Source organism: Leiobunum rupestre, chromosome 3, assembly GCF_980474605.1.
Source record: "Leiobunum rupestre chromosome 3, qqLeiRupe1.1.hap1, whole genome shotgun sequence".
NCBI classification, from domain to species: domain Eukaryota; kingdom Metazoa; phylum Arthropoda; class Arachnida; order Opiliones; family Sclerosomatidae; genus Leiobunum; species Leiobunum rupestre.
Genome location: NC_143386.1, coordinates 22,083,054 through 22,155,142, shown reverse-complemented (window position 1 = coordinate 22,155,142; position 72,089 = coordinate 22,083,054). Strand labels below are relative to the sequence as shown.

At 37.5% G+C, this 72,089-nt stretch overlaps 1 protein-coding gene across 1 annotated transcript; it reads right to left on the bottom strand.

Annotated features, from left to right (window-relative positions):
• Positions 1-30,641: 30,641 nt before the first annotated feature.
• On the bottom strand, positions 30,642-64,727 carry LOC149949818 (uncharacterized). The gene is made up of 2 exons (XM_090169302.1): positions 64,597-64,727; positions 30,642-35,737 (listed from the first exon to the last, which is right to left on the bottom strand). The coding sequence occupies exons 1-2, from the start codon at positions 64,634-64,636 to the stop codon at positions 31,011-31,013; spliced, it is 4,767 nt and encodes a 1,588-aa protein (XP_090025428.1). The 5' UTR covers positions 64,637-64,727; the 3' UTR covers positions 30,642-31,010.
• Between the last annotated feature and the right edge of the window lie 7,362 nt (positions 64,728-72,089).

The following is a 72,089-nucleotide window of genomic DNA, read 5'->3' as shown; positions in this document are numbered from 1 at the left end:
GGTCTAAAATAAGACCTTTATTTTTAACAGTGTGCACGCAAAACAAGTTTTTATTACTCGAAAAATAACTGCATAATTTACGCCAAATAACCTATTTATTCACGGGAAATATCGTTTAATACACGGAAAATAACCAATTATTGCACGAAAAAGTGGCGTTTGACACACGAAAAATAACAAATTAATGTAGTCGAAATAATATCTTAATGCATGAAATTTACCCGCTAAATACAGGAAAAAAACTACTTACTACACGCCAAATAGCAGCTTAATACCGTATGATTTAATGTAATTTAAACTTAATAAGCGCATTATATTATCGTAAGTAAGCATAATTTAACACTTAAAAATACGTGGTGAAACACGTGCTATATACTGGTGACATGATCAACGTTTACCAAATGTGATTTTACATGTTTTAGAAACCCGAATTATGTACGTGTTGTTAATACCTGGAAACGGCCGAAACCTACTAACAAATATGCGAAGGTAAAACCTTTATCTTTAAATTTTATTTTTAAATGATATTTGCAGTGACATAGCCAGAAACGCGTCCAAGGTCGTGTAAGACTATGTAAAAGTTAAGAGGGGGTAAGGAAGGGGATACAAATTTTGCATAGTCAAAGATATGCCCAAGGGAGGGTTTTTAAAAGGAACCATTCACTTGTCTACGGCACAGGTTATTTGTCCCCTTTTTGTAACCTCAATTACCAATCTACTGATATATTTTGGAAATATATCCCGTATAGCAGGAGCACGTGTAAATTAGGCATATATGTACGTGATCACAACGTAAAACTTAACACTTTTCCAACCTAGGTAATTATCTACTATTTATATACGAAAAAACTACCTGTCTGCCAATAGGAAACACGTGACTGAATAAGTGTCTTATATACTAACTTAACACGTTGAAACGATATATTTTACTCAACACGGAATATGAACGATGAATACTAAATATCAACTTAATATACACGTGCTCGTGCTACCTGGGTACTGATGACCCCAAAAGGGCTAAACTGGTCCACTTTGGAATATCTGTCTGAAATTTTGACTTTTGTTACCAACCATAGCTTCAAGAAAAAACCCCCAATATGGTATTCCACTCATTGACGCTCTAAAGATCTCGCTCATCTCGAAACGAACCTTTATAGGCTAGTGAACGATTCAGCATTCACAAAGGAATTGCTCAGTGGGGCTGAAACGATATGATTGTCAAAACTTAAGTGCACGCTCATTGTGGGAGATTTTCAAAACCCAGCTCTTTAAACTTTTGCTCACCTCTGATGTACCATGCTAACTTAACAAACGTGTTTTATACTACCAATTATAATAATCCACTTTACGTCAATTTTAATTATGGCACATTTAATCTTTGCTTCGATTCATTATTAACGGAATCTAATAGTAATGAAGATTAATAGTAATCTAAGGCCCATTAAGAACTAAGGCTTCTAGGAAGCTCCTGGGGGAGAGGTGGAAACTTGACAACAAACTAGATTTATGAAAATTAAATCTAATAATAATTAATTTATAAGTCGAATCTAATTCTAAAAGCAATCTAAGTAGGAAAAATTAATTGGCCCTTAAACAAAACCCTTCCAAAGTGTGCCGCTGGTTTGCGAGGCGGGAAACAAATATTCGAAAAGGTGGGAAATAAAATTATTTTATGAAGTTGAGAAGTCGACAAAATTTCTTTTACTACTTCGTTGGCCGAAAATAACCGAAGTTGGGCGGGTGCTATAACTGTAATTAAAACGTCTCAGAAAGGTATATTTTTGTTTGATTCCACTTCATATGTAAATTGGATTGATTCATCTAAACTATTAAGATATTCTAAAAAAACTAAAAGATTTTGTCAACGTATCTTTCCAAAAGTCTATGATGAAAGGAAATATGTTAAGTAATTGCAATGTCAAACCTGTCTGCAAACCTTGTAATAATATAATTAACTCTTTAGCCTCTATAAAAGACAATATTACCATATCTGAAAGCTATGGTGTGTATAAAATTCCATATAAAGGTAAAGGTATATTAGCCAAACAAAACGAAATTTTAAATTCCGCTTAAATAAACATAAAAATGATATAAAAATTTATAAAACCTACTCATCCGCGTTAGCCCAACATACAAAAAACCACCCTAGCCACTCTATACTGTTTGACGAATGTATAATAATTTGTAAAATTGACAACTATGTAAAACTAAACCTAAGAGAATCACTAGAAATTTTGGACGGCCCGAATAACTTTTAGGCACATTGTGGAAATTGTAACCGCACTATTTATCTCCGTTCGCACCTGATGATGGTATCGAACGGCAGCGAAACTAGTCGTGTCTTTTAATAAAACATTTTTACATCTTACTATGCAAGAGTGGTCGTTTTCTTAATCTATCTATAGGTAAATATTTTACTTTATAGAGGTTTTTTTTTATATGTATACTTCTTATTTTACTTCATATTTTTAAAAGTTACGAATGAATATAGCTAATGGTTATGTAGTGTCTTTTGGTCTGGAACTGAAGTTAGTGATTAACAACTTTCGTGTGTACAATAGAGAGCGCGAGCTTCTCATTGCCTCCACCTTCACGCTAACGGAAATTAAAAAAAATTGACTCCTGTTGAAGAGAGGGATACGAATAGCCGCTTCAATAAAACATCTTCAAGGAAATCACCAAGAAGTAATATTTCCGAGAACTAGGACCTGAAAGTTAATGTTTATATAGTGCTTGTTGAAATAATGGAAACTTTTCATCTATACGTTATGCAACAAGTGTTTCCTTATAACCAGGTAGCTTTTTTTGACTTTTCAATCCTCAGAAAAAACCCGTTCTGTTTGCAGGTGAAAAGTTTCCATTATTTCAACAAGCAGTAACTTGCACGTCCTGGCTCTAGCATATATTACTTCTTGGAGATTTCCTTAAAGCACCTATTCGAAGGCGTATTGCAAATAACTCCACGTGTTGAAGCAATGTGTTTATTAATGTCAAAAAAATAATTTATTTTGTTGTAGTTTTTTATATGATAACTCCTTATTTAACTCTTAGCGATACAAAGAAAATATCAATGATGCATCACAAATGAAAACGGAAGTTAATGCTATAGGGATCATTGTATATAGGTAAATGTTAATTTTTCTGAATCTCTGAGAAAAAATTAAGTAACAGTCTTCGATCTCAATGTTCGCGAAGATAAAACCATTGTTGGACTAGATCTTTAGAGTTGTTACATGGAGCCATGTTTCGTTTATTCCACAAATTGACAGATGATTGTCTCTCCCGACGCGCTCGAGTCTTATATATCAGTGTTATCTCGTAGTAAATACACACGCGCGATATCAAGTTCTTATCTTATAAACTTATCTCTATGGTCTCGAACTATCACCCAGCTCTATTGAAATTTAACTCTCAACCACTCCTGATTTAGAACTCTCATCCAGCAAAAACTTCAAATGTAAATTTAACGTACACCTCCGCCACTCCTGATTTAGAACTCTCACCTAGCAAAACTCTATGCAAATTTAACGTACACCTCCGCCACTCCTGATTTAGAACTCTCACCTAGCAAAACTCTATGCAAATTTAACGTACACCTCCGCCACTCCTGATTTAGAACTCTCACCTAGCAAAACTCTAGGCAAATTTAACGTACACCTCCGCCACTCCTGATTTAGAACTCTCACCTAGCAAAACTCTATGCAAATTTAACATACACCTCCGCCACACCTCCCTCCACACCTCCACCACGCGATATAGTTCTCTCATTGTACCACTACTCCGGGATGTGTACGAGTTTGTGAAGTGCGTTGTGGAGGGTTGGTAACTCCGTTTACCTCCGCCTGTTGCCGTTTCCCGATGCGTAGTTTGGGTGAGGAGATGAATTGCGATTGCGTTGTTGTTGGTTCTGGTATCGTCCTGGAGATGAACTGGTGTTTCTTGTAGGGTCAGAACGCCATGGAGACAACGAGCGGGAACCCCCGTGGCCGGGGGACGGGCTTCGTCGATGATCCGGGGTGTACCCCTCACGAGGGTCACGGCAGTACGAAGCTAGGTGATCCGTACGTCCGCAGGTGAAGCAGGCTGGGTATGACGAAGGTCGGCGGGACTGGCGAATTTCTTGGCGGAGAACTCTCACCTCCTCGCGGAGAGATTTCAATTCCTGAACCAGGTCGTATTACGAAATGTTTTCGTTACCGGAGCTGTAGTTGTGAAGGAGGACAGGGGCTCGTGAAAGTCGGGGTGTTCTTGTTTAAAGCAGTTGTGAAGAGATCGTCTAAGCGAGATTCGTTTACGGAAGAATCTGGCGCCGGTACTGTTGAGATTAATCGAAGTTTTTCCAGAAAATCCGTAGATGAGGTTGGACAAGTTAAAATAAGTCTTTCGCGGAGGTAAGGTAGCAAACCACTCAAAAGGTGATTCACTTTCTCGCTTTCTGCCATAGCAGAGTTAGCTAATGAGCATAACGAGAGCGTGGAGCGATAGTAAGAAACGGGAACCTGTCGGGGGGTTGGTTTGTGTGTCATCAACTCGTTGAAAATTGCCATTCCTGAGCGGGCAAATTCGGCCTGTATATCTGTTTTCCATCGATTCCATGTCTGGGCGATTTCGTTAAGACTGCAAAGTTTCGCGCAGTACCAGGCTAGGGCGTTTCCCCAAAGAGTTGTTGGCCAAAGAGCGATGCGGTCATCGTCGGATCTGGTACCGGTGCTTTGTTCGAAGAGAAGCAAAAAGTCTGTGATGTCTCGCTTGTCTAGGTCGAATTTTGTAATCTCTGGTTTGTGGAGGTTTACTGCTTGAAGGGCTGCGGCGACAGCGTCGGTGATTTCGGTGGCGGTAGCCATAGCGGGCGTTGCGACGAGGTTGACGGCTAGATGGGGTGAGGCCAGAAAACTCGACAGGAGCGACGGAGCTGGTATCCGCCGTAGCAGTAGAGAGGGCGTCGATGGCGTTGAGGGGATCAAACTCGGATAAATAGGCGAGGGACGGATTCAAGGATAAGCTCATCGGCGGCGGGGTACGAACGAATGCCCGGCACCCCCACCAGTTGTCACGCATGAAAACAGCGAGACTGGTTTTAAGATTTTAGCGACGAGGTTTATTAATACAAAATATGTGATACAGAATATATACAGAATTATGTACACTTTACGGGCTCGTAGTCGGCCTAGAGATTTGTCTAGCGATAGGGTAGGTTTTTTCAACCTCGGTCTCTCCTCTTTCTTCGGTCGGCTTGTATAGCCGGGAGCCGAAGTCTAGAAATAACGTTGTGAGCTTGACTTATTCAGCCACGGTCTACACTCGGTTAAATCCCTTGGACAAGTCATCCTCTTTTTGAGAGGGACGGTGGTTTTATACCCGCCAGTCCCTTTGCTCACGGGTTTACGTTGGAGTTTCGTTTTGGACGGCTGATTGAAGCGGTGAGTCTGTTTGTCCGCGACCATATGCACGAAACATTCTGTTCTAAAAACGCGGTGTTGCTTCTTTGACGGGTTTGACTCGTATGGTAACTTTCCAGGAATTCGTGTAGTTGCTGAGTTGTTCAAAATATAGGCTGTCGTGTTTACGGCTTCAGACCAGAGCTTCGGTGGTAGTCCAGGCTTAGGATGTAACATGGCTCGAACGGTTTCCATGGTCATTCGATTTTCTCTTCCAGCGACTCCATTCTGCTCGGGCGTGTATGGCATTGACTCGCGATTATTGAGACCCTCTTGCGCTGTCATTCGATGGAACTCTTCGTTGATTTACTCTGTGCCATTATCAGTAAACAGCTCTCGAATTGTGTGCTCATGGTTTCTGCACAAGATATCTTTAAAATGTTCGAGGATTTCTGATTTCTTCATCAGGTAATATGCGACCCGTATGCCTGAAAATTCATCCTTGAAGATAATGTAGTATTGCTGGCCCTTCGTAGATGGCGTCGTTGACGGTCCCCAGAGGTTGAAAATGAATTATTTCATCAGGCTTGGTGGCTTTCTCCGATCGGGTCGAAAAGCAGTGTCTCGTCATCTTTCCGTAGATACAACCTTCACAGAGCTGGTCGAATTTCTGCGCAACGACTTCATATTCTAGTCTTTTCAGCGTAGCTGCTACATGACGTTTATCTTAGTGCCCCAGTCTTACATGCCAAGTCCGAAAATCTGCTTTTAGAACGTTTCTTCGACCAGCGGCTAGATGAGCACAATGTAGTGGCTGCTCTACCTTAATGTCCAGTCTATACAGATTATCAACTTTTCCAGGTAGATTGAGACTTTTCTTGCCCTTAATATTCTTGTAGAGACCCCACGATGTCACCGTGGTTTTGAACTCCAAATGGAATTTCACTTCTTGATCCTCTTTAGAGAGAAAACGTTACAAATGAAATCGCTGATATGCCAGACATTGTAGATGATTTTCGGCAGAGTTTCTTCCCGATTCGGAACTCTATTCTGACGTCTCCTTTAGCGTCTGCTGTCGTCATCTGCGCTTTATTTCCAATCTGAAGAGTTTCAGAGATATAAAATTTTCGGAACTAGATAAACTTTGAGGCGTCATTCGTAATGTGATGTGCGACTCCAGAGTTAAAATACCAATTATCTTCTGATATCGTGCAAGTAACCAGGCCATTTGCTGCGAAGACCCCTACACAGTTCTTGTTGCCGCAATTTTCTCGGTTATTTTTGCTTTCTGACGCTCTCTTAGACTCCAAACCGTTCTTAAGCCGCGTACACAAAGACGTTAAAAATGGTAAATAGCTGAAGTTGAAAGCGAAAGGTAGAAGACGAAGTTAGAAATCGGCGGTTCACAAACCCGCCGAAAGTTGAAAGGGGAGAGAAAACTTCTCAAGACGAGAGGGAAATCGGCGGTCAACCCGTATCTACTGCAGTTTGTTATTTGGACCTTCGGCTGAAAATCACGTGCCAGTTTTGGCCAATAGAGAAGCGGTTATGACGTCGTGTCGGTCATGTGATACACAAACACCGGTTTTCTCGAGAGAGAGTGGAGTCCAAGGCCCGAGGGAACGAAAGACTTTGTTTACCTCGTGGTTTCGGTGCGCTATGGCTGCCACAAATAAAACTGTGTAACTGTTAGCGCGAGTAAAGAAAGTTCTTGTGAACTGCTGACCTTGTGCAGAAGGAGAAAGAGAAAGGCTGAAGTCGGGTCATCCCAAGAAAGCGGAATTTTCTTCCCCCTTTTACTTTAGAATTCTCCTCAACAAAATGTCTTTGTGAACGCGGCTTTAGAGATGTGGCCGAACTTATTGCAGTTATAGCATCTGAGCCGGCTTCTTCGTGTGTGCCCCCTGTTCTCGCTCTCTGAGGATGACGCCATTTGTTTCGTACTGCAATGACCAGATTTTCGAGCTAACAGCTCGAATGACTCCTCGAAAGCGTGGGCATCCCGGGTGGCACGGCCGATCAGAAACCTCTCCAGCTCGGAGACAGTCTGCTTTCCCTCTGGTAGGGTGTCCCATAAAATCACAAAATCTCGATACTCGTCTTGTGGCAGCGACTCAAATATATTGCCGATGACGATACAGTCATCCAATGGACGCATTGGCCGAGATGTGTGCCCATGTCGACATCTAGAGATTTTGTTATTCTCATTAGCTAGTGCGATAAGTTTTCGGAGCCGATTTGATGACTTTTGCTCAAAAATCTCCACCAGCTTTTTCCACATTTCTTTGGGCGTCTCGCAATTTGAAATCATGTTCTGGACCTTGACTGGCAGTGCTGACCAAATGACTGAACGCTACTTGGTATTTCTTTACCCTAATTGGTTCTGTCCTGCCTCTCGTGACCATCTCGCATACGTATCGGATCGTCAAGACATCGCTGACTTGTCTCTTCCAGGAACCAGGATACGCTTCCGACCAGAAAACTTAGCGGATCATCTTACACGGCGTGGCGCGGTGGAAACGTGCTGGGCCCATATAGTGGGGTTTGAATTGTCCAAAAATAAATTGTCGCTTGCGATGCTTGTAAAAAGCGATTTTTTTTTATAAACCCATAATATTGATCCCGGAGAGTAAGAAAAAAAATGTTGCCCGAATTTTAGAGGCCTGAATCGGCAGGGGGAGGGGGTGGAAGTGGACACGCCCCCTTTTTTACATTTTAATTTTTATCTAATGAACTACTTACTTAATAAAAGAAATCTTAGCGGAATTATAATTATGAGCATTAAGGTACTTAATGCAATTTTTTTCGTGGATGCAGTAGCGTCAGGTGGGGGGAGGCAGCGGTTTCATTTCTCCCCCACTTTATTTAGTTTTAATATATCGCAATTAATTTTAACTTTTATCTCGTTCCATACATCGAATATATTTTTTTACATGTTAATTAAGTCTCCGGGCTACTAATAATCTTTTATTTTATTCCGAATAACAAATATTTACATTTTGGCGCGAGTCTTAATGCACCCCCACCTACTTGAGATTTTTTGTTATTTGGATAAATTTACGTTTGAAATATGTTTTTAGGTAAAAAACTGAAACGTTTCAAATTATTATTAGCTGGTATTATTATTTCCAAATGCTAAAATCGCCTTTTGAAAAGGTTGATAGTTTTCAATGGATATGTTGGCGCCATCTAGTGACCCATGTGGTAACTAACCGAAACTAAAACTATAACAGGTGTTTTTATTACAAATGAGCGTAATGGCGGAAAAAGCGGCCGAGATAGATTATACTGCTTGTATAATTTGTCAAATTGTAAAAACCACTCAATTAAGTGACGCTATAAGTGAAGATTCTATTCGTAAAATAAAAGATTGTGCAACGTTACGCTTGGAATATGGAGAGAAGCATTTCAATCCACTGGTTCAATTGTGGAAAAATAAAGAAGTTAACGATTTGTTGAAAATTGGAATTAAGTACCACAGAAATTGTTATCAAGATTTAACAAGTAAATTGAAAATTCAAAGAGCGGAAAAAAGGTTTAAAGAGGCCGAAATTGGTTACGATTTATCGAAAAAACCTAAAATAGGTTAGATCTCTTTTTGTTTTACATTTAATACAGTAGCGGCGCCAGTATTTTTGGGGAGGTAGGCCAATCGTTTGAAGGCCCCACCACAATTTTTTCAAATCCGTTTAATTTTTTAAGCAAGTGGTGCAATTGTTAAAGAATTTTTTTATATCAAATAATTTGGAGGCCCATATATTAATAATAATAATAATAATAATAATAATCAGCTAGGCTAATACCCAAGGCACCACTACTGGCCTAAGTCATTTTGCGATTTATAAGGCCTTTTAACCAGTGGCCGGGTTATATTGCGTAGCAGGGTGGTGGCAAGCCCTACATGCCACGCGGGCTAACCTTCAGCTGCCTACACTTACTATTAACGTTAACCTCAGCAAGTTTTCATGGGAAGGGGAAACCGAAGATCTCGGGGGAAACCCCTTTAACCAGTGGGGAGAGAACTTGCAAACTCTATGCGGAAGGAATAACTTGAAGGCCCCTACCAAGATTTCAAGTAGGCCAAGGCCTACCCCGGCCTGTTGCTGGCGCTGCTACTGATTTTATATACGTGGAATTTTGTTTTCATTCGTACTTTACGACGTACAAATAATTCATAATTTGAGTTGAAACAATACTAACATACCTTTACGTTTATTTACCCAGTTTAAAGGCTAGTGTTAATTTTAGATTTATTGAAATATTTGTGGTGTAGGGCGTCCTGGTCCACCTCTCATGTCGTCGAAAATTAAACATCCGTCCAGAGAGGGATACAACAAAGAGCTTTGCATTTTATGTCAAAAAGAAGAAAAAGAAGCGGTACATGAAGTGACCACAGCCAATATGGGAGCGCAATTGAAGATTATAGGTACAAAAACTACAGATGAAGGGACGAGATGCCGCCTGAGTTGCCTTTCAACAACAGACGACCCTCTTGCAGCAGTAGCGTTGGATTTGAAATATCACTTGTCATGCCTGACAAGAATGAAAAGAAAAATATCCAAAGATAAACCAACTGAAACTGAGAAGTTTGACTTTGTGAAAACCATTGTGGATAGCTCGATTATACACGCAGTTTCTTTTGAACTATCGTCTAAATCAAACGTGATGTTGAATATGAATGACGTGCAAACCACATATAAAAACTTACTTGAAGAGAACGGTATGGAAGTTGACGATGGTTATAACTACAAACGGTACATAAAAAGTCTGATCCTTGATAAAATTCCAGATGTACATTTTCAGAAATCCTCGAAAGTTACGGAACCGGAAATTGTGATGTCCACTAGTGCCGTTAACGCTGCGGTACTAGACTATCAAAGTAAAATTACTTTAGATGAAGATTTAGAGATTTTAAGGAAAGCCGCCAATATCGTTCGAAGAGAAGTGTTTAATTTTCCGAAATGGACTTTTGAAGGAGAATTTTCAAATTTTGAAAGACCCAAGCTGCTTACTGAGTTTTGCAAAATGATCGTCTGTGGTAATCGTAAAATCGAAACTGAAAGACGGAAACACGTTATTGAAAAAGACGTTTTATCGTTGGTAGATCATATACTACGAGTTGTTAAGACTACGAGACAACTTAGCTATAAACCACTTAGCCAAAATGAACGCGGATTTTATACACCACCAGATACACCAATGACAGTAGGTCTTGGACTTGACATTCACAGAAACACTCGTTCTAAGCTATTGATCAACAAACTCCATGATTTGGGATTATCTATTAGCTATGATAAGTTGATTACATTAGAAAAGGATATGTCCTCGACTATAAGGCAAGAAATGACTAAGCATGGCGGTGTATGCCTACCAACGTGGTTAGTGGCAGATAGTTTTGTTTGGTTTGCCATGGACAACATCGATTTTTTTAGTTTCTTCGCCGTCCGGTCAAGATTCGTTTCACGGAACTGCAGTGGCGGTATTTCAAGCTAAGAATTCAGAGAAACCGCCCATCACAGGCAAACTAAAAATTAAAAAGAAATGCCGAATCTCCGCCGGAAACTGAATTTGAAGACTTCTGTAAACAACCAGAAGTAAAAGCTGAAATATTTCCTTTGAAGTCCTTTAATGAAGAAATCAGAAATTTGACAATTTCAAACGAAGACATGGCCTGGATTTTAGCTTCTGTACTCAAGGATGACGCAGACATGTTCGGTACTTGGTCTTCGTTTAATTCATCGATATCGGAGCCGCGAAATATCTGTAATGTGGCCCTTCTAGCACCGCTTCTGACATCTTCACCGACGGACTACACGACGTTTTACCAAGGGATTAAGATGGCTAAGCGCGTAAATCACGCGGCAATGGGACCAAACGCTGTGACCGTTTTAACTCTCGACCTGCAGTTATATGATATGGCGATGAAACTATGGGTTGCAAGAGGAGACATCAGAGAAGAATTTTTATTTCGACCGGGCGAGCTACACATTGTGTTTTGGGCTTTTGCGGCGCTTGGAAAGTATGTTGAAGGCTCTGGAGTTGATCAAGCGTGGGTTGAATCAGGGATGTACTCTGCCGCTACAGTGACGAGAATTTTAACTGGACGGCATATGTACCGTTGTATAGAAGCCCACACAACTACCGTACTTTCTCTATACAAACTATATATCTCTCAGGTTTTAAGCAAGGATCCAGTCGAGGCGGAATCGATTCGAAAAATAGCTTCTTATATAAGATTTCTGTACAAAAACATAAGAGATGAGTCCAGGAACGGCGATTTATTAAAGGAAAATATTGCTTCTTTGACGATAAAAGGCCCACTTCTTCAGGAAATAGCCAAATCAAAAAAATATTCAAATCCACTCGCTATATTTGTTCTCAATTACATGAGACAATTTTTATCTATCTTGGAGTTCATCCGCGCGACTCGCAACGGCGACCTTGACTTACATCTGAGTGCAACTCAAAAGCTTGTGAAGTATTTTTTCGCTCATGACCACCTAAACTACGCGAGACTACTGCCTTTGTACTTGTACACCATGCAGGAAATTGAAACTAAGAGACCAGAAATTTGGCAAGAACTTAAGAAAGGTTATTGTAGCGTTACTAAAAGTAAAATTCCGTTTACCTCAATCGGTCCTGACCACGCCATTGAACACGAAAACCGACGTCTAAAAGTAAACGGAGGTGTAGTCGGAATAACCCAAAATATCGATGCGCTTCAGCGTTTCTTTACAATATCTCCGATGCTTTCAGAATTGGTTTTTGACTTTGAATTAAACTATGGTATATCTGACAATACCAAAGATAACAAACATCACGAAAGTTCTGGCAGGAAGTACAAACGTATTGAGGAAAATGTTAATAAGCTAACGAATGTCATAAAGTCTCACGGTGATCCTTTCGAACTCGAATCGGCGGACCTTCAAAATATCTTAACCCACAGAGTAGTGGATTCAGCCACTACTCACGACATCATCATGAGAGACGAAGTTGGTCTAGAAAAATTTAAAGCATTTGTATCTGATCGTCTACGTAACGGAAAATTCAGTGTCTGGGCGCCAATGAAAAAAGTCAAACTTCGTACATTTAAGACGGGCAACGCTAGTCGATCAGTTCGCGTAGGGGAGAAGATCGTAAAAATTACTGAAGAACGTGACCTTTTACAAAGATTTACAGTTGTCGCTAGAAGTCGGGATATGAACTTGAAAGAATGTATTGGAAAGTTTGAGTTCGGAGCTATTCCACGTGGACTTTTTGCGAGCGACGGTTCACTTCTCTTACCAAACGATAAAGCGAAAGTGGTACATGTTTTGGAATCCTTTACTCTAGACATTATCAAGAAAGGGATTGAGCAAGACGCCAGCACTCCCGTAGAAAGTATTGAAACTACGGCCAGGAAACAGCTTTACGGTGGTTTGGAAGAGAAAGAACAAGTAGAAGGTACCCACAATGCGCTTCTAATAGATGGAATGGCTGTGGTACAGTCAATGAAGAAAACCGATAAAATGAAGACTTGTAAGGATCTCGCAGAGACATTTGTTGAAATCATAAGTAAAATGTCACTTCGCTACGAAGAAGTTCGATTAATTTTTGATACATACAAAGACTTCTCGCTGAAAGAGCAAACTAGAAATAAGCGAACTGAAAACAACTCTACCTATTATCATATTAACGACAGCACGCATATCGCTCACGTAACTTTCAAGGACTTATTTTCCTCCATACGCACGAAGTCTGAATTGACTCGTTATCTGGGTGAATTCACAGTGGAACACCGTAAAATGGCTACAAAAATGTGTTTCGTGTCATACGGAATGGTTACTAAAGGTAATATTCCGGTTAATCCGTCAATCGCTACTCATTCGCACGAAGAAGCGGATACTCTGTTAATATTGCACGCGTTAAACGTAAAAAAATCAGCCAATCTGTTCGTCGAATCTCCAGATACCGATGTTTTTCTCCTGATGGTCTACTTTTACCCGTTCCTCCCAAAAAGTACTTTCTTTGTTAAGAAAGTAGTAAAAACAAAATCTGTAATTAGAGTATCAGCCGTCCATAAAGCTCTCGGTATTTCGCGCGCCAATGCCATACTTGGTTTTCACGCGTACACTGGCTGTGACGTGACAGGAAAGTTTTTTGGGCGTTCCAAAGAAAGATCAATTAAAGAATTTCTTCAATGTGATATTAAGATACTCGAAGCACTGTCTTCACTCGGAGAGCCTTCAGCTTTAGTAAATCCTGAAACCGAAGAAAATCTTTTGCGATACCTCTGCAAGCTGTACAATGCTAAAAAAGAACTGAGCCTCGAAGATTTTCGTTGGCAGTTATACTCATCACGAGGTTTACACGGCGAAAATCTTCCACCAACGAGAGGGGCTATGAGACCACATATAATGCGAGCGCATTACATTACCTTGATATGGAAAAGTGCTAAATATAACAACTACAACATACCCAACGCGCAAGAATTCGGGTGGTCGAAAGACGAAAACTCAAATAGCTTTAAAGCAATACCTAGCTTTGAGCTTCCAGCTCCTCAAGCCATTCTGGAATTGGTAAAATGCGGTTGTAAAAGTGGTTGCAAGGGAAATTGTTCATGTCGCAAAAATGGATTACAATGCACTGACGCTTGTATTTGCGCTGAAGATTGCACCAACCTACCGAAAAATATTTATTACGAATCGGACAGTGATTCTGATTAAGATGTGACTAAGAAGAAAACCGTGTAGATGTCGTCTACTGTATATTCACTGTAAATGTCGTTTAGTGTATATTAGAGTTAAGCAGAAGGGTGTGGAATTAAAAATAATTATTGATTTTTCACCAATGTTTAAGAGATTTATGAAATTAAACCGATTAGTTCATATTTCGTAAATGTAAAAAGCATTTTTAGTTTTTTTTGGTAGGTGGGGGTACAATAAAACGCGCGCCAAAAATTAAATAATTGTTACTCGGAATAAAATAAAAGATTATTAGTAGCCCGGAGACTTAATTAACATTAAAAAAAATATATTGGATGTATGGAACGAGATTAAAGTTAAAATTAATTGCGATATATTAAAACTAAATGAAGTGGGGGGGGAAATGAAACCGCTGCCTACCCCCTTCTGACGCTACTGAATCCACAAAATAATTTGCATTAACTACCTTAGCCTTAATAATTATAATTCCGTTGATAATTTGTTTATTAAGTATGTAGTTCATTAGATAAAAATTAAAATGTAAAAAAGGGGGCGTGTCCACTTCCACCCCCTCCCCCTTCCGATTCAGGCCTCTAAAATTCGGGCAACATTTTTTTTCTTACTCTCCGGGATAAATATTATGGGTTTATAAAAAAAAATTGCTTTTTACAAGCAACGCAAGCGACAATACAATTCAAACCCCACTAATAACCTGTTGAAGTTTTCAAGCATAGCGCGACGAAAAATGATCCAGCCAAGGAAAAAAAAACTAGACGAAAAAAACATGGCTTAGGGTAGCATATTAAAAATAAAAAGAATCATGATATTGAATGGAATTCGACCAAAGTGTTATGTCAGGAAGGAAATTGGTACAACAGATGTTTTACGGAGGCTGTCTTTTTTAGAGATAGGGGAAATTTAAATCTAGAGGAAGGGTCGATAAATATAAAAGGTTTTTTTATTTACTTAACAACATTTTTTTAATTTAAATCCCCCCAGATTTAAATAAAAAAATATTGTTGTTTAATAAATAAAAAATAATATTGTTAAACAAATAAACACCAGGGGTAATATAGTATTCTGAAAATATACTCAAGTAAAAATTGTAATCAGTATCTAGTGGCTGACGATGGATTACGGTCCGAAAGTTTCAGAGTATTTTAAATTCAATATTATATTTTTATTTCCATGAAGCATGGACACGCATGAAGTAACAGTTATTTCACTTATGTACAATATTGTTTGATTATGTTTATAATTTTTATTTTGTTCATCGCGAGTCCTTCCATATCGCTGAAATGTTCCGGCTTTCATTTAGGTGAATTTATCCATAAAAAAAATGCCAATACCGCCGTCAATTCGCCGAAATCATTTTCAACGAAAAATATTTTTGGCGTAACGTAGGACTCAATAAGACGAAAAAACGGTTAGACTACACTAAAATACTTAAAATGAAAACAGATGGCATGAGAATACAATAGAATTTATCTCCTAAATGTTGGGACGCGCGCATTTTTAAAAACAACAAAATATTTATCCAGATCTCGAATTAGGTCTTATAAAATCGGGGTCATTTAGTTTTCCTGATATATTTATATTCTCGCAAGGTAGAACTGATTGGTTTTTAACTATGTTAATCTGCATTACTAGGCCTATTGAAAGAACTAATAACTGGCTGGTGAGCTCCGAGACGAGCCGAGTTATATTGATTTTAATTACGGAAAAAGTTATCGAAGTAGAATGTCTTATAAAATCGGGGTCATTTAGTTTTCCCGATATATTTATATTCTCGCAAGGTAGAACTGATTGGTGTTTAACTATGTTAATCTGCATTACAAGGCCTATTGAAAGAACATAGTTAAAAAGCAATCAGTTCTACCTTGCGAGAATATAAATATATCGGGAAAACCAAATGACCCCGATTATATAAGACCTTCTACTTCGAGAACTTTTTCCATAATTAAAATCAATTTCGCTCGGCTCGTATCGGAGCTCACTGGCCAATTATTGGTTCTTTCAATTGGCCTTGCAATGAAGATTAACATAGTTAAAAACCAATCAGTTCTACCTTGCGAGAATATAAATATATCAGGAAAACTAAATGACCCCGATTTTATAAGACCTAATTCGAGATCTGGCGAAATATAGTTGTTTTTAAAAATGCGCGCGTACCAACATTTAGGAGATAAATTCTATTGTATTCTCACGCCATCTGTTTTCATTTTTAAGTATTTTAGTATGGTCTAACCGTTTTTTCGTCTTATTGAGTCCTACGTTACGCCAAAAATATTTTTCGTTGAAAATGATTTCGGCGAATTGACGGCGATAATGCAAGTTACTCCGCAAAGCAAATTTACTAGTAATTCGTAAAAGAAATATCTCAACTACTGCAAAATATATCATAATACATAAATGAAGGTAGGTAAGCATTAATACTCTCATTTAGTTTTGTTCTATCGAAAGGACGTGCACGACCATTATTAGTTTTAAATTGAAATATCTGGTGCTAAACCTCGGTCATCAAAAAACAGCGATAAAAGCGGTGTGCCTAAACCACTATGGAACCATTTTTTTAATTCGCATAATCTAGGCCATGAAATAAAAGTAACCTATTTTAAAACCCGTCGGCAACACCCCGGAATAACTTCAGAAGTTTTGAAATATTTGCACGGGGTCTGTTAAATAATATTCCTTAATAAACGGCTTTTCTACAATTTTTCCCAAATCTACAACCGGGTACCCGACTACGATATGCTTGTTTTTCGACATGTAGACAATATTTTTTTCGATTCGCAAATTTGCGTGGAACCGAGTACCCAACGACGAATTTTAATAGGTACTATTTCATTTGCTCAAATTAAATAGGTAATATTAAAATTTAAAATCAAATAACCCCGATTTTAAACTATTAATGTTTGATATTAATAAAAACACCGCATACACAATTAAAAGGGTATTAAAACCTTACTTAAATAATTCCTAACCCAAACCTTGGCAAAGTGATAATTCAAACAAAAGTTACACAAAGCTCAAGTTAATTTTGTAAAAATACTATCACCCAGCCACTCATTAAGCCACTGAAGAGTCTTCCTTTATTTAGCCTATTGTGTTTCAATTATTTGCCCTCAACCTTTCCAGTCATTTAACTGGTTCCTCTGATGTTAGTCAACAATATTTAATTTCATTCTAAAATCATTTTCAGAAGAGTTGTCCATTTTTACGAAACCTTTCGTGATTGCTTATCCTGGAATTTCATTTTGTTTTGGCTTTTATAAGTAGTCTTCATCGAAAACCAACGCAACAAATCCTTCCAGTCGTAGCAGCGAGAGAGATTCCTCAATCGAAAGGAGACTTCGCCCAGAACTTTAAGCTTGAAACTGTCAAAATGAGCAGCCGAGAAGGGAAGAAACACAATTGCACTGAGTGCATCTATACCACCAACAAAAAGGGAAATTTTATTGTACACCTAAGAAAACATACCGGCGAGAAACCCTTTCAATGTGACCAGTGTAGAAAGGCTTTTTCAAGAAAAAGCTATTTGATTTCGCATAAAAGAACTCACACGGGCGAGAAACCATTTCAATGTGACCAGTGTGAATACACATCTGCACGGAAAACATATTTGACTTCCCACAAAAGAACTCACACGGGGGAGAAACCCTTTCAATGTGACCATTGTAGTTACGCGTCCACACAAAATACCCATTTGATTGACCACAAAAGAACTCACACGGGCGAGAAACCATTTCAATGTGACCAGTGTAGTTACGCGTCTGCACGAAAGACCAATTTGATTGACCACAAAAGAACTCACAAGGGCGAGAAACAGTTTCAATGCGACCAGTGTAGTTACGCGTGTTCAAAAAAGGTTTATTTAATTTCCCACAAAAGAACTCACGTGGTCGATAAAACCTTTCAATTTGACCAGTGTAGTTACGCGTCTGCACGAAAGACCAATTTGATTGACCACAAAAGAACTCACAAGGGCGAGAAACAGTTTCAATGCGACCAGTGTAGTTACGCCTGTTCAAAAAAGGTTTATTTAATTTCCCACAAAAGAACTCACGCGGGCGATAAAACCTTTCAATGTGACCAGTGTAGTTACGCATCTGCATTCAAAAAATGTTTGATTATCCACAAAAAAACTCATACGGGTGAAAACCCTTTTCAATGTGATCAGTGTAGTTATAGATCAATACAAAAATCCCATTTGATTTCCCACAAAAGAAATCACACGAGAGAGGAACCATCTAGGTGTAGAAAACGGGGAAACAAATGCCTAATTTGCGACCAGAACTTCGCCATGAAAAGAACCCTCCGAACTCACCTTCAAATTCATGGTCTTCCCGCCAACCAAAGTGGCGCTTCATCCAGTCACAAACCAGATCCAGGACACCGAATGGGAGTGCGGTCTTGCTCGGTGCAGCTACGACGCCTGACAATTGAACAGATTCAATCTTGCACCGAGCCACTCGACTCCGCTCATGTTGTAAAACTTGAAGTCCCCGACCCTGACGTGGACCTAACCGCGACCCTACCAATTAAGAAGGAAGTGGTATTTGATACAGAATGTCTCCCAGTTGATACTAGCGCCATCAAAAAAGAGCCCATTTATAACATCAAGGATCTTGTGGGTATTAAGTCAGCCGTCAAACTGGAAGAGTTGGGATATCGGCCACTTGGGGATAATAACGCGGGTGTCGCGTTGAACCCTGTCAAGGTCGAATGTGGTTCCGAAGAAGAAATCTTGTGATCAATATAGATTGTGGTACTAATTAAAAGAAATAAGAGAAAGGTTTTTCAACTGTGAACCTGAGAAATCGTGCATATTCTAGTCGGGTGATAATATTAAAATATTGTTACGCTACAAGACGGACACACTGACCACTCCATAAGCCCCCTCGCGACCATTTTACTTATAATAAAACAGCACAATTTGAAAATAAACAACCGAACGGACTTACTTACTTCTGTAATTAAAATTCTAATCAATTGAATCTTAGATAAGGAATCTGCAACCTTTTAACACAACTTATAGGTCCAATTTAATTTATTTAATCCTCAATAAATTGTGCTATAACATTTTTTTTAAAACTCTAGAGTTTTTCAAGCCCAAAAGTTTTGACGAAAACTAAAGCTATTTTTAGCATAATCTTATATTCAATGTTATTAGTCAGGTCCAGACTCACACTTTAAATTAACTTTTGTTTGAATTATCACTTTGCCAAGGTTTGGGTTAGGAATTATTTAAGTAAGGTTTTAATACCCTTTTAATTGTGTATGCGGTGTTTTTATTAATATCAAACATTAATAGTTTAAAATCGGGGTTATTTGATTTTAAATTTTAATATTACCTATTTAATTTGAGCAAATGAAATAGTACCTATTAAAATTCGTCGTTGGGTACTCGGTTCCACGCAAATTTGCGAATCGAAAAAAATATTGTCTACATGTCGAAAAACAAGCATATCGTAGTCGGGTACCCGGTTGTAGATTTGGGAAAAATTGTAGAAAAGCCGTTTATTAAGGAATATTATTTAACAGACCCCGTGCAAATATTTCAAAACTTCTGAAGTTATTCCGGGGTGTTGCCGACGGGTTTTAAAATAGGTTACTTTTATTTCATGGCCTAGATTATGCGAATTAAAAAAATGGTTCCATAGTGGTTTAGGCACACCGCTTTTATCGCTGTTTTTTGATGACCGAGGTTTAGCACCAGATATTTCAATTTAAAACTAATAATGGTCGTGCACGTCCTTTCGATAGAACAAAACTAAATGAGAGTATTAATGCTTACCTACCTTCATTTATGTATTATGATATATTTTGCAGTAGTTGAGATATTTCTTTTACGAATTACTAGTAAATTTGCTTTGCGGAGTAACTTGCATTATCGCCGTCAATTCGCCGAAATCATTTTCAACGAAAAATATTTTTGGCGTAACGTAGGACTCAATAAGACGAAAAAACGGTTAGACCATACTAAAATACTTAAAAATGAAAACAGATGGCGTGAGAATACAATAGAATTTATCTCCTAAATGTTGGTACGCGCGCATTTTTAAAAACAACTATATTTCGCCAGATCTCGAATTAGGTCTTATAAAATCGGGGTCATTTAGTTTTCCTGATATATTTATATTCTCGCAAGGTAGAACTGATTGGTTTTTAACTATGTTAATCTTCATTGCAAGGCCAATTGAAAGAACCAATAATTGGCCAGTGAGCTCCGATACGAGCCGAGCGAAATTGATTTTAATTATGGAAAAAGTTCTCGAAGTAGAAGGTCTTATATAATCGGGGTCATTTGGTTTTCCCGATATATTTATATTCTCGCAAGGTAGAACTGATTGCTTTTTAACTATGTTCTTTCAATAGGCCTTGTAATGCAGATTAACATAGTTAAACACCAATCAGTTCTACCTTGCGAGAATATAAATATATCGGGAAAACTAAATGACCCCGATTTTATAAGACATTCTACTTCGATAACTTTTTCCGTAATTAAAATCAATATAACTCGGCTCGTCTCGGAGCTCACCAGCCAGTTATTAGTTCTTTCAATAGGCCTAGTAATGCAGATTAACATAGTTAAAAACCAATCAGTTCTACCTTGCGAGAATATAAATATATCAGGAAAACTAAATGACCCCGATTTTATAAGACCTAATTCGAGATCTGGATAAATATTTTGTTGTTTTTAAAAATGCGCGCGTCCCAACATTTAGGAGATAAATTCTATTGTATTCTCATGCCATCTGTTTTCATTTTAAGTATTTTAGTGTAGTCTAACCGTTTTTTCGTCTTATTGAGTCCTACGTTACGCCAAAAATATTTTTCGTTGAAAATGATTTCGGCGAATTGACGGCGGTATTGGCATTTTTTTTATGGATAAATTCACCTAAATGAAAGCCGGAACATTTCAGCGATATGGAAGGACTCGCGATGAACAAAATAAAAATTATAAACATAATCAAACAATATTGTACATAAGTGAAATAACTGTTACTTCATGCGTGTCCATGCTTCATGGAAATAAAAATATAATATTGAATTTAAAATACTCTGAAACTTTCGGACCGTAATCCATCGTCAGCCACTAGATACTGATTACAATTTTTACTTGAGTATATTTTCAGAATACTATATTACCCCTGGTGTTTATTTGTTTAACAATATTATTTTTTATTTATTAAACAACAATATTTTTTTATTTAAATCTGGGGGGATTTAAATTAAAAAAATGTTGTTAAGTAAATAAAAAAACCTTTTATATTTATCGACCCTTCCTCTAGATTTAAATTTCCCCTATCTCTAAAAAAGACAGCCTCCGTAAAACATCTGTTGTACCAATTTCCTTCCTGACATAACACTTTGGTCGAATTCCATTCAATATCATGATTCTTTTTATTTTTAATATGCTACCCTAAGCCATGTTTTTTTCGTCTAGTTTTTTTTTCCTTGGCTGGATCATTTTTCGTCGCGCTATGCTTGAAAACTTCAACAGGTTATTAGTGGGGTTTGAATTGTATTGTCGCTTGCGTTGCTTGTAAAAAGCAATTTTTTTTTATAAACCCATAATATTTATCCCGGAGAGTAAGAAAAAAAATGTTGCCCGAATTTTAGAGGCCTGAATCGGAAGGGGGAGGGGGTGGAAGTGGACACGCCCCCTTTTTTACATTTTAATTTTTATCTAATGAACTACATACTTAATAAACAAATTATCAACGGAATTATAATTATTAAGGCTAAGGTAGTTAATGCAAATTATTTTGTGGATTCAGTAGCGTCAGAAGGGGGTAGGCAGCGGTTTCATTTCCCCCCCCACTTCATTTAGTTTTAATATATCGCAATTAATTTTAACTTTAATCTCGTTCCATACATCCAATATATTTTTTTTAATGTTAATTAAGTCTCCGGGCTACTAATAATCTTTTATTTTATTCCGAGTAACAATTATTTAATTTTTGGCGCGCGTTTTATTGTACCCCCACCTACCAAAAAAAACTAAAAATGCTTTTTACATTTACGAAATATGAACTAATCGGTTTAATTTCATAAATCTCTTAAACATTGGTGAAAAATCAATAATTATTTTTAATTCCACACCCTTCTGCTTAACTCTAATATACACTAAACGACATTTACAGTGAATATACAGTAGACGACATCTACACGGTTTTCTTCTTAGTCACATCTTAATCAGAATCACTGTCCGATTCGTAATAAATATTTTTCGGTAGGTTGGTGCAATCTTCAGCGCAAATACAAGCGTCAGTGCATTGTAATCCATTTTTGCGACATGAACAATTTCCCTTGCAACCACTTTTACAACCGCATTTTACCAATTCCAGAATGGCTTGAGGAGCTGGAAGCTCAAAGCTAGGTATTGCTTTAAAGCTATTTGAGTTTTCGTCTTTCGACCACCCGAATTCTTGCGCGTTGGGTATGTTGTAGTTGTTATATTTAGCACTTTTCCATATCAAGGTAATGTAATGCGCTCGCATTATATGTGGTCTCATAGCCCCTCTCGTTGGTGGAAGATTTTCGCCGTGTAAACCTCGTGATGAGTATAACTGCCAACGAAAATCTTCGAGGCTCAGTTCTTTTTTAGCATTGTACAGCTTGCAGAGGTATCGCAAAAGATTTTCTTCGGTTTCAGGATTTACTAAAGCTGAAGGCTCTCCGAGTGAAGACAGTGCTTCGAGTATCTTAATATCACATTGAAGAAATTCTTTAATTGATCTTTCTTTGGAACGCCCAAAAAACTTTCCTGTCACGTCACAGCCAGTGTACGCGTGAAAACCAAGTATGGCATTGGCGCGCGAAATACCGAGAGCTTTATGGACGGCTGATACTCTAATTACAGATTTTGTTTTTACTACTTTCTTAACAAAGAAAGTACTTTTTGGGAGGAACGGGTAAAAGTAGACCATCAGGAGAAAAACATCGGTATCTGGAGATTCGACGAACAGATTGGCTGATTTTTTTACGTTTAACGCGTGCAATATTAACAGAGTATCCGCTTCTTCGTGCGAATGAGTAGCGATTGACGGATTAACCGGAATATTACCTTTAGTAACCATTCCGTATGACACGAAACACATTTTTGTAGCCATTTTACGGTGTTCCACTGTGAATTCACCCAGATAACGAGTCAATTCAGACTTCGTGCGTATGGAGGAAAATAAGTCCTTGAAAGTTACGTGAGCGATATGCGTGCTGTCGTTAATATGATAATAGGTAGAGTTGTTTTCAGTTCGCTTATTTCTAGTTTGCTCTTTCAGCGAGAAGTCTTTGTATGTATCAAAAATTAATCGAATTTCTTCGTAGCGAAGTGACATTTTACTTATGATTTCAACAAATGTCTCTGCGAGATCCTTACAAGTCTTCATTTTATCGGTTTTCTTCATTGACTGTACCACAGCCATTCCATCTATTAGAAGCGCATTGTGGGTACCTTCTACTTGTTCTTTCTCTTCCAAACCACCGTAAAGCTGTTTCCTGGCCGTAGTTTCAATACTTTCTACGGGAGTGCTGGCGTCTTGCTCAATCCCTTTCTTGATAATGTCTAGAGTAAAGGATTCCAAAACATGTACCACTTTCGCTTTATCGTTTGGTAAGAGAAGTGAACCGTCGCTCGCAAAAAGTCCACGTGGAATAGCTCCGAACTCAAACTTTCCAATACATTCTTTCAAGTTCATATCCCGACTTCTAGCGACAACTGTAAATCTTTGTAAAAGGTCACGTTCTTCAGTAATTTTTACGATCTTCTCCCCTACGCGAACTGATCGACTAGCGTTGCCCGTCTTAAATGTACGAAGTTTGACTTTTTTCATTGGCGCCCAGACACTGAATTTTCCGTTACGTAGACGATCAGATACAAATGCTTTAAATTTTTCTAGACCAACTTCGTCTCTCATGATGATGTCGTGAGTAGTGGCTGAATCCACTACTCTGTGGGTTAAGATATTTTGAAGGTCCGCCGATTCGAGTTCGAAAGGATCACCGTGAGACTTTATGACATTCGTTAGCTTATTAACATTTTCCTCAATACGTTTGTACTTCCTGCCAGAACTTTCGTGATGTTTGTTATCTTTGGTATTGTCAGATATACCATAGTTTAATTCAAAGTCAAAAACCAATTCTGAAAGCATCGGAGATATTGTAAAGAAACGCTGAAGCGCATCGATATTTTGGGTTATTCCGACTACACCTCCGTTTACTTTTAGACGTCGGTTTTCGTGTTCAATGGCGTGGTCAGGACCGATTGAGGTAAACGGAATTTTACTTTTAGTAACGCTACAATAACCTTTCTTAAGTTCTTGCCAAATTTCTGGTCTCTTAGTTTCAATTTCCTGCATGGTGTACAAGTACAAAGGCAGTAGTCTCGCGTAGTTTAGGTGGTCATGAGCGAAAAAATACTTCACAAGCTTTTGAGTTGCACTCAGATGTAAGTCAAGGTCGCCGTTGCGAGTCGCGCGGATGAACTCCAAGATAGATAAAAATTGTCTCATGTAATTGAGAACAAATATAGCGAGTGGATTTGAATATTTTTTTGATTTGGCTATTTCCTGAAGAAGTGGGCCTTTTATCGTCAAAGAAGCAATATTTTCCTTTAATAAATCGCCGTTCCTGGACTCATCTCTTATGTTTTTGTACAGAAATCTTATATAAGAAGCTATTTTTCGAATCGATTCCGCCTCGACTGGATCCTTGCTTAAAACCTGAGAGATATATAGTTTGTATAGAGAAAGTACGGTAGTTGTGTGGGCTTCTATACAACGGTACATATGCCGTCCAGTTAAAATTCTCGTCACTGTAGCGGCAGAGTACATCCCTGATTCAACCCACGCTTGATCAACTCCAGAGCCTTCAACATACTTTCCAAGCGCCGCAAAAGCCCAAAACACAATGTGTAGCTCGCCCGGTCGAAATAAAAATTCTTCTCTGATGTCTCCTCTTGCAACCCATAGTTTCATCGCCATATCATATAACTGCAGGTCGAGAGTTAAAACGGTCACAGCGTTTGGTCCCATTGCCGCGTGATTTACGCGCTTAGCCATCTTAATCCCTTGGTAAAACGTCGTGTAGTCCGTCGGTGAAGATGTCAGAAGCGGTGCTAGAAGGGCCACATTACAGATATTTCGCGGCTCCGATATCGATGAATTAAACGAAGACCAAGTACCGAACATGTCTGCGTCATCCTTGAGTACAGAAGCTAAAATCCAGGCCATGTCTTCGTTTGAAATTGTCAAATTTCTGATTTCTTCATTAAAGGACTTCAAAGGAAATATTTCAGCTTTTACTTCTGGTTGTTTACAGAAGTCTTCAAATTCAGTTTCCGGCGGAGATTCGGCATTTCTTTTTAATTTTTAGTTTGCCTGTGATGGGCGGTTTCTCTGAATTCTTAGCTTGAAATACCGCCACTGCAGTTCCGTGAAACGAATCTTGACCGGACGGCGAAGAAACTAAAAAAATCGATGTTGTCCATGGCAAACCAAACAAAACTATCTGCCACTAACCACGTTGGTAGGCATACACCGCCATGCTTAGTCATTTCTTGCCTTATAGTCGAGGACATATCCTTTTCTAATGTAATCAACTTATCATAGCTAATAGATAATCCCAAATCATGGAGTTTGTTGATCAATAGCTTAGAACGAGTGTTTCTGTGAATGTCAAGTCCAAGACCTACTGTCATTGGTGTATCTGGTGGTGTATAAAATCCGCGTTCATTTTGGCTAAGTGGTTTATAGCTAAGTTGTCTCGTAGTCTTAACAACTCGTAGTATATGATCTACCAACGATAAAACGTCTTTTTCAATAACGTGTTTCCGTCTTTCAGTTTCGATTTTACGATTACCACAGACGATCATTTTGCAAAACTCAGTAAGCAGCTTGGGTCTTTCAAAATTTGAAAATTCTCCTTCAAAAGTCCATTTCGGAAAATTAAACACTTCTCTTCGAACGATATTGGCGGCTTTCCTTAAAATCTCTAAATCTTCATCTAAAGTAATTTTACTTTGATAGTCTAGTACCGCAGCGTTAACGGCACTAGTGGACATCACAATTTCCGGTTCCGTAACTTTCGAGGATTTCTGAAAATGTACATCTGGAATTTTATCAAGGATCAGACTTTTTATGTACCGTTTGTAGTTATAACCATCGTCAACTTCCATACCGTTCTCTTCAAGTAAGTTTTTATATGTGGTTTGCACGTCATTCATATTCAACATCACGTTTGATTTAGACGATAGTTCAAAAGAAACTGCGTGTATAATCGAGCTATCCACAATGGTTTTCACAAAGTCAAACTTCTCAGTTTCAGTTGGTTTATCTTTGGATATTTTTCTTTTCATTCTTGTCAGGCATGACAAGTGATATTTCAAATCCAACGCTACTGCTGCAAGAGGGTCGTCTGTTGTTGAAAGGCAACTCAGGCGGCATCTCGTCCCTTCATCTGTAGTTTTTGTACCTATAATCTTCAATTGCGCTCCCATATTGGCTGTGGTCACTTCATGTACCGCTTCTTTTTCTTCTTTTTGACATAAAATGCAAAGCTCTTTGTTGTATCCCTCTCTGGACGGATGTTTAATTTTCGAGGACATGAGAGGTGGACCAGGATGCCCTACACCACAAATATTTCAATAAATCTAAAATTAACACTAGCCTTTAAACTGGGTAAATAAACGTAAAGGTATGTTAGTATTGTTTCAACTCAAATTATGAATTATTTGTACGTCGTAAAGTACGAATGAAAACAAAATTCCACGTATATAAAATCAGTAGCAGCGCCAGCAACACACCAGGAAGTGGATCATTCTTCTGGTGGTTGCTTTCGAGCTCTGTTGTACTTTTCCTTTCGTCTTTATCACCAGCACTTTTTACACCATTCATATTACGCTTTTTTAAGGACACTAATATTATTAGCCTCCGCAATACTTGGATGTATCTCCCTTATTACGTACTCCAACGGTTACGTAATTTAAATGACAGGTAGCTACCAAAAATATCTTCTAAGAAATATACACTCTTTTTAGAAACGTTTACTGCAACGGGGGCGCATTCGGGAAAAAATGTTGCTCCTCTCTTATTTCGTGCCCGCCCTATAGGGGGGGGGGGGGTGGAACGAAATTTTGCGTTTACTCAATAGCGGTACAAGTAGATGGTTAGCTAGTAGGGCCCGTAAAGGCGGAAGAGAACCGTTCGACATGGCAGAGAGGTCCACGGGTAACCTCTCTGAAAGAGAAGTGGCGGAGAAAACTGGAAATCAGTCACCTCGTAGCATGCTTACTGCTCCAAATCCCGAAGAGCAGTATCGGTTAACCTATAAAAATATTCTGCGGAGAAAACGGAGAGAATAAATGAGGTTAGCTGCTAGTACACGTAAGGTCTCGAGGAAGGTGAATTTTTGTTTAAAATACTAGAGAGTCCGACGATAAGTGACCTCTCTGTATAAAAGGTGCGGAGAAGGAGAAAATGAGAAACAGTTACCTAGTGGTGGTGAAAAACTCGCACTTACAGGTTCAAATAACGCAGAGCAGTATCGGTTAACTTGAATTAGACGCCACGGAACGAGAGAGCGCCGGCTGCCGTCGAAAGAGGAAAATTCGGAAATCGTTTCCCCCCTTTTCGTAAAATGGCCCCGAAACTAGCCTTCTTTAAACGAAAATATTTTTACAAAATGCTAGTTCCTGGGTGTAAAGATTTTCTTTATCGTGTTTACAAAAGTAAATAGTCATAAACAGAAAGTCTTGGATTCTCACCAAGGCCAGCGCCATCAAAACTGAGAAACTACTTTATCCCTTCTTGGCGATGCCGACCCCCTCGCGTATCGCTACAAAATTGGGCATTGCGCGAGGTACATGTGAAATCCGGTTTCAGAAACGTCGTTTTCCGCGATAGAAAGAAAGTTTGCGCCAACATGGAAAGTTCAACATCAGCTAAACTTTTAGATTTAATGAAAAATTACGCTACAGACGATTTTTTTAAACTTGATCAACTTGGAAAAAGAAAAGAGGCCATGCAATACATGATAGACAATGGATGTATGGAGGAAATTATTCAAGATATACTATCACAATTATATTGTTACCGTCTCTAAGCCAAGGCCTAAGTCTTACGGTTCACTTTGTTTCATAATGTCATTATGTTTCTCATTACTTTTAAGAAACTCGGTTTGTACTCCGACGGTAAATAATTCCTTAATGTAAAAAGTACACTGATTTGCTTGGTGTTTAGGCATTAATAGCCGATGAGCGGCAGTTTTTTACGCGGCATCGTGAATCCTCTTACGTAGAATCAAAATATAATAAAAAAAAGCAGACAACCTGAAGAGGTTACACTTTGTCCCGCCAGGAGCGCTAGTATCGGAGGGGCTAATTTCAAAAATTCCCGCCGAAAATTTCAATTTTTTTTAACCGTTTTGATTGGATGGTTCTTTTGGGGTGGCGGAAACTAGGGGCGTGCATCTCAGATTAGATGGAATCCATTGGGGAAGGTACGAAACAACTCGAATCCAAGACTTTCTGTTTATGGCTATTTACTTTTGGTGTTTAATGTTTACTCAAAGAAAAAATAAGAATAGTTATATGATAAAAACTTGCACTGGCTCAAGCTGCAGGTGATAGATCCATGTTCAACTCTCACCTAAGAAGGATCTATCATGGATTAATCAAACGGAAATAGATCATTCTTAGGTGAAAGTTGAACTTAGTTCTAGCGCGTTCATGGATAATATCCAGAAATAAACAGTTAACCAAAATACTTACGATTTATCGCAATTTTGTCAGTTAATTTATCTGTTACGATGCAGAGCTCTTAACGCGGTGGATATTAAGCGCGGGGTGCCTTTATTCCTTACTGAATAAACAAGTGAAACAAAATAGAACTCCGGCGACGTCACTCGCGTTTACGCAGTGAGATGAAGTTTTATACTCGATTGTCACGACAAAAGGGAGAGAGACGACTTGTTGCCTGACATCCAGTGACGCGTTTTTAGGGGGGAAACCAGATATCTTTCCTTGTTTTTCTTTAGCGGGAGTGTTTGGTTTTTCTTGTATGAAAAAGGCTGTATGCGCCAACCTATATAAGAGATTTTTCTTGGAACCTTGCGTTTACTACGTGCCGCCATTATCGTACAGGCAATTCAAAGTTCCTAGAAAAATCCAAGCGCTCTACCGCAGAAATGTCATCCCCCTAAAACAGGTTTTTTCATCACCCTCCCCGTAGACTGTAATGTAATAGTCTTAGTCGATAATTCAATATAACGGTCAAAAACGCCGCCGATCAGTTTAGTAAAATATTTTCGGCGGCCTAATCGTCGGCCATTTTCGGTATGGAGATACAGGCCGGAAGGCAGGCAATTGAGGTAGAATTTTAAATTTTCATTTATCAGAAAAAAATAACTAGATCCGAATTTAGATACTTCAAAATATAGATAAAAGTATCTATCGCTGAACACTGTCTAGCTCTTACTTTATAAGTAATGTTGTAAAAGAACGTCGGCCATTTTCTAAGATGGCCGTCAAACATGATTTAATATGAGATTTATGAAATTCAACCAACCTTTTAAATTGCTCCTTTATCGACTTCCGTTGTCCAGTGAAAATAAAATGAAGATAATTAATTTTAATAATTTACAACTGTTATTTCCGTCAATAAATGAAAAAAGTGATATTTACTAATTTTCAATAACTTTTAATTATTTAGTGAGACAATGATTCAATTTATTCACCATAAAATATTTGTTTTTAATATTTATACAGTGTTTTAAATACAAGTTGACTGAAAACATAAAAACGGTTATTTCTGTCAATCCTTGGCGCTAAAGTACCAAAATTATTGTTAGATTTTTAAACATTTTTGATAACAATTTAATATTTAATTTGTAAAATATAATCATTTGACTTTAATTTCATTTCATTGCAGCAAAATTATTTGTTTTTTTTTGTACTTTTTCAAGATTGTGCTGTTTAAAGAATAAGAATGTTTAGTTTCATATAGAAAACCATATTTCTGTCCATATTTTGCGCTAAAATAACAAATATGATGTTTGGCATTTAACATTTTCGTAAACAACTTGATATTTAATTAGGCCAAAATAATTATTGGATATTGTTCCAATTTAATCACGATAACATCATTCTTTTTAAAGATAATTATTTAAACAAAATATTGCTCTATGTTTATTTGTGCTTAATTTATTATTACAATTAATTAAAAGTGATTAAACTTCGCAAAACAATTTCCCCTGCCTAAACAGGGTTTGTATTTAGAGGGAATATATAATTATAGGATTTCATTGGGCCAGGTTATAGATATAAAGATATAATCAATAATACATTCATAATTATGTTACTCCAAACAAAGTAAGTATTTGGTTCACTTGAATACATTAATTAAATCATGAAACAAATTGGTTCCTAAATATATTTTACGTACACAGATTTAAGATCAATTTTATTTAAGAATGCGTATATGAACAAAAATGTTTTATAAACAAATCTATTCTATCGTAGGGAAACATTTTTAGAAGTTGAGTATATTAAACTCTTAAAAAAGATTTGACGTTGAGTAAAACAATAGTTTTCAAAGCAACTCTTCTTATAGGGTGTTGTCAGCTAATTTCAAGTTTCGAAATACAGTTCGTTACAATGACAAGAATCATCGGCACTTTCAACTGACAATCGTATTGGGAACAGAATTATAATTTTATGGTTGAATCTCTAGCATAGTTTTACTAGCCTAAACAAGTGTTTTATTCGAATTTAGAGAGTGAAATGCAGTTAAGTAACTTAAAAATTTAACTTCCGCAAAATTGCAACCGGGCTGAATATTTCGTCGCACCTTCATTTACTCTCAGTACATAAATAACCAAAAGTCCCCAACATTTGGTACTAATTTTAGAGTTATAATAATTAGGATACATTTTAAGGCCAGGCCTTTCAAATAAGGTCCGATGTAAAATTTTGCATTATCTCTCCTTCTTCATCCGCCGCGTTCACATCAGCCCCTCTATCAATAAGTAAGGTTGCGATCTCTTGTTGTTTGTATTGAGTTGCACAGTAAAGAGGAGTTATTCCATATATATTCATCGCGTTCACATTAGCCCCTCTTTCAATAAGTAAAATCGCGGTTTCTTTTTGTTTGTATTGAATTGCACAGTGAAGAGGAGTCACTCCACATCCATCCGTCGCGTTCACATCAGCCCCTCTTTCAATAAGTAAAATCGCGGTGTCTTGTTGTTCGAATTGAGCTGTACAGTGAAGAGGGGTCACTCCATATCCATCCTTCGCGTTCACATTAGCCCCTCTTTCAATAAGTAAAGTCGCGGATTCTTGTTGTTTGTATAGAGTTGCATAGTGAAGAGGAGTTATTTCATATATATTCATCGCGTTCACATCAGCCCCTTTCTGAATAAGTAGAATCGCTGTTTCTTGTTGTTCGTATCGAATTGCACAGTGAAGAGGGGTATCTCCATCTTCATCCGCCACGTTCATGTCAGCCTCGTTCTGAATTAGTGAAAGCGCGATGTCATGATTTCCAGTAAGTGACGCAATATGTAGAGCTGTTAACTTATTTTCAGTCACGGCGTTAACGTTTATTCCAATTGTCATTAAAGAACGCGAGAGTTGGTCATTTCCGTCTTTTGTGGCCAAGTGCAAAACTGTGTATCCATTACGTCCTGGTTCTTCGATGTAAGACTTCAATGCACCATTTAATTTTTTATCTTGTAGGTGTTGGATCATAGCGTTAAATATGTTTCTTTTGTTTTCCGCTGATAGTAGGAAAAATGCGGTTTCCTGATTTTCGTTTAAAAACCTCCCCTTTTCATTTTCCCAATTACTTTCAATTGAATCCATGTACCGTTGTATTAATGTTTTAACACGTTGCCCGAAAATGTCGTCGGTTGATTGATTGAGCTTGTTATCCAGAAATGTTCTTATAAATTCTAATTCAACGCGCAGTAATATTTCGAAAAACAAACATTGTATTGCATCTGTATCTTCTTCTTCAGTAAGACTTTGCTGGAAATAATCGAAAACAAAATATTCTGCAAAGACTCTGTGGATGAACTCAATGTAGTTTTCACTTTCTTGCACCAAGCCCACTTTTTTTAATTCGTCCTCTAGAATTTTAGCTTGCACTGCATTGGTTTTGGATTTAAAATGAAGCAATTGTTGTAACTCTTTTCTCAGCAGAAGTCGACAAGCGCGTTGATAGTGCAGTTCTCGAATATCAGGTTGGAAATAAGTCTTCCAACTGTCTACCGAAATATGGCTTTGGGAAATGGAAGGTTTCACGGCATTGTAAATTTTAAATTTCTTATTCACAAAATCTTCGATCAGGTCGATTAGATTAAGATCATTGTCTTGGATATCTTGTATTCTGGTCGATGCATATTCGCCCAACAATGTGCACTGCAGTGGAATTCCCATGAATTGCTTTTCGTTATCGTTTACTTGTTCCGAAAATTTGTCTATCCAATTACAAGCATATTTCTGCAGCATAACCTCGCCTTCGTTTTCTTCATTCTGACTTTCCCAAAATTTTACCAGAAACTCCTGTTGGTTCTCTTTGCTGAATGGCATTAACATGTACGCGAAAGTATCAAGTTTTTCTTCAAGTGTGCTCTTAGTATAGGGTCGAGTGGTCACTAGTATGTTTTCGAGTTTGGATTTATTGAGAGCACTCAGCCATTGAACAGTTATGGTTTCAAAGTGTGGACAGATTTCGTCGAATGCATCCACAAGCAATATCACTTTACCAACTCTATTCAAAAGAGCTTCTTTCAATATTTCTTTCTCAAACTGAGTTAACTGTTCTTGGGGAATTATCTTCTCCAATAAAAATGACACGGCTCCACAATGATCATCGGACCGAAAGTGAGAGTTATCCTTCAGCAAAGTTTGTAACTGGCTCATGCAAGTATTTAAATTTACTCTGATTACCCATACGTTTACCATTTCCTTTTTTATCTTCAAAGCTATCGCACTCAATATCGTTGACTTGCCAGTGCCGGCTATATCAGAAATTATAATGGTTTTTTGGACATCTAACAAGCTTATAAATTGTTCTTCGGAGTAGCTGTCGTAGTTTAAACCCTGTTCGAATTCCTTATTAATGACAGAAGATAATTCTTGCATTTCAAGTCCCAGGTAATGACGAATTGTTTTTAATTTTCCCCTCGTTGTTTTCCAGAAGAATTTTCCCGATTCGTATTTTAAGAAATGATAATTTCGACTTTCATCTTTTTTACAAATCGTTTGGAATTTTTTAAGCTCCGTTTCAGTGTTATTTGTTTGTTGGTTAAGTCCGCGAGTGTTTGGAGGATCCAAAATTACTATTTTCCGAATAGTTTCGTCTTCAAATTTTACTATGTCTTCAGTTCTGGCCCCTAAGATTTCTAAATGGTATTTATCTATCGAGCCAACTATCACAATCACATCACTCTCGGATAAAGATTGAAATATCTTCTCCGATATTTCTCTATTCTTAATCATTATGGTTCTTGGAATGTACAAGTCGGACATATCCTCGACTGGGGGTCCAATGGTTATCTGTTCACCCTTAATTAGCATTTCCAAAGCCTTGGTATCCCGTATTGTGAATACGTCCTTTGAAGCACCTATGAAAGCATTTAAGCTGATGGTATCATTCTCAGACTGCAGTCTTAGCAGTTTCTTCTCCAAAATGTTTTCCTTGCCTTCCTTGCTAAGATAATCCCACTTTATTCCCCCGAGTGTTATGCATTTTAAGGATTTATCGTTGTAAACGGCGCAGTCTCTAATGCAATCTAGAAGATTTCTGTCACTCGCAAGAAAAATAATTTTAAATTCAAATTGAGACTTCATAATCTCATTTAAAATTTTCTTGAAGTTTGACGTTTTATCTGGGGTGGGGAATTTACAATCAATTAGTACTATTTTGTCGTTTGGTGGGAACAATTTTAGCAATTTCACAAAGCTACTGGATTGGTTCAGCGTGACCACGCTTTCAGCTTCGAAACAGCAGTTTGGTTTTCCTAATTGCTTGTGAACCATCGCAGTCATGACGTCGCTTCCTCCGTCGGTTTCAATGAGACAGAGTTTATCCGAGGGCTCTAGTGCTTCACTTACATCATTCGTGTGTGTCGGTTCAAAATACCAGGACATTTTCTGTATTTTGTCTCTATAGCTCTGTAACGTAACGTCGTATTTTCTTTTTCGGTTTTCTAGTTCTTCATTCGCTTCTTTTACCCTTTCTACCATAGCAGGGAACAGAACCAGGAGAAGTTTGACGAACGGAATATCTTCCCGTAATTTACCTTTGGTTTTAAGGGATGTTTTATCTATTTGTAGTTTATTCAACTGTTCAAAAATGTATTCTTTATCAGTTTCTTTAATATCAGGGCTATTGTCGATCAGCGATTGTGGTTTAAATGTATCGTCTTTTAGCAAGTGTTGAAAGTTAAGAATGAATTCTGATTCGGTGGCAGTGAAAACATTAATGTAACATTCGTTTTCATCGTAATTCCTCGTTTGATATCGTATCTGGCGGTTGCGAACATTCGAATCCGTTCCAAAATTCGCTTTAAAAGTTTCGTATTCCGCACCGAAAAATGACTTAGGACTTAAGAAGAAGAAAGGCGAGATCTTGATCAACGGCCAATCTTGCACCACTTTTGGGGGCGGGTTCTTCAAAGCTTCTATTATATCCGCAATACTGTGAGTCGGGCCTTCTTTTTCATCCATATTTGCAAGAAAAATTCGGTACACCTTTCCAATATGTTTGTGACAAATATTCACCGGGTTGGGTGCTGAGAGGTAACTGTTAATATCCAAATCTTCGAGTGAAATTTTCTTTCCATGGTATCGAACGTCAAAGTGATCTGTCATTTTACTTAGCATTTTCTGACAACCAGGACTGTCGAATACCTCAGTATGCACGTGACAACCAACCCTGTCTGATTTGAAATTAAAAAAGCCATCATCAACTGTCAAGTACTTGAGCGAAAATGTCGTTATCTGCGCCAGCCATCCTCCTAAAGAATGGCCGGTGCAGAATAATTGAAGATCTTCAATTCCACTGTCTTCGACGGTTTTGTGGATGAGATACGCAAAAGAGCAAGCGCAACTCATTTGTTCTACGAACTGATTGAATAGAACGCCATGTAAATCTGTCCATAACGCGCTTAGGTTTGTCACGTTGGTTCCACAATGGGCGATGACAATCTGCCTTCCTTCACTGTTGAAATACGCGGAGGCCAAGTAGCTGTTAGACGCGCCTGATAAAGTAGTCCATTTCGCATCTTTGAAAGCTGTCGTGAGTAGTTTCCAGCCTGGTGGAAGCTGAGACGGCTTCTTGGAATTTATGGTAGTGCCTCTTAACCAAATTAACAGGCTTCCAGACCATTTAAGCACGCTCCCAAACCTTTTTAACAAGCCAAAAAATCCTTTCAGCGGACGCGACGCATCTTCGTACGCGTTTTCCGCCAGTTGTGCCAATGTCAATGTGTCTGGAAACGGGGTGACGCCTCTAAGACGCTCAATTTTCATATTTGCTCCTGGTTTCTTAATATCTTGTTCGATGGTGTCAGCCAATTTTGTATTGCTTAGTGTGAGGTTTTCGTCAAATTTCAGTTTCTTGGATTTCCGACGAAATGGTTCGGTACTTGTAGCAGCTCGTACTTCTGTAAGAATATTTACAATTATTTTACTACTAGCATTTCAATTTTGTGGCCCTAGGGAGGGGGAGGGATATGAGATACAGCCTCATGAGCGGCGGAAACATTTCATTACTGCACTGATATAAAATCAAAAATATCACTAAAAAACTGAAATCTATCAACTTTAAGTGCCTAAACTTTACACTATTTCTGAAAATTGTAAAAGCCTGTTCTAAACCTAAGTCTTAGTGCCAGTTTTTGAGAAACTTTCCGTTTTAATGTCAATTGTAGATTCACTAGCAGACGAACGTAAAAGCTTATTCCCCGAGAGGTCTGTAAAAGGCTGCGTCTAGCTGTAGAAGAAGCCGTTTTCTTAAAAAAATATTTTTGTGAAGACAGTTGTGAATCTTGCCGAGATACGAATATGCAAAGGCTTAGCTACATTTTCCACTCAATACCAATTATGCTATTGTTTTGTCGAACTTGAACCGAATCCCGTGTTTTTGAAAACAGGAAGTTACGGGACGGAAATGTAGGGGCTATATGATCCCGTTGAAACCGTAAACGCGATAAATTGTTCAGCAAGAATTACTCCGTTGGGCGTTATGTATTGCAGCCGAAATCTTCTCTCAGGTGATGCAATGCCTTAGACTGCAAGCGGAAGTTTGCGCGTGGCATGCAGGGCTTGCCACCACCCTCCTACGCATTGTAACCCGGCCACCTGAATTGATGGTTTCAAAAGTCGCATGATGTCTTGGGCCTATGGTGGTGCCTTGGGTATTAGCCTAGCTGATTATTATTATTATTAACCCTTACGGGCCAGGCTTAGCTCGACGCGCACGGTTTTATTTCCATAAATTCAGATTTAAGTATGAAATATTTATTGTTGTAAATTATTCATGAAATTTTATTATTAAGCACTTACTTTTTTCTCAATTTTATACTATAACGTTATTTACCATTATTTATCGCACCAATTACCATCTATTAAATACCACTTCGAAATCTTCGTAAATATTTTGATTTGAATTTTTGAAATGTATCGCTGTATTGGTTCAAATATTGGGTGCAGTAGAAATCGTGAATGAAAATTATCGAATTCACGGTTTTCGGCAATTTCTTTATGATGACATTTATGTCAAATTTCAATAATTGATAAAATTATTTCGTTTGATGTTTCATTTAATCAAATTGCCTTAGTTTCGCCAATCAAAGGTCGAAGTTAAAACGTTGGTAAATGCTTCATCAGTATGCAAGAAATATAATATATCGTATTATTTCTGTTATATAATTTCTATGGTTACATTAATATTTTTTCAGTCACAAAAGTTACAAGGCATAGATTTAAAATGATATCGAAATAAAATCTAAATTTTTCGATTAACCAATTCTTGATTGTTCACATCCAATGACATATTTAACAGACATTCAAATGTAGCAATTCATCCGGAAAATTTATTTTTATGATAAAGGAGGTCTTGAGACGAAAAAGTTATTTTCAATCAATATAATAATTTATATTCACAAAACCATATTCTCAAACGTCACAGAAAACATGACTAATATACAATAACCTTGTTAGAAAGTTTTTTTATTATTAAAGGGAACAGTTGTCGATTACAGGGCTTTTTAATGGTATATTTATTAATAATGCAAAAAGCACTGGAATAAGCCTAGTGGGCTACTCGCCCAGTATAACCGAAGTCTGTACGAAAATATCTCTCGTTGTTCATTCATTATATCTACTGAACCTCCGAACTTAAAGCTAAGGGGGTTTAGGAGAATATCTACTTGCGACTAAATGCTAGACTCTTTTTGGGGGTCAAAAGGGGCAAACAATGGGAGGTGATAATTCTAGCTCTATTATTGGTCAAACCACGCTAGCTCTCCAAACTTTTCAAGTTATGTTTTCTTTTTTATTGGTAAGTTAAGAGAAAGTTTTTCAACTCATGGTAAAACTATATAAACCTACTGAAACTATAAGAAATACAAACCCACGTGTTCTTCACATTTTTTGTGAAGTATGTCTGTCTGTTTAATTATTTATATTTAATATGAAGGAACTAAGAACGTACAACTATAAATAGTTAATTTAATAAAATTAGTACATAATAATTTTAAACCCTATATAACGAATATTTTAGTAGAATAGTAGAATATAGTTAAATATTTAAGTTCCCACCAAAATAGGCCAAAATTAGATATATATTTCTGTTTGAATTCTAAGAAACCACTCCACAGTGTTTCGAAAAGCCTAAAATGCGGCAGAAATTAAAAAATTACCAGACACATACAATATTTACATATTTATAACCAGGAAGTCAACAGGAATAACGTAGAACCAAAATTTTAATGCTGCGCCCCCTAGCGACGAAGTTAGCTTCCCCCTAGGAACACAGGGTTAACGTTGCTGGCATTTGATAGCCCTTAAAGAGTGTAGAGAGTTGACAAAAATTCACGGTCGTAAGTCTTACCATATACTAATAAAATTAAGTTTTAGGGTTGGAAAAGTTCATTTTAGAGCATGTTCACCCGAGATTTCTTCCGAAACACGCAAGTGGATACCCAATATTTTTCGAACGTTTTTTAGTAAACGTTTCATTATATCCATTCCGTTAATATTTCCGGTTTCCCTTCGCCACCGTTGAAGAAAGTTGAGTTTTAATATTTAGAAATTAGTAATAAAATTCCTAGCCAAAATTTGGCTAAAATGAATAACAGAAGAAAACCCCTACCGTTATGCAAATTAGTATTACCCTAGCTTATACTAATTTGCAAAAATTATATTTTAGAAAACAGTTTAATCAGGCAAAACATCACTGGATAATATACAAAAATTATGTTAACAAATATCTTAATTGCTTATTTGTTTTAAAATATATGAAGCAAACATAGCTATTCAATATTTTCAGTTGCTAAACGCATATTGTTCAGAAAATATTTGTGGTTTTCGTTACACAATTCTATCTCGTGTTCAGAATTATTTAACCTGACTGGATAAGTTGGTTCATTTGGTTCTTTAAGTAAATCCATAACGGCTCTCGGAAGTGGAATTTGTTTTTGCTTTGCTATTCTTTTGCTGAGGGAAATGTTCGAAATAATGGGATCACTCGAATCCAGAGCTCGATTAAATATGTCCCGTAAATTTTCAATTCTAGATGTTTTCCTAGAATGCATTTCCTTGTCTCGACGGTATAATTTATTACGGGACGCACCCGCCTGTTCACTTAGAACTCCTATAGATAAAGTGGACTGCTGAATAATTATTTCACCATGATCAAGGATTTTATGTAGGGTTACAGGCAAATTAAACCACTTATAATTGTCAACGTACGTTTTACATAATTCTAGACAATACTGGCCAAATTTTTCGGAATCAACGGGAAAATTTGAGGATATGGCACATAAAATTACGTACAACCCCTCCACAAGCCAACGTTCAATGGAAAGAATTTCTGCAAATATTTCTTGATTTGAAGGCGAAAAAGCCCTTCTGGCCGTGTTTCCATCGTTGCTCGTGCCAGACCCACCAGGATTAGGAAAGTCTACCCTTAATGATAACTTCTCCCACATCAAAAGTTGAATATCTTGTTTTCTTTTAATAAAGGTCGGGTTCTTAGCTCCCCCCTTAATGCGCCAGGTCTTTAATCCATCAACGTTGCGGTACCCCAAATGTAAGCAAAACTCCATAAACCGTATCCAGGCGTGCAATGGACTCAGTCCATATCGTAACAGAGTTCCATCTTTCGGTAAAAAGTTTTGACGATGAATGTCGTTAAATTGGGTAGGTGTTGCCCCGCAGATTGGGCAGCATTGCTGAGACGAAGCACCTGATAAAATACTAAGCACTTTGCCGTCGATTACAGTAAGATTAAGACTGTACGCGACTGACACAGATATGCCCGAAATGTTTGAAGTGAAGATATGCAGTTGTTCAATTTGTTGTTTTACCCAATCACTTTCTGATAATATAGATTCCTTGGATTCTTTAATAAATTGAATTCTTAGGGGCCTACAAAAGCGTATTGACTGCGTGGTTCTGTTTTTCCAGACGGTATGTCAATATTCTAATCTTAGGCTCAAAGGAATAATTGTGGTTACAAAAAGGCAGGCATCACTAGAGTCGATAGAGCTACCGAAGCTATGTTTATACCGCGATTGACCGGTGCTTCCATCAAAGCCCCAAGAGACTGAAAGAGTTAGATGTAAACTTTCCTGATTAATGTCCTTTGTGTACCTGATGATAAATTCTCCTTGAAGATTTAAAATCCGGTCTACAGTGTGGTCTAAAAGATTTTGAAGAGAAACAAACGCTACCGTTTCAGATACATTCACAACAGCCGGCCTGCAGAGTAATTTAGCCTGAAGAACTTTATAGTAAGATGGGAAGAGAGAAGAGCCATGAGATAAAGCAGTTTGCCTGATCATATTATAGGTGTTTACTGATAAATCGCCATCTAAAATCAGAATTAGTAAGAAGAGTTTCAGGAATTTTAAAAGCTGTCTGCAACCAGACTTGGTGCTTCCTCTCAAAGTTAGCCATCACTCTATCAGCTTGTTTCCAGCAACGGTTAAAAGTTTTTTTTTCGCTCTCAATCGCTCTCCGTAGAATTTCCATTTGAAACTTTGAAAGGTTTTCCTTTATTTGATTTCCAAGTAAGATTCGGATACTCGAAATACAATCACCTAGGTTTTTGGGTTCCGTGAAAATTCCAACCAATTCCCTTTTAGTAATGGGAACTCTCGGGTTGCTCTTATCAATTGAATTACTGTTGGTTGGCGAAGAACTTAAAGAAGGTAAAAGATTACTACTGAATGAGGCATCGTTTGTTATTGTTGAGTTGAAAGAGCGGTCGTGGCGAACATTGCCAATAGTTTGACTTTGTGGGTTATCCATATTTGAACAAACACGTTATTCAAATAAGTGAAAGCGCGTTAAATTTAAAAGTAACTTTCCTTTTTTTTTAAAAAAAACACACATTTTGGCGCTTTAAATATTGTTATCTTGCTTCAATTTGTTTTCTTCTTCAGAAAGCAATTACGACCACCCAAAATGTATTCGGTAATGATTTTAAATAGTCATTGAAATTCTACATAAATAGCGATACTTGTGGGGTAACCGGCTCTTTAGTACAAATATTCAAAATGATATTGTCTTTTTACAAAAAAATGTACCTTAATCTTTTATTCTATTTAAGATCGTCAAATTTTTAAGAAAAAATTCAGGAAGTGTAATGCAATTTTACTATATTGCAATAAAAAAATTATTTATAGCGTTGATAACGGATTAGAACCTCATCAAAAAAGCGGTCAGAATATTATGCGATTTTGGCTTTCAGCCAACGATATTTACTTTTAATTGACATCTGCCAAATAGTATTACCCAAATTGGTATGCATATGTTGCTTTACCCGCTGATGAAATTTATAGCCAAATATGGCGGTTTCAGCCTAGATTTACAGTAATATTCTACAAACCTTCCAAGTCAACTTTCTTCAACGGTCGCGAAGGGAGACCGGAAATATTTATAGAATAGATATAATGGAACGTTTACTAGAAAACGTTCGAAAAATATTGGGTATCCACTTGCGTATTTCGGAAGAAATCTCGGGTGAACATGCTCTAAAATGGACTTTTCCAACCCTAAAACTTAATTTTATTAGTATATGGTAAGACTTACGACCGTGAATTTTTGTCAACTCTCTAAACTCTTTAAGCAACGTTAACCCTGTGTTCCTAGGGGGAAGCTAACTTCATCGCTAGGGGGCGCAGCATTAAAATTTTGCTGCTACGTTATTCCTGCTGACTTCCTGGTTATAAATATGTAAATATTATATGTGTCTGGTATTTTTTAATTTCTGCCGCATTTTGGGCTTTTCGAAACACTGTGCACTCTGGGGCTTCGGGGAATAGTAGCTGCCTCTGGGTCGCCTGTCGGTATCAAGCGCCCCCTATTTTTTCCAGAATATTTTCTCTCGGACAATGGTCATACCCAGAGTTCGGGTCGGGAGCTTTTAGGCCTCCCGCCCAATTATCCTGTCACCTTTGATGGCGCGGCTTAGTTTATTTTTACTTTATTTTTGGGGAATTGTTCATGCTTTATTTTTGGAATGCCAGGGACGACATATTATAAATCTATCATACCCGATGCCAGGGCAATAAAAACGAACTTTTTAGAAGTTTGTGGGAAACCGAATGTTTCGAACTTTCCAATTAATCTTAATTTTTGAGGGTCAGTGAAAACCCGTGAGCTTTTGAAAAATATTTCTCACGGTGAACTTTGACATATCACCAAGGAAGGGTAATTTAGACCCAGGATGTAGTTCCTTCGTTAGATTGGAACCTTTTTCGAAAATATGGGACGGCGTTAGGAAACCGCACTCCAACGTGTCCGGTATATATACCGAGGGCTTGAAAATTTAAGCAAGAAAAAAGAGAGAACTGTTCTCCAAAAAAGACGGGAGCAACTTCTCCACACAGTCGATGGTACCCTAATATAAAAAGAGAGACATAGTCTCCACTCTCGGTTTTAGTGAGTTCCGCCAGCCGTGAATCGGTAAATTGTGCCTTGGATGTGCTCACCGACAACAAACAAGTCATCGTATAGTTGAGTATGAAACCAAGAACGATATATCTCTAGTAGAACAATGGTTCGCCGCTGACCCCAATCGTATTATAATCCCTGGCATCCATCCAATGTTTAGTAGTAGTTTTGTAGGTTTTAATTAATTAGTAGTTGTGCATGCTGCATATGTTTCATTTTGCGGGAAATGTCCGCTTAAAATTTACCATTAGTAAAATTATTGTATAACCAAATTTAAAATTCTTAGTAATAATAATAATAATAATAATAACAATAATAATAATAATAATAATAATCAGCTAGGCTAATACCCAAGGCATCACCTTGGGCCTAAGTCATCAAGCGACTTTTGAAGCCTTTAATTCAGGTGGCCGGGTTACAATGCGTAGGAGGGTGGTGGCAAGCCCTGCATGCCACACGATCGAGCCAACAGCTCCCTACACTAACTATTACCGTTAAGCTCAACAAGTTTTTATGGAAGGGGAAACCGAAGAGCTTGGGGGAAAACCCCTTAAACCAGTGAGGATAGAACTTGCAATCATAAATCCATTATCATTAAAGTAACTCTAGATATGACCAAATTCTTTCGCTCTAAACAGTATCCCTAGTTTTAGGCCTTGTAGTAATAATTTCATGTTAACGCTTGGCATAGTAGGGCTACCGAGGGCTGCTAGTAGGCCTACGAAAAAAGTTGTTACATACATTTTTTAAATAAATATGGAGGAAAAGAATTATAAATAGTTAATTCTTAAAAAAAACATTTTAGACCTTTTTGTAATAATTTATAATGATACAATATAAATGTTTTTTTATCTTTTTAATTAATTATGGAAGAAAATAAGGAATTTAGTTTAAAATGTAGGGAGTATAATTGCACTGATTCCTTTAAAACCATAAATGAATTAAAAACATTGAACAAATGTTCATAAAATAATTTTTGAAGATATTAAGGAGCACTGTTTTATTGATTACGCAGGTAACTTGAAATACACTTTTACAATTAAATTTAACAAACGCTTAAAACCAAAAAAAATTACTTCCGAGAAGAAATTTATTGTACAGTATTTGAAAAACAAAACTAGCAACAGGAAGACTGAAAAAGTTGAGTATTGGTATTGTAACAGAGCTGGGCATTACAGAAAAACTACACTAGGGCAGCGACAATCAAAAGCTATGGGAACTTCTAAAATCAATGGGCAATGTACTGCTACGCTAAAAGTGTATATTCAACTTGGAAATGGAAAAGTTATTACCTACTCTTGTAACACTCACTATGGTCGTAATGTGTCATATTAGAATATCGGAATCAGATAGGCAAATTATTGCAGCTAAACTGACTCAAGGTGTGAGAAAGAAAAGAGTTCTGGATGACTTATATGAGAGTAATTTAGACCATTTGCAAAGGAAGCATTTTACATTTAACAAAGATTTAAATAATATTGGAAAATCATTTGGTTTGAATACCACAGAACGCCACGCGGAAGACCATCTAAGCGTTGATGCGTATGTTTGCGAGAAAGTTGCTAGTAATAATAAAACCATACTACTTTACAAAAAGCAACATGAGGACAGAAATCAAATTCCTGAAAATACACATTATGTAGATTTTAAACCACAAGATTTTACATTGGGAATAATGTCCCCATGTCAACGAAACATGCTAAAACAATTTGGAGAAAAAATTGATAACTGTTTTGGTAATTGATGAATTTGAAGGAATACCAGTTGGTTGGTTGATCTCAAATAGAGAAGGCGGAGAAGTGTTGAGGATTTTTTCAAGAAATTAAGAACGAATTAGGGGATATAAAAGCGAAACTAATAATGTCAGACAAAGCCCCACAATATTATTCAAGCTGGTGCAATGTGTTTGGAGAAGACATTCAAAAATTACTATGTAAATGGCATGTTTGCCACGATATAAAAAAGAAGTTACCAATAATACCTAAAAAAGAAGTTTATTCACAAGAGGGAATAACAGTGTTGATGGATGAAAGGATTCCCGAATAGTTTGAATTAATGTTGGAAACCTTCCTCTCTGAAATGCAAGAAAATGAAAGCACTGTAGAATTTGGAAATTATTTTGTAAAAGAGTGGGCCACATGTAAGAAGGAATGGGCTGCATGCTACAGAGAAGATAGTGAAATAAATACAAATATGCACTTGGAAGCATTTCACAAAGTTTTCAAACATCAGTATCTTGAGGAAAGCAAAATAAACGAGTTGATAAATGTTTGGCAACCCTGTTTAATTACGATCATACCCAGACACACCATTAAACTTTTAAAGGGAACAATAACTTGGAAATCATCAAAAAACTTCAAACGACATAAACATGCCATTGAAATGCCTATTTCTTTAGTTGAAAAAGTTTAATGGCAAGTATTTAGTGAAGAATCTTTGAAAGACGCAGACACTGATGCGTTTGGTAACATTAAGTATATTGTCACAAAGAAGACCAATATTTGTAACAATTGTCACGCATCTTGTGCAATATGTAAAGTATGCATACATAAATTTTCATGCACATGCCTAGACCGCTTTATTAATTCCAACTTATGTTAACACATTCATATAGTCAATATCGTTGAAAGTGAAATACTTTCCGAAAACCAAATTGAATCAAATAATAACCCAACTAACATGGCACAACTAATCATTTCTATGGAAGGCCAAGAAACTCATGAAACAGCTACAAATGTGACCAACCAAACTGATGTTGCCTTCTTACAAAAAGTGTTATCTGATTTTAACAGAAAGCAATCACTAGAGAATGAGAATGAATCTTTAATTTCAAAAGTGGAAGCATTAATTGGCGCAATTAGGAACTGCCAAAATAGAGATATTTTAAATACAGTTGAAAAACAAGTAATGACATCTAAATCTTTACTGGATATACACATTTCTAATTCAACTCACATTGAGAGTAGTAAAACCAAAATGGATGGGTTGGATAGTAATACTGCGGCAACAAATAGTCAAAATAATCCTACAGATATACATATTCCAACAACGAAGATTCCACACAACAAGCTCGTTGAAAAGCAGAAGAGATTTTTTCTACTGTAAAGAAGCGAAGCACAACTAATATTCGTTACGCAAAACCAGACCTAGCCGAGAAAGCTTCAATGGTATTTTATTTAACTAAGAAACGGTCTAATGGAAACCATGAACATTCAACCACTCCTGAACATTCTTAGTGTATAACTATACCCGAAGATAATAAACCTACCCTTGGAAAATCAACTTTCAGTAAACTATCTAAAAGGTCGGTGTTGGAGCGCAAAATAATTGTGCAGTTTCTCGAATATTTTGTTGAAAAAAGCATAGTAGATAAACCTATAGATGGGTGTGGGAAAATAGAAGAATCAAATGTTGAAATAATACCTGAAAATCTACAAGACGAAGTTATTAATATTAGTGCAAAGATTAGAAATGCTGCCATAAAGTATTTTACTTCGGAAGCCATGCTAATAATAAACCAAATTTTAAATATAAAAATTGATCTTTGTAAATGTTATTCCGGTCCAAAGATCTCGACAACTATGGACATGATAAATGTGAAAAGTGGAACCATTGGAATTGTGTTGGATATACTGGAAAAAAAGATATTTACATATGTGAAATTTTTGAAATACAGGAGTAGATTAAAACTACTCCTGTATTTCTACAATTTTCACTGCTACTATAGTAGATTTGTATTTAAATTTTTAATATATAAATATTAAGCTTTTGCCAATACTCAATGTTTTCAATATTTTCAGGAGTTTTTTTTTAATAAATATTTAATACATATATTGAAATCAGAATTAGTAGAATAGATGTTAAATATTATTTTACAAAATAATACAGTTAATACTTGTCATTTTACTTTATGTTATGTACACGACGGTTTACTTCTAACTCTGAAATCACAAGACACTACAATATTTCTATATTTTCACCATATGGTGAGAGTACAGAAATATTGTAGTGTCTTGTGATATAATTAATTTAAGAAATAATTTTAACAAATAATTTTAATTTTTAAAAGTTTTTAAAATAATATTTTTATGAAACTCGCTGTAAAAATAAGGCGCGATTTTCAATTTTTTTAAGGAATTTGCGACTTAATTAAAACAAGTGGCTTAAAATTGCCATTAATATTTTCCTTTTGTTTTTTTCGTAAAAAGACTTTTTCGCGACCAACTCCTATTTTAAAGATAAACATGTATTGAATTAGCTCTTAATATTACTGTATTACCAATAACTTTTACCGCATTTCATCATATTTTTATAAAAAGTGGGCTTAGCTTTTTAACAGCTTCATTTAAAATATTTAATAATTTAAGAAGTCGATTTGCGGCCCTTTAGTGGCGGATAAAAGTAGGTTAACTGCCGAAAATTGTTTTACCTGCTAGAAGCAGATATGCTGCAGTTTGCCAGCTAACGGTGGGGAACTGTAGGTTTGTTGCAAACATATTTTTTCATGTGCTGGTAAGAAGTAAATATGCGGCACTTTACCAACTCACGGCAGTTTGCCAACTCTGTCGCTCGCTCCCGGAACTTAGCCGACTGGCCTGTGCTACTAGGAATGAGTTAACAAACTTTACCTTCCTTTTAGCAGTAAAAGCCAACATAACTTGAAACCTTTGGAGAGCTAGCGTGGTTTGACCAATAATAGAGCTAGAATTATCACCTCTAATTTTTTGCCATTTTTGACCCCCAAAAAGAGTCTTGCATTTAGTCGCAAGTGAATATCTCAATGGTTAATTATAAAATGTATAATAATCTTGTTCGTGGGTAGTGGTTTATAATATGTGCTTTTCTGGATTTTTTATAAGTCAAAATTGATAATTCTAGTGAAATGGATATCTAAATTAAAAATAGAAATCAAAATGGGTATTTTTTCTTCAATTGAAACCAAAATGTTTCGTAAAATTAACCTTGATAACAAAGAACGCCTTTGTTATGACAGTCAGCAAAATGAATCCTCTAGTTTTCTAGAGTAGGTGGGACCAGCCTTGGAAATAAGGTATTTTTTTAACTGGTCCTTATGACCCCTTAGATTATTAATTAATAAACTGGTCCTTGTGACCAGTGACCCCCTAGCTTGTGAATTATTAAACTGGTCTCATATAAAATGTTCCAATGTCATTTTATAAGCATAAAAAACCTATCCGACGTGTTTAGAAGTTAGATTATGTTGGTAACATTAATTTTACACGTATTAAAAATAGTTAACTTTATTTTATGAGTACCACAAGACAACTGCCATAGCCTAGAAGACCCTCGTTATTTACCGTATTATCTCTCTCTACTCTAGGCTCCATATCTCCTGAGTGGCCGGTCCTTTACCTCGTAGCCTACCGTACTCGGGGGAAAGCGAGACTAGAGGATTGAGGCTTTGAGGAGGGGGGGCTTCGACTGTTTGAGTCGTTCGAGGGAAGCGAGCGAGGGACTCTGCATAAAGCCTCGACGTGCGGCTGCGACTGTAGTACGCGGAGTCGCGGTACATAGAAATCCGATGAATAGGAAAATCAAAATTGATAGAAACCTAGAATTAATAAACTGGTCATCTCCTATTATTTAATATTATTTCGAAATATGAAACTGGTCACTTTCTACATTTTTATTATTATTTCGAATTAATAAACGGGACACGGTGACCAGTGACCCCCCAAATTTTAAATAAATAAACTGGTCTTTGACCACCTGACCCCCGTTATTTTCAAGGCTGGATGGGGCAATTCAGTGCAGTTACCCCTAAATCAGCGGTGATGTACGTGTCAACTCCATGCCAAAAGGGGGGTATTTGTGGATAGGGGTGGGATGCCCGTGACGAAAGTACGACCACCATTCTTTGTGGTATTGGTGGTCTTTCTTACAAGGCCGTCGACTTTATCTACCTCCCAGACGCTTGGGATAACAGGACTACTTTAAGGGGATACAAGAAGGTCATTTTACCAGAGTCGTGATATAGGGAGGTCCGTCGATGAGTGAATGATAACAAATTCCTTTTGTACCCTATCGGAATGTTTTGGATAACGGTTCCAATTTTGACTTAAACTTAATTATAATTTTTACCAACTGGGGAACATTCGAGTGGCAGATAAATTTAAAGAGCCAATTAGAGGCCAGATTACATTTGGGGACATATTCCAGAACATTCGAGACCATTGTAGAATATTTCCGCGAAAATGAAAATTAATCATGGTCTTGGACCAACTTGTTTGTAAAAATTTTGTTTAAAATTTGGTGTATAATAATTTTCTTTATAATCTTTAGTTGAATAATTTCTAATTTGTAATATGTAATAATTTGTAATTTCTAATAATTTTGCTTGTATTTTAGTGTATTGATTTATTTTTGAATTTTTGTATGCTTATATTGTAACGAATTGGGAATTTCCTCGACCCTACCAAAAATGCAGGTGGGTCAGTGTTTGAATGACAGGCGAGGTACGGTGGCGACTTGCTGCCGACCTACGTCATGGATAAAACCCCAAGAAGGGAGTCCCGGCCAATATCCGGTCATTTTAGTTAGGAAAACCCCAAAAGGGGTACTCATGGAAAAATTTGTATTGTATTGGAGTAGTTGGAAAAATAGACTCGGATGAAGAAGTTAGGTTGGTCTCCAAATGAGATTAAAAATAAAAGATTTAAAGTTTTGATTTAAAATAAATCAGTTTGTTATAATTATTTAAAATAAAAATAAGTCAGTCGAAAAAAAATAAAAGATAAATTCGGAGAGGTTTTTCAGTCGGTCACTCCGGATTTAAAAAGAACAAAAAAAAAATAAAAATAAAAATAGCTCTCCCAAAAAGCTTTGGGGAAGTTGAAATAAACTTAATCTCAGCGTCCCCACAACCATATTGTAACATACGAGACCTCAGCTAGGCCACATGGGGTAGGTGGCGGGGTCAATTATTATTAGAAAGGTCGTTGATCACCCACGGAGATTTTGCTACGACAAAAATAAAAGTTCGGTCGATATTTTGGACAAGGAGGATATGAACAAGGGTTTTAAACAATTTTATAGCTTCTATGCCATAAAATAAATAAAATATAGACGAATTTGTAACAGGTCTTTATATCTTTAAACATCAAGTTGTAACTTGGATATCACTTTCATACATAAATAAACTATTTTCCAATATTAACAATATAATACTTTTTAACTGAAAAAATAATTTGGAACATCCTAAATTGATAGCTAACAGGATTTCATAAAAATTGTGAGAGTAAAGGTTTGAAGTGGTTTCGAGGTGGAAGAACAGCAAAAGTTATCTAAAGAGTATCTGGTTGGGAAGCTAGCCGCTAGAGGCCGTTCAAGGTCGAAAAGGTTCAGTGTTTGAATGACAGGCGAGGTACGGTGGCGACTTGCTGCCGACCTACGTCATGGATAAAACCCCAAGAAGGGAGTCCCGGCCAATATCCGGTCATTTTAGTTAGGAAAACCCCAAAAGGGGTACTCATGGAAAAATTTGTATTGTATTGGAGTAGTTGGAAAAATAGACTCGGATGAAGAAGTTAGGTTGGTCTCCAAATGAGATTAAAAATAAAAGATTTAAAGTTTTGATTTAAAATAAATCAGTTTGTTATAATTATTTAAGCAATTTTAAAATAAAAATAAGTCAGTCGAAAAAAAATAAAAGATAAATTCGGAGAGGTTTTTCAGTCGGTCACTCCGGATTTAAAAAGAACAAAAAAAAATAAAAATAAAAATAGCTCTCCCAAAAAGCTTTGGGGAAGTTGAAATAAACTTAATCTCAGCGTCCCCACATTTTGGTGCCGAAACCCGGGATTCACAGGAGCGTCTTTAGATTAGGAGTCATCGAAATCGTCGAAAGAAAGAAGCGGGATCATCAAGAGGATCGCGCCCAAAAGGCAAGAAGAAATTTGTGAAAAGAAATAAAAGTGGTAAACGTGAAACGCGAAAGTCGGGTAAAATTAGTTGGTGAAGTGAAAATAATTAAAAATTAAAAAATGGCAACCGCGAGAGATTTAAGTAAATTAAAATCAGTCAGAAAAATAACGCGTTCAAATGTTACGAAGTTGGTGAAGGAAATAAACGCGCTCGTTGCTGACGAAGATGCGGATATCGGTGATATCGAAGATAAGTTAGGTCTATTGTTAATAAAAGAGAAAAATCTCGTGGAGTTAAATGATAAAGTGATGGATTCGTTCGTGAGTGCTGGGGATGAAGATCCGGTAATCGAAGCGGATATAATTTTAATTCAACAATACGAAGAAGACATTCAATTAGCGACAAGCAAGGCACGAAGAAGGATTAAAAGGAACGGATTATCGGACGAAGTTGACAGATCATCGACAAGCAGTGCCAGCGGAAGAGAGGAGTCACGACTCCCACCGCTGGTCCTTCAAAAATTCTCCGGGGACCCAACGAAATTTCCAGGTTTTTGGGGACAATTTCAAGCAACAATAGCAAATCGAGTAGGATTGTCAAAGGTAGAAAAATATTATTATCTGTTGTCATACTTAGAGGGGGAGGCAAAAACCGCCTTAGAAGGCCTAGACGTATCCGAAGAAAATTATGAAATTGCTATAAAATTGTTAAAAGAAAGATATGGGGATAAAACTATTGTTATTCAAACTATTATGAAGAGGTTAAATAAGTTACAACCGTTAGATAGTTCTAGAGATACATCGGCCCTTAGAAAATTTTACGATACTTGCGAAACTAATTTGAGGAGTATTAGAGCGTTAGGGGTAAATACCGCCATGAGTGGCGTCACATTATGTCCAGTTTTAGTAGGTTGTTTACCCGATGATATCAGGCTAAAATACACGATGGAAAGAAAGGTTGGTGAAGAGTTTAATGTGGACGTTCTGTTAAAATTTCTAAAGAAAGAAGTGGAAGGCAGGGAAGCCTGTCAGTTGATTAAAACGGGGGGCCCGACAACTTCTCGAACCGAAAAGCAAAATTATCAGCCAAGTTATCAGTCAGACAGACATCGAAACGAATCGCGTAGTAGGGTACCCTTTTCGAGCGCCGCAGCGCTGACTACAGGCGTAAGAGGGGTGCGCAATATTTTTTGCATATTTTGTAAATCCTCGAACCACACTACCAACGGGTGCTTAAATTATGCATTGGAAGAAAAAACGAGAATTTTTAGAAATTCGGGAAGATGCTTTCTTTGTACGCGCCCAGGTCACGACGGTAGAAATTGTACTAGTCAGTTTAGAAAGTGTAAAATTTGTCACGGTTGGCACAATGCAGCGCTATGCCCGCAAAATGTTGCGAATAGAGAAAAATACGGCGGCAACCGCCAAGAGGGAGCCCCAGATCGGAAACAACAGCTAACCCCAAACGAAGAAACAGGGGTAAAACAGGTTACAACGGGAGTAATAGAATGTATGAAGACGGTACTGTTAGGCACGGCTAAAGCTTTAGTGAAGGGTCCAAATGACCACGGAAGAGGAGAGGTCGTACGGTGTCTATTAGACAATGGAAGTCAGGCGTCATTTATAAAAACGGAAATTGCGAGGAGATTAAGATTGCCGGTGATAGGAAAACAAGACGTAGCTATAGCAAATTTCGGAAACGAAGACCCAAAGACGGTCCGAAGAAACATAGTTGAGCTGACAGTAGAAAATGTAAAGGTCCCAGGTGAAAGAATTAAAATAACGGCGATTGAAGTGCCATATTTATGCCAGGCCGTCACTCTAGTAAATTGTCAAGAAGTAGAGGAGTTTGCGATAGCGAGAGGGTTGCAATTGGCGGATGAACCGGGCGAAACCACTCCGACAGTTTCCAGTATTAGCGTTTTAATTGGGGCCGACTTTTACTACGACATCGCCTATAGAAAATTGGAAACAATAAAATCGTCGCTCGTAGCAATTCACACAAAATTGGGATGGGCAATTCAAGGTCCTATTAGCAGCGGAGCAGGGTACGTAGGGGTCAACGCCACACGCGTAACTGTAGCGAAAGTAGGAGTAACGACGGCAGAAGTAAATAACACCCTAAAATCTTTTTGGGAAATTGAGGCCATGGGAATCGTAGAAAAAACTGAAAAGAACTTATCGGGAGATGCCATATTAGCGAAATTTAATCAAGATACTAGATACGAAAGGGGGAGATACGAGGTGAAGTTCCCCTGGGTGGTTTCCAAAGAAGAATTAGATAACAACTTTACCGTAGCGAGAAAACGAATGCACAAACTGGTAGAAGACTTTCACCGAAAGCCAACCCTATTTCAAATGTATAAAGACGTAATTGAAGATCAGTTAAAAAATGGCATAGTTGAAGTAGTAGAAAATCCCGAATCCAAAACAAGTGGTACATACTACATCCCGCACCAAGCAGTAATCAAGGTAGATAGAGACACGACCAAGCTTAGAGTCGTCTTAGACGCCTCATCCCACGTTAAAAATGAGAGATCGCTAAACGATTGCCTTTCAAGCGGGCCCAATTTAAACCAAGAAATCCTCAGGCTGCTCTTGAGCTTCCGGCGCCACCGAGTTGCTATAACGGCCGATATAGAGAAGGCCTTCTTGCAGATCTCTCTAGCCGAAGAAGAGAGGGACGTAGTTAGGTTCCTATGGGTCAAGGAAGAGAATGGGCAAATCCTAGAAAATAGTTATCAAGTCTTACGAATGTGCAGAGTTCCATTTGGCGTGACAAGCTCACCATTTTTACTGGGAGCGACTATTAAATTGCATATTAAAAAGTACCAAGAAACCGACGCTAAGGCGGTTAAGTCATTAGACGAGTCTTTATATGTAGATGATTATCTAAGCGGAGAAGATACCGTAGAAAAAGCCTATCAATTGTCAAATGACGTTTCAAAAATTATGGAAGGCGCGCGCATGAACTTGCGTAAATGGAAAACTAATTCGGTAGAATTGCGAAAGTTGTGGGGCGAAGAAAATAACGCTAAGCCAAAGGGCGAAGTAGTTAAGCTAGGCGGGGACGAATTAGACAAGAGTCAGAAAATATTAGGATTATTATGGAACCCAAACAGCGACGTCTTCAAATTCGATCTATCCAAACTAGAAGAAATACTTATAAAAGAGTCTCGACCAACGAAGCGTCATCTTTTAAGCGCGGTAGCCAGAATTTACGACCCAATCGGCATACTAGCGCCTTACGTCATTCGAGCGAAAATGATATTCCAGTTGTTATGGAGAGAAAACGAAAACGATAAATCAAAAAATAACCAAAAATGGGATCAAGAACTCCCAGTACAAGTAAAGACTCTTTTTGAGAATTGGCGCGAAGAAATGCCCGAAATTAGAAAAATTAATTTGAATAGATGTTATTTTGAAGAGAACGGAACTATCATGTATCAAGAATTACACGCATTTTGCGACAGCAGCAGCAAAGCCTACGCGACAGTAATTTATTTGAGGTACGTCACGGACACAAACCAAATAGGGGTTTCATTCGTCACATCAAAGGCTAGGGTAGCCCCGCTAAAAACATTATCCTTGCCTCGGTTAGAACTAATGGCTTGTTTACTAGGAGCACGTTTAATTAAAACCGTAAAGGAAACGCTAAAGAATTTAGAAATTCCTACATTAATGTGGACAGACTCTATGATTGCCCTACATTGGGCAAAAACACCGACGAAACCATGGGCCCCCTTTGTGCAAAACCGCGCTAAAGAGATTCAGGAGTTAGTAGACCCAGAAAACTGGCAACACTGCGCCGGAATCGAAAACCCAGCGGATATCCCAAGTCGAGGAGCCAAAGCGAAGGATTTAGTAAACAACAATCTTTATTGGAAGGGTCCGAGTTGGCTTAAAGACGATAGTGCGAAATGGCCGAAAAATAGCTACAGCCCGAACCAAATTAGCGAAGCTGAATTAAAGGCGGAGTCGAGAAAAACCATATTAGCTGTCCAATGCGAGACCAAGATAGCTGAAGAAGGCTTAGATAAAATAATAGATTTGAAGCGTCATAATTCAATCGACAAAATTCTCCGAATTACGGCGTATGTAAAACGATTCACTGAGCTCTGTAGAAAGCGTATGGTAGAAAAGGGAGCGCTAACGGTGAACGAACTTTGTAAAACGGAAGTAGAGTGGATTAAATGCACCCAAAATAAAGACTATCACCGAGAAATAACAGCGCTAAAGAAAGGCGACGAAAACGTTAGAAGAGATTCAAAAATAGCGACGCTTAGACCGAAGTTAGAAGATGGAATTTTGAGAGTAGGGGGTCGGTTAGATCAAGCAGATTTAACGGAAGAAGAAAAACACCCCATCATATTGAACAATAAACAGCGCTTAACAGAATTAATTATGTATCGAAGCCACAGTCAAGTGTATCATATGGGAGCGCAAAGCACCCTGACACAAGCCCGAGGGAGATACTGGGTTATAGCGGGACGTCAAGTAGCGAAAAAAGTTATCCAGAATTGCATGATATGCAGACGATTTAGAGCCAAGCCGGGAGAAGCGCCAATGGCTTCCTTGCCTAAAGACCGAGTAGATCGCGCGGAGCCTTTCGAAATAATAGGTTTGGACTTCGCTGGCCCTCTGTACGTCAGGATCGGAGCCGAATTAGAAAAATCATACATCTTGCTAATCACCTGCGCAGTTACCAGAGCGGTACATTTTGAACTAGTACCGTTGATGAACACTTATCAATTTTTATTAGCCCTTAGAAGATTTATCGCGCGCAGAGGAGTGCCGCACGTAATATGGTCAGACAACGCGCAAACTTTCAAAAGAGCAGACCGCGACCTCCAACAAATTTGGAGCCAGATTAGTAACGAAGAGGCGAGACAATTTTACGGTCAACAAAACATAAGATGGCGTTTCATCACCGACAGAGCCCCCTGGGCAGGTGGCTGGTGGGAAAGAATAGTTCGCACCGTGAAAGCCATATTAAGAAAAACTTTAGGTAGAGCCGGGCTAGCGTATCAGGAGATGGAGACAACATTACTAGAGGCGGAAGCGACAATTAATTCACGTCCTCTGACTTACGAATTTAGCGACGCGAATGAACCCCAACCGTTAACACCCGCGCACATGATTATCGGAAAACGAATACTTTCATTGCCACCGCAACGCGCGAAACAAGCTGATATTCCAAACTCACAACGTGAGTTCCAAGAACGTGAACGCCATAGAAACGCCGTAGTAGGGAGATTATGGAAGAGGTGGAAAGAAGAATACCTTCTTGAGCTGCGTTCAGCTCATCACGCTTTAGTTAAGAAAGGAGAAACCGAAATAAACGTTGATGACATTGTAATCGTCCACGAAGAAAGGGTGCCCAGAAACATGTGGAAATTAGGTAGAATTATAGAAACAAGGAAGGGTCGGGACGGCAAAATAAGGTCCTGTAGAGTACGTATGCCAAACGGTAACGATATCAGACGTCCCATTAGACTCTTATACCACCTAGAAATAACAAAACCATTAGCGGAAAATCCAGAAAAATAATGTTTCATATTATTTTGGGGGTGTGTAGAATATTTCCGCGAAAATGAAAATTAATCATGGTCTTGGACCAACTTGTTTGTAAAAATTTTGTTTAAAATTTGGTGTATAATAATTTTCTTTATAATCTTTAGTTGAATAATTTCTAATTTGTAATATGTAATAATTTGTAATTTCTAATAATTTTGCTTGTATTTTAGTGTATTGATTTATTTTTGAATTTTTGTATGCTTATATTGTAACGAATTGGGAATTTCCTCGACCCTACCAAAAATGCAGGTGGGTCAGTGTTTGAATGACAGGCGAGGTACGGTGGCGACTTGCTGCCGACCTACGTCATGGATAAAACCCCAAGAAGGGAGTCCCGGCCAATATCCGGTCATTTTAGTTAGGAAAACCCCAAAAGGGGTACTCATGGAAAAATTTGTATTGTATTGGAGTAGTTGGAAAAATAGACTCGGATGAAGAAGTTAGGTTGGTCTCCAAATGAGATTAAAAATAAAAGATTTAAAGTTTTGATTTAAAATAAATCAGTTTGTTATAATTATTTAAGCAATTTTAAAATAAAAATAAGTCAGTCGAAAAAAAATAAAAGATAAATTCGGAGAGGTTTTTCAGTCGGTCACTCCGGATTTAAAAAGAACAAAAAAAAAATAAAAATAAAAATAGCTCTCCCAAAAAGCTTTGGGGAAGTTGAAATAAACTTAATCTCAGCGTCCCCACAACCATATTGTAACATACGAGACCTCAGCTAGGCCACATGGGGTAGGTGGCGGGGTCAATTATTATTAGAAAGGTCGTTGATCACCCACGGAGATTTTGCTACGACAAAAATAAAAGTTCGGTCGATATTTTGGACAAGGAGGATATGAACAAGGGTTTTAAACAATTTTATAGCTTCTATGCCATAAAATAAATAAAATATAGACGAATTTGTAACAGGTCTTTATATCTTTAAACATCAAGTTGTAACTTGGATATCACTTTCATACATAAATAAACTATTTTCCAATATTAACAATATAATACTTTTTAACTGAAAAAATAATTTGGAACATCCTAAATTGATAGCTAACAGGATTTCATAAAAATTGTGAGAGTAAAGGTTTGAAGTGGTTTCGAGGTGGAAGAACAGCAAAAGTTATCTAAAGAGTATCTGGTTGGGAAGCTAGCCGCTAGAGGCCGTTCAAGGTCGAAATGGTTGCTACACGCAATGCAGTTTTTGAGTGCAAGAAGCTTAGAGGTTGATTTTTTGGTAAAACAAAGTTGAATTAGAAACCAAAAATATTCTTGTAAGTGTCCAACTGTACACATTATCGCAAGAGGGCGTTCTGTGGGCAAAAGTACCTATATTTTAAAATACCGTACTCGGTCTAGACACGAAGTTGTGAACTACTTATTTCGTTTATGACAAAATAGTTTGTGGGTACAATTTTAATTACACTAGTAAAATGTTTAGAGCATGATATACGTTCTGAGTTTTGTATTTTTATATTTATCTTTAATTTTATTGACTGGCACGCGTTTTATTTATTATGTAGCTTCATAGTTAAGGTCGGTTTTCAATGTAAGTTCAGTCTTACTAGAATCGCAACAGATTTAGTTTCAAATGCTCAATATTAAATGACGTAGCGCGTCTACATGGGTCCGTCGTCTATGAAAGGTCAGTGTGTCAGAATTTATAGCCCGGTGTACCTAGTAACAAAGACCATACCACCGGAGGCCTATCATCATAGTGCCCTACGCCAACGTCCCCCTAGCCCGGACAGGTGACAAATCCAGCATGGGTAGCAGAACCCTACTACTGATGGTCGCACCTTGGACGCAAGCCACTCAACCCTGCAGAAGGTGCAGCAACGGGTGGACCAATTCCCACTTCGCACACAGCAGTGGGATAGAGAGCGGATGCTGTAGCAACTCCAGCCGACACCCTACCTACGTAGGCAAAGAGTCAAGCCCTTTGGAGAGAGCTCCTAAAGGGGAACGACGAGCACACAGCACTCCAAGTAACCCGGCACAGCTGGCACCGGAGATCCCGGTGTGGACCCAAAAGGCCGGGAAACAGGACCGCCGTGCCCTCATACGGAGGTTCGCCGCCCCACAGCAGGCTACCCAAACCGCCGAGGCGGCCAGTTTGCACGGACCCTCTCCGTTAGCCTGAGCCGAAGCCAAGTATCCAGCCGAAACCTGACCGAAGTCGGAGGTGGAGATAGGACCATTTGATCAGAGCTAACATCTCCCAGTGCACCACCGCCCTTATGGGTTACAAGAGCTGGACCCCGACTCCCCGGTAAAGCCACCAGTTATTGCACACTCTAACCCGTTTTGGGCCTCTATGAAAGGTCAGTGTGTCAGAATTTATAGCCCGCTGTACCTAGTAACAAAGACCATACCAGCGGAGGCCTATCATCATAGTGCCCTACGCCAACGTCCCCTCAGCCCGGACAGGTGACAAAGCCAACTTGGGTAGCAGAACCCTACTACTGATGGTCGCACCTTTGACGCAAGCCACTCAACCCAGCAGAAGGTGCAGCAACGGGGCGACCAATTCCCACTTCGCACACAGCAGTGGGATTAAGAGTGGATGCTGTAGCAACTCCAGCCGACACCCTACCTATGAAGGTAAAGAGTCAAACCCTTTGGAGAGAGCTCCTAAAGGGGAACGACGAGCACACAGCAGTCCAAGTAACCCAGCACAGCTGGCACCGGAGATCCCGGTGTGACCCCAAAAGGCCGGGAAACAGGACCGCCGCCCCACAGCAGGCTACCCAATCCGCCGAGGCGGCCAGTTTGCACGGACCCTCTCCGTTAGCCTGAGCCGAAGCTCAGTATCCAGCCCAAACCTGACCGAAGTCGGAGGTGGAGATAGGACCATTTGATCAGAGCTAACATCTCCTAGTGTGCCACCGCCCTTATGGGTTACAAGAGCCGGACCCCGACTCCCCGGTAAAGCCACCAGTTATTGCACACTCTAACCCGTTTTGGGCCTCTATGAAAGGTCAGTAGAAACCTCCTAGTAATGTTAGTAGCAATTGCAGGTAATAAATTGGACCTTCACTGTGGTCTATCCTAATTAAAGGATTGCGTGCCCATCAGCTAAAAAATTCCGGTTCACCCATTCATTGTACCAGGACGTTTGTCTGATGGTTCCACGAGCAAAGTGGGTGAACGAACCTAAGTTTCCTCTGTTCCGCGCGGTGATGGCCATTTTCTCAGCTTATGTAGACCTGACATATTTGCCTCTGTTCAGATTAAGTCTATCTATCTCTCAGGGTCACTCGCATTAAACCTATTTAATTCTAGCTCAACTGTTGTCTCGCTCACATTTTCTAAGCAATTTAAATTATCTATTATTCATGGAACTCTTTCGTAAAAACAAAAGACATTTATTTTTCTAATCTTCAACTGTGAATCGGTTTACTGGAAACCCCACCTCTGATCCTAGTTGCTCTTTGTCTGGTAGCCGTGGGACAAGAAGCGGACGGAATTTTAGAAATTTAAAACTGTTGTTAGCTATTTCTCGTAAAATTTCTCTGGTTTTGTATTTATATTTGATCTCAATTTCTCCCTTTAATTGTTATATTACTTAATTCAAAGAGGAACAAGTTAATAATTGTAGGTGATAATTATGACATTCATAAATTAATTCAGAACGATAAATATAATTTTACTTAAAGGAAGTTTGCGCTATCATTCTGTGTTCAGTAGGTTTCGATACACTTCCTTGTATTTGAGTTTTACTGACGTAGAAATGAATTTGTGATACAATATCGTCAGTTCAAAGAATAACGAAAGCCATGATGTGTTCTGTTTATTTCTAGCGTACAGCCTATTATTAATAAAAAGTGCCATAATACTAACGCCTTTCTTATTAGTAGAAACCATTCCACAAAGATATCACAGGAGAAAATTTAGCATTAGAAACGGAAAACTCCCGATGCAAGAAAGTATTTTAATATATAAAGGACGCTAATTAACGTGAATAATATTTAGCAAATTATTCCTAAAAATAAATTATAAGAAAGATTCCATCACATAAAAAATGGAACAAAGTGTAAACGTTCAGAACTTTGAAACTGGAGCAACCAGTCAAAGTGTACAAGGCTAACAGGAAACCAACTTTCCTTTTGGCCTCTTCTTGCCGCTTATCCCTAAAGAATATAGGTTATGCTGCATTAAACACCTTCAAAAGTTTTAAAGTCTGGAGCAGAACCACGAGGTTGGTTTCCAGTGCTTAGTCGTTATAAGTATTAGTTATCCAAAGCTACAAGTATTGTTATAATTTATTTTTCTCTATTACTGACTTCTACGCTAAAACTGGTAATCTAAAATATTATCGTACTATATAAACCTTTAATTCGAATTCTACGGGGTTATTTTAATTAGAATCAAACTTAATTTCAGATTTGCACATCCAATTGAATAATAAAGAAATTGGCAACAAAATCTTGAGAATTCTCATAATTAAAGAAAAACCTTATATAATGAATTAAAAAAACTGTCTCTATTTTCAAATCAATCCATAGGTTTAAATAGACAATCTACTAGAGTAAACCTATATTATTTTTTTTAATAACGTCAAGCCGCTTTCACAAAGACGTTTTGTTGAGGATAATTCTAAAATAAAAGCGGGGAGAGTATTCCGCTTTCGGCGGGTTTTTCCAACTTCAGCCTTTCTCTTTTTCCTTCTGCACAAGGTCAGCAGTTCACAAAGACTTAAGTTAACGAACGAAGCTCTAGCGAAATGTTTAATTGTTTACCAAAAAAAAACATCGGTAATCTTTTAATTGCGCTATTACTACGTAAAAGAAAGCTACTTCTTTTAGAAAAGAAAAAGATTATCACACGAATGATGGAAAGAGGCTTTCGGCGTTGGTGGGTTCATCCTATTTGGCAAAATTGGAAAACATAAGGATATTTCGACACCTTGGTAAATACACGTTTTTATGCCTTGCTATCACTGGGATTGTTTAATAACAATTTATCTGTGTAGATGAAGAATGATTTACTGTCCCATATCACAGGTTCTTTTCGTATTGCTTCAATTAAAACCTCTTTTATTTCTACTTCTGCTAATTGTTTTTGACCATTTATTTCCGTTACTCGCGCTAACACAGTTTTATTTGTGGCAGCAAACAACGTCTTTCGTTCCCTCGGGCTCCACTCTCACGAGAAAACAGATGTTTGTTTATCACATGACCGACACGAAGACAAAACTGGCACGTGATTGTCAGCCGAAGGTCGAAATATCAAACTGGAGTAGATACGGGTAGACCGCCGATTTCCCTTTTGTCTTGAGAAATGTTCTCTCCCCTTTCGACGCCCGGCGGGTTTGTGAACCGCCGATTTCTGACTTCTACCTTACGCTTTCAACTTCAGCTATTTACTATTTTTAACGTCTTGGTCAACGCGGCCTCACGACATATCTTTAATTATTTCCGCCATTATAATATACTTTTTTTTCCAATTGGAAAAAGCATGGGTGACGTATTATCTACGTAATATTGTCAATTCCCCATAGGCTTTGATTCGTTTATCGTAGAAATGTGGTAGATCAAAATTAAAGCTTACGAAGTTACGCTGTGAATGATAGTAGCTACCTATTGAACAGTAATGTTCTATGGAAAACTACTAAACATGTTATGTTTCATATATTTCTAACTGAAAAGACTACTTGCAATATCTCTAGTTCGGGTCCGTGTTATTTTGAATATCCGGTGTTTTGATATCAAATGGATCTGGATATCTTATAAATATCGCAGAAATAGGAAACATGAATGAAAGGATACCTACAAGATATCAGGAATATCAAACGAAATGGTATTTAGGATATCCATTTAGCATTTTTTGTACTTGCTGAGTAGCAATTAATTGCACAGTCTGCCAAAAATATTATCTAAAAGGGGTTCACCTAAGAACCAACTTCAAACCTTTTGAACTAAAATGTTTACTAAATCGGTTGTAGCTAGCAATCTATTTGAAATATTTTATCAACTTCTGCTAGTACACCCATTTGAAAATTAATGATAAATTTGTAACACTTTCTAAAGTCTAAACTTAAGCAACAAACGAAACGTGTAGTTAGCTCTTTTTATTCTCCTCGACAAATTAATGATCAATTTGTGAGAGTTGCTGGTGTCATAACTTGAGCAACGAACGAAGCCAGCCAATGAAAATCAAAACAGTCAAATAGGGATAGACGCTCATGTAGTTTAATTGATTAAGTCTCCTCGTGCATGCATTTAAGAAGTTAATGATACATTTTCGACAATTGCTGGTATCTTTATTAAAGCAAACAACGAACCCAGCCAATGAAAATAGCAACAGGGAGTTAGGTTTAAACACTCATGTAGTAATCTTGCTTAAGCCTCGTCGTGCATGCATTCGACAAGATAATGAAACATTTGTGTAATTTGCTTGTTTAATGACATGAGCAACGAATGAAATTTCTTTATGAAAATGGAAACAGGGAGCTAATTATAGCCGATCGTGTAATTAGCACATTTTAGTCTCATCGTGTATGCATTCAAGAAGTAAATGATAATTTGCGACACCTCCTGTTGATTTAACTAAAGCAACGAAGGAAACCTGCCAAAGGAAATGTAAACAAAGAGTAAGGTATAGACGCTTGTGTCTTAAGCTTGTTTTGGTATCTTCGTGCATGCATTCGATAAGTTAATTAAAATTATGTGACCCTTGCTGGTGTCTTAACTAAAGCAACGATCGAAACCAGTCAATGAAAAGGAAATCAGAAAGTTAGGTATAGACGCTCGTGTTTTTAGCTTTTTTTAGTATCATCGTGCATGCATTCAACAAGTAAATGATAATTTGCGACACTTGCTGTTGTTTAAACTAAAGCAACGAACGAAACCAGCCAAAGGAAATGTAAACAAAGAGTTAGGTAAAGACGCTTGTGTCTTAAGCTTGTTTTAGTATCTTCGTGCATGCATTCGACAAGTTAATTAAAATAATGTGACACTTGCTGGTGTCTTAACTAAAGCAACGATCGAAACCAGTCAATGAAAAGGAAATCAGAAAGTTAGGTATAGACGCTCGTGTTTTTAGCTTTTTTTAGTATCATCGTGCATGCATTCAACAAGTAAATGATAATTTGCGACACTTGCTGTTGTTTAAACTAAAGCAACGAACGAAACCAGCCAAAGGAAATGTAAACAAAGAGTTAGGTAAAGACGCTTGTGTCTTAAGCTTGTTTTGGTATCTTCGTGCATGCATTCGATAAGTTAATTAAAATTATGTGACCCTTGCTGGTGTCTTAACTAAAGCAACGATCGAAACCAGTCAATGAAAAGGAAATCAGAAAGTTAGGTATAGACGCTCGTGTTTTTAGCTTTTTTTAGTATCATCGTGCATGCATTCAACAAGTAAATGATAATTTGCGACACTTGCTGTTGTTTAAACTAAAGCAACGAACGAAACCAGCCAAAGGAAATGTAAACAAAGAGTTAGGTAAAGACGCTTGTGTCTTAAGCTTGTTTTAGTATCTTCGTGCATGCATTCGACAAGTTAATTAAAATAATGTGACACTTGCTGGTGTCTTAACTAAAGCAACGATCGAAACTAGTCAATGAAAATGGAATCAGGGAGTTAGGTATAGACGCTCGTGTAATTAGCTTATTTTAGTCTCCTCGAGCAAGCATTCAACAAGTAAACGATAATTTGCGACACTTGCTGTTGTCTTAACTAAAGCAACGAACGAAATCAGCCAGTGAAAATGGAAACGGGGAGTTCTGTAAAGTCGTTCGTGTAGTTGGCTCATTGAAGTCTCTTCGTGCACTCAATTGACAAGTTGATGATTAATTTGCGAAAGTTGCTAGTGTCTTAACTAACGAAACGAACTAAACCAGCCAATGGAAATGAAAACATGGTTTAACGTATTGGCGACTGTGTAGTTCGTTCGTTATAGGCTCCTCGTGCATGCTTTTGACAGGTTAATGATAAATATGAAACACTAGCTGGTGTCTTAACATAAGATATTATCCGGAAAAAGGGTTAGAGGTGAGTTAAGCAAACCATTTCAGAAAAGGGATCCTTGACTTTTTTAGTCAATTCAGCTTAACACGTTTATTTTTTTTTGCATAAATAGGAACCCAAGATTTGATTAATCTTAGCTAAGGGCCTTAGATATCATCTACGGGCCTATTTATTATCTAGAACAGTTCCGGGCCATAGTCATTATCATGCATTTTTATGTGCCCCAGCAACGTTCCAAAGGACGATTTTCATTCTGAACATCGTCAATCGGGCCCAAACAGTTGCGACGTGTTGTTAAGGGCCATTAGTCGTAACTGGGGTGCATTTTATCGGGATTTATATTTTGGAGCCCATCGATTCTTTTAATCATTGAACCTTTTCTTTAGGGCAAACGGGCAATTTTTTGCACCTTCTGAAAAAAGTGCATTAGTTAACCTTAAAAGGGTGAAACCACTTTTTATTTGTTTTCCATTTGGGTTTACAGTGTGGGGGATTGTCGTAATGTACAAATAAAATTGCTTCGATCGAAAATGACGTTTTTTCACTAGAATATGAGTTCATGAATACGGAAGATATACTACTCAAATAACATTTTCGGAGTTTGTAATATAGGTTTTTAGTTCTTATATAAAGTTTGGGCTTGTAATATAGGTTTTATGATTGATTTCCGTAGACCCTTTTGAGGGATCTCTTATCGATCATTTTTCAGAATCAATATTCATTAAAATTCCGTATAACTACAACATTTTCTATGCGACAGTTATACCGCAATATACCCTAAAGGACCAGCAAATAATCGTGACGGCACTGCTTCGATTAGGGGTCTAATATTTTGTAGGATGCTCCATTTATCCCAAAACCCCTGTTTTCTCCAATCTGCTCAGCTATGCAGTTCGCCAGTGAATTTGTAAACCTACCTTCGTTTTGAAAAGCTTCTTCGTGCGTTGTGTTCTCCATGATTCGGATTTCAATTCACAGTTGGTTTCAGCCGTTTCCTAAAGTGAAATATTTAAGGAGTCCCATGCATGTTAAATATTGAGTTGGATTTAAAAAATCTACCTTCAACACAAAAATTAAACTTAATTTCCGTAGAGTCAGTAAATGAAATTGTTTATCCTGCCACTCTACTTCCGCTTAAGATGCCTCCTGCAGTCGACGTCTTTCGATATTTCTGCTCTTTTTTACGCAATATTTATCTTCTCTTTATGCTCCATTAAAAACCTAAAGCAGAGAAGATATAAAATGAATAACGCATATGCCGACATTAAATCACTGAGCAGCCTTTTGATCGACACAATACATCACTAAATAGTCTAAGTGCGACACACAAGGAAACAAACTGACGTTATTTTCACCGATTGTGTGTGGGGGTTTGGTAGACAAAAATTTAATAAAAATACTGCTTAAGGAATTTTGCATATCGGCAATCAGGGTGGGCTTATTTAAATAAATTAGATGTAAATCTTGATTTAAATCAGGATATAAATCACATGATTTTTTTAATTTCATTGATTTCAATGCAGGAATAAAAATAGCAAAAAAAGATATTTTAAAATGCATGTTCGATTTGAGTGACGCCATTAATTTTTTTCAATGCTTTTCATCCATACTAATTCCCGAACTGTGCGTTTTACTACATGCCTTACTCTACGGGTGATTGCGTATCCAATGCAATGAATTTCAGTTCTACATCGCTACTAGTTTTAGAGATAACAAGGCTTAAAACGCGATATTTAACCCATTTGTGATTTTCATCCCCCCACGAATGTCCACCCATTTTCCCCTTCACCCTGTGGGTAGGCCTATTTGAAAATGTGATCACGCCTTGGTGCGCCCATTTGGTACTGGTAACTTGGCTGGCTCACAGACTATTGGTTGTATGAAAATGAATAAATTAAAAAATATACGATTTAAATAAAAAATCGATTGATTTGATTATATTAATGATAATTAGCAAATTTTACCTCAATTTAAAACAATTTACTTAAATTTTTTTCTGCACCAAAATTTTCCCATTTTTACCGAAATTTATTAATATTTACCTAAATTTTCCCATATTTACCGAAATTTATTAATATTTACCTAAATTTTCCCATATTTACCGATATTTATTAATATTTACCTAAATTTATTAATATTTACCTAAATTTATTAATATTTACCTAAATTTATTAATATTTACCTAAATTTATTAATATTTACCTAAATTTATTAATATTTACCTAAATTTATTTATATTTACCTAAATTTATTAATATTTACCTAAATTTATTAATATTTACCTAAATTTACTCAAATGTACCCAGAGACACACTGATCGAAGGAATCTTCGATGCCTTTAAAGTATGACTAAAAGTAACAAATAAGTGTAAATACAATTATGTGTGGCCGTAGATATACAGGGTCTTTTTTTTTGCTCGGAAAAGTGTTTTTTTTCAAAAACTATTTATAGTACCGATTTCAAATTTGGAAGGTCAATTCTCTATACCGGGGGACATCAGTTTGAGAAATTTGAGCGTTTTCGGTAATGTTTTTCACCAATTTTGAAAAATTATTTTTCGACCACTAGGTGCGAGATAAAAAATTTCTATTATAAAGTTGTAGGCCGTCATCGAAAACCCTTAAAAATTGTTCACTCGACGAAAAACAATTTATTTATCAGTGAAAATTCAAGCTTGAAAAATTTACAAGTTGGTGAAGCCAAATTACGATTGTTTGAAACGATAATTGAAACCGAATTACCTAATCCAGTTGAAACTTTGGTTAAAAAAACGACCGGATTTAAAAAACACGAGGCTATAGGTCAATCCTAAACATGCATTGGGTATTTAAAGGAAAACTTTGGGAGATTATTATCAGTGTTTGATAATATTTCGAACAATGCCTCGTTATTCAGTAGCTGAGCGTACCGAGATAGTTGCCATTTACTATGGAGAAGCAGCGCAAAACCTTAGAAGAGTGACTGAAATCTTCGCAGAAAGACATCCAAATGGAGCACCATCTGTAAATACAGTAAGACGAGCAATTCACGATTTCAATCAATTTGGTAACTTGCAACCTAGGTTTCGCGGATTGGGTCAACCGGATTTAGACTTCGAGAACAATGTACTCGCGTACTTTGTGGCATATCCTCGTGGATAGGGAGAAATGGTCCAGTGCATTGGCCAGCAAGGTCACCTGACCTAACACCGCTGGATTATTTTCTCTAGGGATTCGTTAAAGCAAAGGTATACGCCACGCCTATTGAAACTAAGGAGGAACTCATTAGACGAATAATCAGTGCTTGCCGAGACGTCACACCAGAAATGGTAGAGAAAGCGTTTGAGAACTTAATTGTCCGCGCACAAACCTGTGTTGCAGCCAATGGTGATATTATTGAAAATGTTTAGTAAAAATTTATGTGAATAAAATATCTGCATTTAAAAACCAAACGTGTACATTTTTTCAAGTGTGAAAACTCTACTACGTTTGTATTAGACTTGTTCCCTTTTCAATTATCGTTTCAAACAATCGTAATTTGGCTTCACCAACTTGTAAATTTTTCAAGCTCGAATTTTCACTGATAAATAAGTTGTTTTTCGTCGAGTGAACAATTTTTAAGGGTTTTCGATGACGGCCTACAACTTTATAATAGAAATTTTTTATCTCGCACCTAGTGGTCGAAAAATAATTTTTCAAAATTGGTGAAAAACATTACCGAAAACGCTCAAATTTCTCAAACTGATGTCCCCCGGTATAGAGAATTGACCTTCCAAGTTTGAAATCGGTACTATAAACAGTTTTTGAAAAAAAATACTTTTCCGAGCAAAAAAAAAGACCCTGTATATTGGTTGTGATACCGGCGTTGCGGGTTGCTGTGAATAGCTCAAGCAAATTTAACACATTAGAAGGATTGTGTATTCTGACCGTCGTACGTCTTGTTTCTTTATCCTCCTGCGCAGTCGCGAGTGACGTCTCTGGAGTTCGGGTTTTCGGGAAACCGAATTAGAAGGGGCTTATACTTTACCTCCATTTGTCTGCCGAGGTTTTTTGAAAAATCGGCGCGCCGCTCCGTCACCGAGTAATTTGGTTAAACGTCGCCGCTGACGTAAATCAAACCAGCGCTATGCTCTATATACCAGCAATATATCAGCCCAGCTTTTATAACGTTGGTTGAACGTTTCGCAGTATGTCGCAATCACAAGTCCGCACCCGTCAATTTCCGTTCCTCCAAAATACACGGCCACAGGGACCGAACCCCCGATTGGACATTCAATATACAGGATGAGTCACTGAATGGCGTCGCCCATGTTTTTTATTCTCGCCTTATTTGTCCCAAAATCTGGCAGTACTGAAACAAAATTTCTCGGTTAAAAGGAGATACGATGTAAACAAACAAAATGGCGGAGCCGAGTGTTATTTAGGCGAGCTTTAGCCTTTTACTATTGTCTTGAAAATTTTGCATTATTTTGTTGATAAGTTAATCTCAGATATGTTTAACAATGGGAAAAGTTAACAGATGTCTTAATGGGAGCTTTAAAAATGACTCGCTTTTTATGAAGAGCAAGGAAAAAGTTTTTTTTGTAACATTTTCTAAACCTAAAAAATCATTTTCTTCGTCGAGTAATAATCTTTTCTTTATTAATTTATTATTAGGATAATTTATTTTAAATTCTAAAATTAATATATCTTCATTTGTTTGCTTCCAAAGAGATAAGGCAAAGCGAGCAAAGCAGACGACTTTTACATGTGCTATCAAAATCGTGACGTCACGGTTTGTTTACATCGACTCTCTTTGCGCGAAAAGTATCCGCTGAGACGTGGGACGTTTCGCGGCGAAGTTTTCATTTCAGTGACTCGTCCTGTATATTGAATGTTCGTGTTGGGAGCCAGCAACAGAGCGGCTGATATACAATGGTAAATTCCTAAATGCCTTAAGTAACTATTTACAAAGGCTTTAATCCTAACCCCATTCTCCACCGTATAAGAAATAAATCGCAGAGTAATATAAATAATTTTATTTACAAGATTAAAAAGATTGAATGGAACTCTATTTTCAAACAAACTGACGTTAATGTTGCTTTTGATCTTTTTTTCACTAAAATTAATAACAGCTTTCCTTATAAAGTGGTTTATAAAAAAATTCCCATTGTTGGATTAGTGATGTATATTAAAAAAGGACATTAAAGATAAAGATAAATTAAAAAAATAATGAAACGTTCACCTACAGAGAAAATATTGCAAATTATAATCAAGTTGGCAAGCTTGCCTAAATATACCTCTCCTCGGAAGAATTGTCCCTAGTGGTATTAATTTCTCGAGATGACCTTTAAAGATATTTTATCGCATTTCAGAGTTATTTACTAAAAACGTAATCCTGGTTCTATCCCTCCCAGTATAAAATTTTAAATATAATTAAAATAATTGAGACGAAACAACTGATTTTAATTTATTCAGAATATTATAAATTAAGTAGTTACAACAGTGAGTTAGACGTACTAAAACAATGCACAATTGAATTTAACCATTTTTACAGTACAAGTTTATCAGTTGAATATAATACGAAGAAAATTTTAATGAAAGAAATATCTACAGAGGGTATTTGTATTTTTCTCGCTTACGAAATATTTGCCGTATCTTTAACGCTCATTTTTTTATATCAACACTCGCCCTTGATGAAAACACCGTAGAATAGCTATATTCGACATCTGGTAGTGGACGGCTCGTAGACTTCCTTTTGACGTTGTGACACATACCGCATAAAAAGACCAATGCCGTCCAATTTCCAATATCATATAATGACTCGCCCACCCAGGAAATCATTGACTGCGTTAGAAATCGTAGCTATCCAAATATCCACACCAAAATTATTACCAAGAAGCAAAAACCTTACCATCAACAAAGCACAGAGAGCCACTTGACTTAACGGCAGCTCTTATATCAATAATCGTTAAATAAACGCATTTGCGTTATTACAACTATACTTAAGACGATAAGAAAACCCGTAATTAAATAACAAAAAACTAACAAAGTCGACCACCCACAGGTTCTACCTTTTAACCCTCTTATCTTTGCTGACTGCGCTAAAACAAGATTTGACCTTTAAAATTTCATACGTAAAAAATGTAGACTATAAAAACCATTAATATACTCTTCTGCTAAGCTGAGTTTATAATTTTCTATGAACCGTAATGTGTATCGGTAGATCTGTGGTAGAACATTCGCCTGTCATAAAGAAGGGCTCGGGTTCGAATCCTGGGCGGCGCATTCTTTTTAATCAACAGAGAAGACGTTACATTCGATGCAATAATTTCAATGGAACACGAAATTTCGTTCTATTTTAAAAACTAAAATTTAATGCCCTGTTAATTTGTAATAAACGCTTCCGCTTAAGCATACACATTAACTCATCACCCACAACCGCCATAACGCAAACTCAACATTCCCACACTACACATAAACTTTACAATAATAAAATTTCCGATGAAACTGAGTTGAAACAACCGCACCAACCACAAATTTCTCCGTTAACGCTTACCGTCTGACGGTGGTTTTGCCAACCTTTAAAGTTCTGCAAAAACGGTTTTTCGACTTTGCTCCGGTAACGCTTTTTGGACATAGTCCCCTCGGAGAGGTAAAAACACCGAAATATTCTAAGTACTTAACTTCGAAATGCTAGAGTCATCACATACTATAAAAATTTATTAAGGGACTCTCACTCCTCCAAAGAACTCTGGGCGATTATAAATAACATAATTAGAAAAAATAAAAAAGTAAAAAAACATATTGTTACAACCACTTCTTCTGATGTTTTTAATACTTTTCTTGTATCCGATAACAATATGAATAATAATTTAGGAAATAATAATACATATACCTTAGTTAAAAATGTCCCCAACTCTTTTATGTGGTTTGAAACCGAAGAATCTCTAATTTAAAAAATGATTCAGCTCCGGGTATCAATGAATTCAGTCCCAATCTCTTAAATGTATTAGTCAATATATTGTTCCATCTTTAGTATTTTTAATTAACTTGTCATTTAAATCTGGTACTTATCCAAACTCACTGAAAGCCACTATTGTAATACCTATTCACACAAAAGGTGATATTGATGAGGCCGGCGAGGAAATAGCGACCCGCGGAACAGAGGGAAACTGAGACTGCCTTTGGCTTCGTTACTGAGGTGGTTCGACTATCTATTTTCTCAAAATCTGTCGCCCCTGAGAGTTGGGCCGTGTTTGTCCCAACCCGCAATACACCCGAAATATTCTCTCTTTCAGCGGCGAATTTCGGAGGGGGGGAGGGGAGGGAATCGTGTGGGGTAGTTTCAGAAGGCCTGTGAGTTTCGGAAACGGGGAGGGGTGGGGGTTTTCGGGGTCTTTACGATTTAAATGTCCCGTGGCGCTCTCGGCGTACGTTAGTCCCGTGACCTTAATGCATTAGCCATTGGATACAGGGGGTTTAAAGGGGTACAGGGGGGTTTGATACGACTGCGAGTTTGAGTTATTTTTGCGGGGAAAAGAGCACCACGGAAATTCTCGCATTGGAAAGGGGGAGGAGAGTACTACGGAAACTCTCGCATGGAGAAAAGGGAGAGAGGGTACCACGGTAATTATCAGATGGGAAAAAGGGGGAGGAAGGGCCTTACTGGGGTGGTTCTACTATGGGGAAAATGGTACCACGGTAATTATCACATGGGAAAAAGGGGGAGGTGGGTACCACGGTAATTATCACATGGGGAAAAGGGGGAGGAAGGGCCTTACTGGGGGTACCCCGGTAATTATCACATGGCAAAAAAGGGAAGGAAGGGTCTTACTGGGGTGGTTCTACTTTGGGGAAAAGGGTACCATGGATATTATCGCATGGGAAAGGGGGGAGGGGGCCTTACGGGGGGAGGTCGACTATGGGGTTAAGGGTACCATGGAAATTATCGCATGGAAAAAAGGGAGGGGGCCTTACTGCGATGTTAAAATACATTTCCGATACACAAATATAGATAAAGAAATACTACAAAATTTTAAAAGGTAGTAAATACTACATAAACCTCTTACTCTACGTTCAATACGTTAAAATAAATTACTCGTGCGCTTAAGAGAAAAGTAATTTATATGCTGAGTGGCTATATAAAAATATCAATCTTGTAACTGAACAATTAGCAGATGAATAAAAAGCAATTTTATTTAGTTCAAGAGTTTTATTTTTTGTGACGAAATAGTTAAGTCCACTCAACTATATTTTAGTGTTTCTAAAAATAGCATAAGGGACTAGGCCAGCTTGTTTTTCTCCAGTGTAAATTGAATGGCGCCAGCCTGATGAAGTCAGTTTGGGGCCTACCCATTATAATCCCTTTTGTAAATATTTCTGGAAGGATCTCTAAAGTTAGTTCTATTGTTGTAGCCTAGTAGATATACTTGTCATAGCTCTGTATTTT

Bases quoted from the DNA above. Each gene is read 5' to 3' on its own strand.
- LOC149949818 (XM_090169302.1), bottom strand. From the start codon at position 64,636: ATGGAGAACACAACGCACGAAGAAGCTTTTCAAAACGAAG. The intron at 35,738-64,596 runs GTAGGTTTACAA...ATATTCTTACAG, and splicing joins AGAAGCTTTTCAAAACGAAG to AAGTACGAGCTGCTACAAGT.